The sequence below is a fragment of the Balaenoptera borealis genome (assembly GCF_965194805.1).
Source record: "Balaenoptera borealis genome assembly, chromosome: 19".
NCBI classification, from domain to species: domain Eukaryota; kingdom Metazoa; phylum Chordata; class Mammalia; order Artiodactyla; family Balaenopteridae; genus Balaenoptera; species Balaenoptera borealis.
In genome coordinates this window covers 20,855,809-20,927,897 of record NC_138878.1, presented here as the reverse complement: position 1 = coordinate 20,927,897, position 72,089 = coordinate 20,855,809, and the positions used below count along the sequence as shown (strand labels likewise).

The 72,089-nt window shown below is 38.5% G+C and overlaps 1 protein-coding gene and 1 pseudogene across 2 annotated transcripts; one reads left to right on the top strand and one right to left on the bottom strand.

Annotated features, from left to right (window-relative positions):
• Window positions 1-32,083: 32,083 nt before the first annotated feature.
• LOC309617705 (uncharacterized protein) lies at window positions 32,084-47,726 on the top strand (the record flags this gene model as incomplete). Its single annotated transcript, XM_082370224.1, is given in 2 exon segments — window positions 32,084-33,406; window positions 33,408-47,726. Coding segments are annotated over 2 exon segments (2,607 nt in total), but the record flags the coding sequence as incomplete, so codon positions are not given.
• On the bottom strand, window positions 37,079-70,139 carry LOC309617168 (small ribosomal subunit protein uS5 pseudogene; annotated as a pseudogene). Its single transcript has one exon. The product of its transcript is annotated as a small ribosomal subunit protein uS5 pseudogene (transcript).
• Between the last annotated feature and the right edge of the window lie 1,950 nt (window positions 70,140-72,089).

The window sequence follows — 72,089 nt, the reverse complement described above, 5'->3', positions numbered from 1 at the left end:
TGATTATATCTATTTTATACCAATAAATATTTCCAGGTTTCATTTAGAGTAATTTGCTGTGATAATAACAGTTAAGAATTATGAATCTTTTCACTCAAAAAAGAAGTCTTCTTGTACCTTTAAATTACACTCAACTGACAGCAGACCTGCTGAAAAGCAAATTGATGGATAAAATATGAACATAACATTTTAAAAACTGCACCTCATTATATCAAACTTAGTTGGAGGCTCAAAGTAGAAGTGTTTTTTGATAATAGCGTGTGACTATCTCCAACACTATAAGTTGAAATTGTGTGGGTCCAAATAAATTAACTAATATTTAAACTTCATATACTCTTTTCTACTTTAAAATGCCATACTAAACTATTATCCAAAGCCAAAAAAGAGGGAGTCTAATGAATTGAGAGGAGTTATTTACTTATTTAACTATATACATATGTAATTCCATATGTGAAAAAGCTATTTCTGAAAATGTATAGCCATCTTTATCATTGTTTTCATTCTGTGGCTACTCGTAACTAGTTGAGACATTCAAGAGGATTTCACTTTGGTAATTATATTTCTGAGGAAATATATTCACCAGGAAAAACGTTACGTTGTTAAAAAATAATTATTCATAGAGTAGGTAGGAAGCCAAATAAGTTGTCAGGTACTGAACAAATTTCCCCGCTCAAACTTGACACTCTCCAACTCTCTGAACTTGAGGAAAGAAGAAGGGGATTATAAACTTTTAGTAGATACTAAGATCAAGCACACAGGAGTATGTATTATATAATCGAATCCTATATGCTGGACAGTCCTGTCTCCTCTTGGAAACCTCTCATGCAGAACAGTATATTCTATTGTGTCTGTCTGCCTACATCGTTGCAGTCTCAAATTTTGCCTGATTTACCAGCATGAAACTGGGATTCAGTCACGTAATTTATCTTGTCATCTTTTTTGTTTAGTCTTGGTTCTGCATTAGCTCTGGCTACTGCTGGTTTACTTCACAGATGAACATGGTGTAATCATCAGCATGAGTGATTGCCTTACATAGCCAGGAGATGAAGAGATGTTATACTGATTATTGATTATTGGCAATGGTCATTTAGCCAGGGTAGCTCATTGGGCTATGGGTTTTCAATTGCCCTCTTTTAATGTGCATGTGCCAGTGTATGTATACATGGAAACACATGCTAGAACTGTCTGACATAATCTATGATAAATATATCTTTGCAGTTTTCAACAAATATTTTTGGGAAGGGAGCATTGATAAAAAAGGATGAGTTAATCATACTCATTATTTCTTGGTGCATGATTGTCCTTGGCCTGTGCAAGCCCCGCATCTGGTTTGATCAATTTCCTTTTCTTCTATTTCCCTACTCACATCTTCCTTCTCTTCTATTGACAGTGATTCTAAAATTTTGGTATATATCATTTTTAATGTGTATTTGTTAAAATTGTTTGTGTGAATATATTTTAAATTTACATGAACAATGTTGTACCATAGAGCTTACTTTTTAAAAGAAAATTTTTGCTGATTACTATGGTTTTAAGATCTATCCACACTGCTTTGTCAACCTCTAGTATACTTCTCCCACCAACATTTTTGTTTAAGAATAGCTGCTCAAGTGGTTATTAACTCTGTTGCACATAAAATCTCTTATGGGAATGTTTACTTGTTTTTTCATTTTGTTTTGTTTTAAGACGTATATGCCAGATACTCAACTTTGGAAAAATTCTCATTTGGAGTTCTGGAGTACCAGCAACTTTTAAACCTTTGTAATATTTTGGTTCAGTCAAGATTGAGAACCAGTGGTAGCCTACAATTATACAGAAGGCCTTATATCTCAAGATATACCTTTTTTTATTAATTAATTAATTAATTAATTAATTTTTTGGCTGCGTTTGGTCTTCGTTGCTGCACACGGGCTTTCTCTGGTTGCGGCGAGTGGGGGCTACTCTTCGTGCGCGGACTTCTCTTGTTGCGGAGCATGGGCTCTAGGCGTGCGGGCTTCAGTAGTTGTGGAAAACGAGCTCAGTAGTTGTGGCTCATGGCCTCTAGAGCACAGGCTCAGTAGTTGTGGCACATGGGCTTAGTTGCTCCGCGGCATGTGGGATCTTCCCGGACCAGGGGTCAAACCCGTGTTCCCTGCATTGGTGGATTCTTAACCACCGCGCTCCTAGGGAAGTCCCTATACCTTTTATGTTACAATCCCTCAACAATTCAATTTAACCTGCTTTCTTTAATATTATTAGCATCCAACCAGTGCTAATTATTTTCTAAACATTAGACTTACTCGTACTCTCTGCAGGATCTGATAATTAGTTACTGCTTCTTCTCAACTCAAAACGTTACACAGGGAGATTAACTTGGTGCTTTGTGACCACCTAGAGGGGTGGGGTAGGGAGGGTGGGAGGGAGACTCAAGAGGGAGGAGATATGGGGATATATGTATAGGTATAGCTGATTCACTTTGTTATAAAGCAGAAACTAACACACCATTGTAAAACAATTATACTCCAATAAAGATGTTAAAAAAAAACAAAAAAAAACTTTACCTTATTTGCTTCTTTCCTTCCCCTACCCACCAGTGACTAAGATACAGACTTGGACGCAAGAAGTTTTTTTTTAATGTTATCTCAGAAAGAAGAATGAGGGAATAGAGAGACTGATCAGTGGAAGTAAAAAAGCCATTAAAGGGTGCATCCTTGAACAATTTCTCATCATAAAAACTGGGACTCCATCCTGTTATTGACCCTCTATGAAACCATGTAGAATGTCCCACAAAAATGTTTTCAGATGATCAGAATGTGAGGCAATTATCCAATATCTCCTGTAGCTTATTGGGTTACCTCTGGAGGTATTAGGTAAGCTCCCCTCCCTACACACTGTCAGGCTGTGCCTGTGTCATTAGATAAGCAGTTACTTGACACTGGAGAAAACATAAAAGCCTCCAGGGAGTCCCTTGAGATGAGATACTGGGAGTTTGTAAAATGTTGTCCCCCACAGCTGTGCTAAAGCTAGATAAGCCAAGGAATGTGTTGTGAACCTCAAGAAGTATGTGCTTCCAACAATTTTCTCCTCTTTCTATCCTGCTCTTCTTTGCTTTTTCTTTTCTTCCTGCCTGAACATAAAAATATTATGCTGGTATATGTATAGATCAAATAATGGGCAAGATCCAATTATTTGCCACTAATGAGCTCATGATTTAATAGGAAAGGCAGAATAGACCATTTCAATCTGAACTGGTAATGGGGAGATATGCAAATGGGACAACTGAGAATGTTGCCCCTGTATCACCTTGGGAGAATCATAGCTCCTTGAAAGGACTTACCTCTGAGATGCATCTTCAGAAGTGCTTACAAGGAAATCTATGTCAAAAAACAAGTCTTTTCATCATCGTGCATGCACTCTTTTCTTTTCATATGCCTGAAAAAAAAATTCCATTCTTGACCTTATTGCTTTACATGCTTCTTCATTGTCATTCTGTACAATTTACCTTTTTTTATTTGAGTAATTATTTGGTTAATGTTTGGCTCCCATAATAGACCAGAGACCACTAGAAAAGAGATCATATCTGTTTTCACTAATCATCCTTGAATTTCAAGGCCTAACACGGTGCCTGACACACAGATGCATAAACGAAGAAACCGAAGATGAAAGAGCCAAGAGTTCTGGGCTTCAGTCTTCCCTTCACTGTAAACTTGCTGTATGGCCTTGGGGAGGTCACTTGATGTTATGGGTCCCAGTTTTCACATTTGGTCACTAGACTTAGTCATCTAAAGGGGATCTTCTAACTCAGTCTTCTATGACTGTAGATAATATGAAGGCATTTTTACATTTCAGTAAATTGATGATAACCCTTCTTTACTGAGGCATTTGCCTTAGAAAAGTAGTGACCATCTTATGTTTACATGACAGTAATGTTTACTTCCTGTGACCATAACTCACCTCTACATAGTTTCAAACCCTTTCTCTCCTACCTTCCACTTATACTATACTTCTATATATATAATCTTACTCTAGAAAGAGAAGCATTTCTAATTTGAAGATCAAGCAACGTAAATATGAGCACACTTCCATTTAGAAAAATCTTCTCAGTTTTAGGGCCCCAAACATCCACCAAGTGGGTACCTAATCAGAGTATATTTAGAGCCAGTATATCTTTTGTTCTTTATAAAAAACCACATTAAAAGGAAAAGAAAAAGCGTGTGAGATTGCTATGTTAATATAAATCAGATAATGCCAGAGTTGAGATGCACTGCCTTGTCAAGTCCCCATCATTTTGCAGAGCCATGGAGTCCCAGATCCATGTCAACAGCCTCTAGAAAAGTTAGAGAAAAAACAGACCTTCTGATAAATTCATTACAAAACATGGTAACCACAGACTATCAATGGGATGTTTTTAAAAGCTGAGTCCTCAGCAGTAGAAAGTGACAAGATAATGGTCTAGAGTCTTCATGAATCCAGGCCTCTAGCTTCTCCACTATATATCCATTCACATAGTCAGAAGAGAGGCTGCACATCCATACTGAAAGTGTGTTAGCATATATAGAAGGGAGCACACATCTGTACTGGTTGGGCATTCACAGCTACAGAAGAGAGAATACACTCTTGACAAAAAAACATCTATTGAGCTAAACACTTTCTTCAAACTTTCTGAGTTGTCAGCAGAACACACTGTCTGGTACTGAAAATTATGTCAGCCTTTCCCCCCAGAAATCACTCCATAAAAATTTAACTCTGTACCATTTCAAATTCATCTGAGGAAAAGAGAGATAAAGTACCCTTAAATCAAAGAGATTTATGTATTCCAGTAAAGCTGCAAGATTTTGTTTTGATAGCAATAATGCAAAAGCCAACAAATTAAATGCTCTTGAGGAATGATTATGGCTACAGGAGTTATTTTGTTTTTATCAGGCTTGAATAGTTGTGTAGCTTGTCTCAGAGTTGTACAGATTGCTGTGGTATTGATAAGTGGCATATGAGAAATGGTGTTGAATTGGGAGGAAAGTATAATTTACTTTTAATTTGATTTCATTTAGTAAACTTTACATCTTGAGTTGTAGTTATTTATTATTTACCAGCCATGATACAAAGTAACCTGCCACCAGGGACATCAGTTATGCCCCTTGTGAAGATCACTGTCATTGGAAGGAATAGCATACATTCCACCCGGGTGTCAGTGATGAGTTAATTTGAAAATTGCCTCTGACCTCTCAGGGAGTTTCTGCTTTTACACACTTCTGCTTCCACAGGGTCCTTCTCTGCACTTGGCATTCACTACAGCATCACAGAGGCAGAATGGACTGATCAAGTGATCCGGAGGCCAGTCAAGACAAATTAGATGCTTAATTTATACACCAGGCATTGCAGACAGACTAATTACGCAAAGACAGTTTGATAAAGTAATGTAGGACTCTGTACATGTTAGGCAGAGCCTGCTTCCATGAAATTATTGCTGATATATTTGCTTTGCGCTTTGAGATTTTGCATGCACAATTGTGCAGTGAGCACTATGAAACACATTCTATAAAGATACTAAAACTGTGTGCCAAACTTTTCTAATTTTATGCTGCCCACAAAGAGAGGATCTTCCTTTGCTTTGTACCTTTTATTAGCACCCACTGAGATGGATGTGAAATAAACAGGAAATCCAAAGATATAGTAGCTGAGAAAGATGCTGAAAATAAGGGGGAAAAAAAACAATGTTTATAGATCAATCACTAAAAAATGGGCGGAATGGGCCTTTTGAAAAATAATGCTGGACTTGAAGCTCTTGTCTTACCTCTTAAAAATTCAGGGACTATACTAGTGTTTAGAGAAACAGCACAAAATGAGAGCTAAAAACGCAGTGATAGAGAAAGAAGCTTTATATGACTACTGATGTTATATTGTGAAAACACAGGAATAAAGAAGGATGAATGTTGTATTCTAGAACTTTGTGTACAGCGGCTAGTAGGGGCAGCCAATAGTTCATATTCTTGGAAAACTTTAAGCACTGTAATTAAAATGTAAGCTTAATTCAGTTGCCTACGGGGAGATGAGGAATTGAGGTCAGTTAAATACTGACTTAAAGAAAAGGACATTTTAAAATCAAGGATGTGAGACATGGGATAATTGGGGGAGAGGAGAGCATCACATTAATAAAGGAGAAGTTTGAAGATCTAAATAGAGCCAGAACAGAAACAGTTTTCATAATTACAGGTGGTTACATAATGTTTTTGAAAGTTTCCTGATATGGGGCGTTACCATCAGAATCACACTGGATGTTAGTGTTAACACGATACATGAAAGAAATCCCTTGAATTACCTCTAGAGAAGAATATTTAAAATGAACCGACAAAAAGTGTCCAAAAGGTCATTGTAGTTGATGTACTAGGAACAGAATTTCTCAATGAGATAAGCACTGCCTATAGCCAATAGCAAAGTAAACCTAAATAAATTTCCTCAGATTGTTCTACATGTTTTATTTCCAGTATTGTGGCTACTTCCAGGTGAATGGTACCTGGCGTCTGCTATCTAAGTCATTGTATACATTTGCTCCTTTTCTTAGGTTTCAAGAGACACTTTCATGCCTACCTGAGCCTCTTATACTCTTATAGTTAGAACCTTGTTCTTTTTTGAGTAGAAGACTACCTTGGGGCTTCATAGAAGTCTTGACATTGAAAGCTCTCAAAGCAGTTTTCTTTAGAATTTCAGAAGAAAGTTCAAATTAGCAATTTCCAATTTCTCAGGGTGGAGGATGCATTAAGTTCCTGAACATTTAAATTAAGCTCTGAAAACTTCCTGTTCACCCCATATTTTAGCCTTTCTAAGATGCTGGAGTATTTGATGTCTCCTCCTTGCTATGTAGACTGATCAAGAAAATAATTACAGGGGGCTTCCCTGGTGGCGCAGTGGTTGAGAATCTGCCTGCCAATGCAGGAGACACGGGTTCGAGCCCTGGTCTGGGAAGATCCCACATGCCGCGGAGCAACTAGGCCCGTGAGCCACAACTACTGAGCCTGCACGTCTGGAGCCCATGCTCCGCAAAAGAGAGGCCGCGACAGTGAGAGGCCCGCGCACCGCGATGAAGAGTGGCCCCCGCTTGCCGCAACTAGAGAAAGCCCTCGCACAGAAATGAAGACCCAACACAGCCAAAAATAAATAAATAAATAAATAAAATTAAAAAAAAAAAAAAAGAAAATAATTACGGCCACAGGCAAGTGATTTTATGTCCCTGGACTCTGTGACACTTGGTGTACCTATGGAGTTTCCTTGGCAACGTGCCTTAGTTATATGTTCAACTCTCTCCTTCCTCTATTACTTGTCCTATATCAGCATGAACCTGCTTTAAAAACAACAGCAACAAAATCCTACATTTAAATTTCTTTCTGGGTCATAGACCACTGATTACAAGTACAAGCTGGGAGACATGTAGCCTCTTCAATAAAAATAAAAGGTCTGTAGTTTTCGGAGTCAGACTTTCTTGGTTCAAACCCCAGTACTGTATTTTGAACAATATAATCTTAGGCATATTATTTTTAAAATGTCAGATTTTCATTTTGTTAAATTATTTCCTTATTTAGTAAAATGGCAATAATCATTCTTACATCATTGGACTATAAGGGGAATTGAATGGCATAATGTGTGCAAAATATTTAAGAATATGCTTGATGCATAATTAGAATTCAACAAGTTCACAACTGCTCTGTACTTCTCACTAAACCCAGTATTTTTCTCAGGAACATATATAGTTTATATTTAAAGTAAAATAGAGAGTGGATTCTCTACAATCTCAAATGCACAATGTTCTTAGTTACACAAAACTTTTCCATTTCTGTTTACCAGTATGACATATGGGTATGGCATTTCTGAGATATTTTACCTTGCAGTTGACACAGTCTTTAACTCAGTAATATCATCTTTTGTCTTTATGTCCAAGACATTCTCTCCATCCATGTAAAACTCAGGTAGGACACCTAAACTTCCCTGTCCTTGCTTTTTTTATCTGTGAGGAAAAGGTGGTAGTAAGGTTTGTCCTCCAATACTACTATTCTATGACTTTTCAGTTACCAGACTTATAAATGCCTTCGTTTTTTATATAAAAATTAACTTTAATGTGACGTTTTATCTACGAAAGTATCTTCATCCTGAATGTATTTCCAAGTTGAATTTCTAGCCTAAAGACATAGAAATGACTAATTCCTCTAGCATAAGAAAGCAGTCAGTAGATAGATTAAATATTCTTCTGCCTGTATTCCAAACCCAGAATTGCTTGTTGGAAGTAAGAATTGAATGGATGGTTTGATTACAATCTTTAGTACATTTATTCATTCATTCAAAACTTATATGAGTGCCTATTATGTGCCAGATACTATGGTAACTGCTAATATATATGCATGTGTGTATATATATATATATAAAATTATATGTGTATATAGGTATATATACATTTGTTTATAGTTTATAAAGTGCTTTTGATTGAGATTATATCATTTAACATTTACAATAATCCAGTGAGGAAGGGGGATGATCCCCCGTTTTAAGATAAAGAAGCTGATTATAGGAGAGGCCAAGTAATTTTCATAGCATTCTGTAATTAAGTAATGGACAGAAATTGGATGTAATCTGTTAACATTTTATGTTGTTTCTAATTAAACTACACTCACTTTAGGGTTTTTATTTGTTTATTTGTTTGTCAAATAAATCACATAGTCAGAAAAAACCTAGTTTAGTACATGTCTTTTTCCAAAATTAAACCTTAAGATAATCTGCCATTTTCTGTGTCAACCTTAGATACACTGTACTTCTGAATGATGAGCTAATGCATAGAAAATCCATGCATTATGCAGAGTTGGAGGTCCTGGGAAAGTCATTTGGTTTCTTTTTATCTAATGTATAATGATTTTAGGTTGTCTGACTAATGAAGCATAGAATGCAGTGTTTCTCTCTAAATGATGCTATTTCGGCACTCAGCCTGGAACTTTATCAGAAATGCAGATTTAGACAAACAGAGCCATCTATACATCTGCTCAGTTGAATGGCCTCTGTGAATGTTTTTGCATTCTTTCTTTTGGCAAACCTGAGGAATTGTGTAGCAGAGAAAATGGTCAAGATTACATATTAATAAATGATGGGACTGGGGCTCAAATTCATTTCTTCCTGGTTTCTTAACCATCGCTCCTCTCCTATATAATGAGTCTCATTGATTATCATCTCAGTATAGAGAAGGGGGAACTTTATTCATTTCTGAAGCCTCAGTGCCAAGTGCATGGTCAGTGTCTAATAAATAGGTATTGACTTGTCTGTATAGATGGACGTTTCTTTCTAGCACTATATACTGGTAACTGCTGCATTTCATGGAGCTGGAGGTTTTGAACTGGTTGAGCCCTTGATGGTTGCCTTGTCATGCTACACTGGACTGACTTTAAAAGCCTGTTTATAGCAGCTTAATCCAGTGAGTGATCTTTCCATGCTAAAAACTGTCTGACTGAACTCACAGCATCTGATGTAGCCTATTCCATTTTCTGGTGTGCATGCACCCACACGCACACACACATTGCTAAAGCGTGTTGTTTTTAATATTATGAGCTGAAATCTGTCCCTTAAAATTTCTCTTCTTTTTCCTAAATCTTGTGTTGAAAGAAACACTTAGTTTAATCATTACAATATATATCTCTCCTATATTGCAATGTTTTCAAGTTATAATTATTTAAATACAAGGCCATAGAGGTACTTCTTTTTCTAAAAATATCTTCCTTTCACCCCCATGAGCACAACTAACACCAAGACCAAGGACATCTGCTGTACAATATCTCCCATGAAATTTAAATTTAAATGGAAAAAAAAGATAGGAAGAAAAGATGATTACCTAAAGGCATGATGAATATTGAAATAATGCATTCTTTGGTATGTTTGTATAATTGCTAATAAAAATTGGTGAATATGTAAAGGTCCAATTACCTAGGATTTTTCCCAGCTAAAAGAATATTACAATGGATTTTATGTAGTTAAAAAATTTATTGCAATTAAATATTATTCAGTATAAGAATTACCTATTAAGGGACTTCCCTGGTGGTCCAGTGGTTAAGACTCTATGCTCCCAATGCAGGAGGCCCGGGTTCGATCCCTGGTCAAGGAACTAGATTCTGCATGCTGCAACTAAGAGCCCACATGCCGCAACTGAAAGATCCCACGTGCCGCAAAGAAGATCCCACACAAGGCAACAAAGATCCCGCAGGCCACAACTAAGACCCGGCGCAACCAAATAAATAAATAAAATAATAAATATTTTTAAAAAAAGAAATTACCTATTAAAATCCAAAAATTTTTCTCCATAAATATATTCTATTATATATTATTATGTTCAAATATTTATTTAATCTATTATATAGCTATATAAAACAGTTTATATTTATATTTTATATAGATATATAATAGACATATAAATATCTATTATATTTATATAAATATAAATATATATATTATAAAATTCTCCCTTCCCCCAAAAAAATATTTATCACTAGAAAATAAATTCCATGAAGTCTGATTTTTCCCTTTTGTTCGCTGTTACATCTTCAGTGCCTCAAACAATACCTGGCATATAGGTGATCAGCATATATTTGTTGAAGTAATTATTGTGGAAACTAACCTTAAGGATTTCTAATGGCAATAATAGATTTATTCTAGACATTAATTTGGCACTGGCAAGTCAAAGACAAATTTGACCTCTTCTCTGTTCTTAAGGACCTAACAGTGTGTTGATCTTTGTAAGATTGCACAGGGTAGGCATAGCTTTCAATTAGTCCTTTGTCCTAAATGTGAGATCCAAGGCTAAGTGAGATTGAGAGATTTCCTCAAGTTCACACATCTAATCAGTAGCAGAGCAGAACTGGAACCCAGGATTTCTACCAGAAATTTCTTCCAAAAATTATTCTACATACCGAGGATTAAACTGCACATGTTTTGAGCCAGGAACTTAAGCGACTAAACCTGAAGCAGCTCCTTAGTGGTCACAGCCTCTGGCATGATTCTCAGTAAAAGACCAAGCAGATACTTGGGAGGGTCCCAAAGAAGTTGAGCCTACCATTTGATTTATGAATGTTAGAAGACTTCTAGGGAAAGGATTTATCCTAGAGTCCACAGAATTCCTGAAGTTATGGGTGGGGGACCTGAGGGAAACACTGAGCCAGGGTGGAAGTCTCTAGTCTGGAAGTGCAAAAGAGGGTCATGTGGTTTTAATTGATCTCTAAAGATAAACAAATTACTATTATGAGCATTGCACATTCAGTGGACTTGTGATACTTGATAGTTACAACGGTATGGACTTATGTCCCAAATAAAAAATATACTGATAAAATACCAAAGATTAGAACAACTGATACTTAACCATACTCTGTTAGTAAATATGTATATGTACATATATATATATATGCCTTATAAATGTACATGTCTTTAAATCATATGTTTCTACATCTAGAAGCATATTTTATTTATTTTTATTTTATTTTTTTTTACATTTCACCATCATTTATTTATTCATTTATTTATTTTTATAAACTTCTGTGTTGGGTCTTCATTGCTGCACACGGGCTTTCTCTAGTTGTGGCGAGCGGCACTATTCTTGTTGCAGTGCGTGGGCTTCTCATTGCAGTGGCTTCTCTTGTTACAGAGCCCGGGCTCTAGGCATGCGGGCTTCAGTAGTTGTGGCATGTGGGCTCAGTAGTTGTGGCTCGCGGCCTCTAGAGCGTAGGCTCAGTAGTTGTGGTGCACTGGCTTAGTTGCTCCGCGGCATGTGGGATCTTCCCAGACCAGGGATCGAACCTGTGTCCCCAGCATTGGCAGGTGGGTTCTTAACCACTGCGCCAGCAGGGAAGTCCTAGAAGCATATTTTAAAGAAACAATCTCAAATAAGGACAGAAGTTTTTGATAAAATGGTATAATTTTATGTATTATTTTAAAATAATGAAAACAAGAAAATATCCAATATAGAATGGCCTTAACATTCTATGATAAATGTGTGTGCATGTGTGTGTGTGTGAGTGAATATTCATTTCATGACTGTCTAATAACTACCTAAAAGAGTTAGTCACTATAAATCGTTTCTTGCTTACTGATAATTCTCAGTTGAAAATAATTTCATTGAATGAGATTTTGCTTTCTTAAGGCATTGTTTCTCAAATAGTAGGTTCCTAGAATCCAAAGGAAAAATTTTTAGTGATTTGGGAAATTTTTTTTCCCCTTTGGAAGAGACTGCACATTACTCAGATTTGAGAAACACTGTTTATTATAACGTGTAAAGTCAACTATATATGTGTGTGCTAACACAGAAAACAATCCTAAAAGGAAATAAACAAAAAATTTGACTGCTGTTGTCTTTTTTGTTCAGAATCTTCTTTATTTTAAAGACTGTATGTTTCCTTTACCATCCAAAACAAACACACACACAAACAGTAAAGGTTATATTAAAGCCATGGTTAGCAGACATTTGGTCCTGTCCAAAATATCCATGGAGACATTTGGTCCACTCCAAACAATCCTTGATGGTTCATCCTGTCCATAATCACTTGGCGTGGCCCAGATATGCTCATGGGGTTTTTGGATGGGACCAAATTTCAAGTACCTTTTGGTGTGGACCAGATTTTTTATTGATCAAATATCTTATTTGGTCAATAAAAATTTTTTTTGGCCTTATAGATATTTTGGACGGGACCAAATGCCTTATAGATATTTTGGACAGGACCAAATGTCCTGCAAAGCAAAGCCATATCAAATTTATTGGTCATGCCCTGAATGATGCAGGCGAAGTACATCTTACTTAGTTTTACTATTGTTTTACTTAGGGTCATTTTTAACTGAAAATTTCGTATATCAGCTCTTACAGCTATCAGATCATTTTCCAATTTACTAGTTGGTATGGATCTGCTAAGAACATTTTAACACTTTTGAGATCTTTGAGCATATGCTCTGTAAAATTGTAATAATATTACCTCTCTGATTAATTCTGTGTTATTTTCACACAGCATATTTCCTATAGTCTAAATGAAAGTATATTATGAAACATAAATTACTAACTTTATTACTCTTAGGATTAGTAATAATTTTCCTTATAGCTTGAGTAATGAGTGAGCCTGATTCTCTACTGGGAAAACAAGGATTAAAGAAAAAGAGTTTTTATAAATTACTTAATTTTTTAGGACATTCATTTGTGAGATTGGTACTATTTTTTCTGTTTTCAAATAAGAAAGTGAACACAGAGAGGTTAGCAAGTTTGATCAAGGCTACACAGGTTGTATATAAATGACACTATCAAAATTTGAATTTGGACTTTCTGTCTTCAAATCCATCCTTTCAATCATTACTGTGTAATTCTGCTTCTCAAGTTCCTTCGAAAATGAGGCCAAGAGTCTTATATTGCACCGTGCAGATTCATCATCTCTAGTATGGGCTCTGCACTTCATATTTCTTTCTTCTTCCATAGCCTGTTCCCAACCAAACCAGCTTCCCCATGCTCCATCTGGAGACTCAAACTCACTCGACATTTTTCTTTCCTCTCTTTCACTCAATTAAAAATATTATTCATGTATTTTCTGGGCCACGTTTACCACCATGGCCCACATATATTAGATGTTGATAAACATACAATTAGGATACAGGTATTCTTCAGAGACATTTGTATTATCTGTTATTCTTCAAATTATCTATTTAAATAAACTCTGAAGATGTTTTTAATTATGACCTGAAACCTGTGAGAGCAGTTCCTCAGTTCTGAATGACTAATAGAAAAAAAGCACCCTATTTCTCTCTCTCTGTTTCTTTATTTCTATCTCTGCATGCCTGTATATCTATATTTTGCCATCAAACTCATAGAGTTCAAAAGCAACACTGGCTTCCAGTGAATGTTCCCATAGCGATATTAGGAAAGTGTCATTGCTGCTGACACAGTGCTTATTTGAATGGGCCAGCAGGACCATTTCCTCCTGTGTTATGGGCTTCAGTGCACAGCAGAGAGCAACTAAGGCTGCACTGGTACACTTCTGAGTGCCTTTCCACAGAGGTTACCTAAGGAAACAAGAAATTGGGAACCAGATGTGTGTCCCTTTTATATCTTCAAAGGAAAACGTTTCAATATCTGCTTACTGGAAGAATTTTTTTTTTTTCTTTTATTGCCAAGGACAAGAATCTGGCAGAAATTAAAAAAAAAAAAATTAACTCTAAATGCCATTACCACATCAGAGCTTTCTAAGGTGGCAGCATTTATTGTCAATGCCAATTCTGTGCCAGGGGGAGAATTACCAGAACACATGCACTAAATTTGCCCTGGAGAACCATAGAGGTTGTGGGTATGGGCTTGGCAGACAGGCAGACCTGGATTTGTATCTGAGTTTTGCCTTTTAGTGCTGTTTTAGATTAAGGTCTACTGGAAACAGACACTGAGACAGGAGTTGGGAAAAGGAGATTCCGGGAAGTACCAGTAAGGGAGTGGGCAAGAGAGACTGAGAAGCACAAGAATTCAACAAAGGATGCCTTATTCAACAGGTTAGAGTTGTGTGCAACTAAGACTCAGTTCCATGGGGAAACCAAGAGACAGTGAGGAACATGCCTCAGTGTTCTTCCACCAGAAGAGCAAAGAAGCTAGATTTATGCTTCTGACTTTCATGTGTTATGGTCTGAGTCATATTCCTGAGACCATTAACTCCCTGGCACTTCTGGTCTAACCAATGAACAGATGAGAAAAAACCCTCAGGTGGGGAATTACAGTAGGACCCTGTCAGCATGTACTGGAACCATAAGTGTCACATAGATACGGGTGGGGCTCCTACAGTACCTGCTCTACTAGGTTGGTGACTTACCTTCTCTCACTTTCACCTGTAAAAAGGGCACAATAGTCAGTATTTCACAGTATTTTCAAAGGTTAGTTGGCATTGCATGAGTAAAACGCTTAACATAGTATCTGAGGTCAAAGGCCACAAACAGAAAAATATAGCTATGTTTCACTTTTAAAAGATAGTTGACAAAAGATATCTTTAAATCTATTTAAGGCACTCTAAAAAATATTTTAAGGCAGTCTGTTCCCTGAGCCACATGATGAAAGTTCTTGCAAAATAATATTTGAAGTGCTTTTATCTAGAGAGAGAAGTGCTTTATTTGCAGGTGGGGTTAGGTATAGGGGTGAATTATGAGTCCACTTAGTAAGTAGTAAATGTGTACTAACTCCTGGGAAAGAAAAGGTCAAGTAGAAGGAGGGAGGAAGTGAATTAATTACAAAGCATCTTGCTAAATAATTGTAAGAACTGAAGAAAAGGCTAAAGGAATTATTATGGTGCCAGATGCCGAATGTGGCTATGTCTGTGTTGAGCAAGTAGGTCAATTTACTTAACCAAGAGAAAAAATAAAGGGTACAAAAAAGAGGAGAGAGCCAGAAACAATGAAATCTTTAGTTGCCCTCTTGGTGTGTGTGTGTGTGTGTGTGTGTGTGTGTGTGTGTGTACACACACATTTATCTAGCAGAATTACTTGTGCATCGTACAGAAGCTCTCTGTGAATGCCTATGTGTGCGGTGCTTACATTTGAGTTTAAGTTATCGATATGTGAAAAAAGAACTCTTCCTTGGATTCCATGGCTGTGTACCTTTCCATGTACAGCAAAACAACAAAATACACAGTACAAAACAAACCCCAATGCAAAATAAAATAACTTTAAGACCCTTAGAGTAGTTTATTTGATATAACTAGCTAATTAAATGCTCTTCTAGGACTATTTCAGATTCAAAGTTTAACGTAAGTCTCATCTGAGGTTTGAAATTTGATAGCATAGAGTTCCATGTGAAACATACAAAAGGAGGCAGAGACCTGAGTTTAAATTATAGCTGTGTCCTTTAATACACATTAGACAGTAACATAACCTCTGTAAGCCTCAGTTTCCAGGGTTATGTGGAGTCATAATTTTTACTGTGGATGAAAGATGCCTTTGCCATTCCACTTGAGCATGATCCAGCTCTTCCTGGTGCTTATAGAATCATAACTCAGAGATAATTCATTTGATCAATACACCTATAGGATTTTTCATAGTCCAACACATGACACATGGGATAGTTTCCACACATGGGCTGTGCTGAACAAATCACTATGTGATATAAATTTATAGATTTATAAATTGTAGACTGCCAGCAGTATCATGTATATAGTCATTAATTCACAATATTTATCAATAAACTATCATATATAGGACTCTGTTCGGGGATCACAGAAAAAATATGGTTAGGATATAGCCATAGTCCAGAAGTTGATTGTTTTAATAAGAAATATGTGTATAAAACCAACTATATAACTAATTGTAACAGAAAGAATGTTAAGAATTAATGGCTGTAATACCCACAGGTGACACTCTTGGTGGCAGGAGGGCATATGGAGGTAAAAACCAGAATCTGGAGCCAAAGTCTTTGGATTTGAACCCTAGTTCTGCCACTTACTCTCAATATGACTTTGGGCAAGCCACTTAACTTCTGTATGCTTTAGTTTCTTCATCTTTAAAAAGAGATTCTTGTGGGGAGTACATTTTTCTTTAACACAGGGCAAGCAGTTAGTACAGTGTATGGAATGTGGCAAAGGCTAATTAAGTGTTAACCTTTATTATTATGTACTAAATTTTGGATGAGGGGATTTATGAACACCACTTAATCCTATCAGTACTTTGAATTAAGGCTATTGTCATCCTCACTTTATGGATGAGTATACTTGGTTTCAAGACATTACTTTAACTTGCCTAATTTTACACAGATAATATACAGCTGAGACAGGTTTTCTTCTGCATAATCCCAATTCAAGCTCCTATCCATATTGCACTTTGAAAAGTAAGCAAAGCAAGGAGTAAAGCCAGGATAATGTTTTTGCTGTAAATTCAAACTTGGACAAATAAAAGCTGTGGGGGTGAAAAAGAAAGGAGTGTTAATAATCTTATAACTGTGTCTGGGCGGGGCTTGTAATCCATTTAGAAGGTCCTTTTATGTTTGGTTGATTGGTGATGTAATCAGAGTTACAGTTAAGTTTTATCCAATATTGAAGAGAGTTATAAAAAATAACCCCTCTTTTTAACATGAGTTATTGCCTTCCCCTTTGTAAAACTGAAATACGTACTTAAAAGAATATAAACCAAATATCCTTTTTTTTTTTTTTTTTTTGTCAGCTCAAGAATCTGAATTAGCTTAGGCTTCTGAGATCAAGGGAGGACTCAGGAGATGGAATCTGACAATCTGATGTCTGAATTCTAAACAGTCTCCTGTGCAAGTTCAGAAAAGCAAATTGGCTAATTCCAGTTAGGTGAAGCTAGAAAGATGATGTTGGAAGATCAGCTTTACCTTGAGGCTGTGAAAAGATCTGTAAACTACCATTCTTCTATAATGAGTTCTTCATTGATAGTAGATTTAAAACCTCTTTACCCAGTACCTTTTATTTTACTTCCTTCAAAACTGATTAATCTCTAGGTGGCCATCCACTCAGTTACCTGTTCCAGAAACAAGTCATTAAACATATCCAGCAGTAAGCAGTAGATATATTCAAACTGGCCCATCTTACAGGAAGTACATAATCAGTGATTAAAGATGGGTAATGGGATCTCTTGAATCTTGAATGGGAATTTGCCTTAGTATAGCAATTAACATGTTTGAAAACTAAATTTAATAATCATAATAAGTTCAACTTCAATTACCATTACAAATGTTTGTATTTATTTTTGCAGAACAGTTGACATCTAATTAGCATGTTAAGAGCTGCTTGTGTTTAGATATTAATCAGATATCTTTTAAAAATCTTAGAGTTATTTATTTAGGTAAGCTAGGCATAAGCATAATTGTAATTAACTTATAATACTACATGACTCACCTCTCATATAACTGCTGGAACCATAACCATAAACCACTTGTTTATTCATTTATTCATTCCTTCAATAACATGGTGTATCAGAAACCAATTATTTCTTAAAATATAGGAAAATTATTCCAGCCCCTATGGAAGGATGTCTGCCCCTCTATATTACTTCAGAACCCCAAAAGAGAAAGGTCTGGGGGGATATGTCTTAGCAAACAAAACTGGCCTTGCCTATGAAGCTTCTTTCAACTTTTAACATCCCTATAATACTTGGATCATAGTTTATTAGTTTTTAATGCATTGTATTATAATTTTTTTTATAAGTTGACACTTTCCAGTGGACTGTGAACTTCCAAACAATTATATTGAACTCTTTATTCCAGTTTGTATCGCCATTTCATAACATGATAGGCATCCATAAAGTTGATTAAAAAGAGTGAATTACCTACTGGTATGATCTGTTAAGAATGTGTACTTTAAGTCTCTTTAAATAGAGTTAACTCTTGAAAAATTCAGACTTTGGCATTAGACCTGGGATGAGAAACATGTCTCGGCTCAGCTCAGCTCTAGCAAACGGGCAAATTATATAACATCTGACCTTCATCCCTAGAACAGGAATTAGAATGGTAGTGAGTATAGAATGGTAGTATTACATGAGACAAATATAAAGACTTTTAGCACAGTTTATGGCATGAAGTGAGCACTTGGGAGGTGGAATTTTCCCTTTTTTTAAAATGTAGAAACAAGATAAACTTTGGAAATAAGATTGCATTTGAGAAAATCCACAGAAGTCTCAAGAATTGCTTCGAAGGCATAGCACTTGGCCAAAATGTGCTAGAAGGAAATATTAAGGTGGAGCCATTTTTAGGTTCACTTAGAATCTTCCAGTTACATGGCTTTGGAGAGCAATTTCACTGACTTTGCAGAAGCTTCTTGGCCCTGTTTGCATGTGGCTTAGAGAAGTTACTTGAATTTCAGTAGCTCTGTCCTACTCTTGTGTCTCAGGGGTATAGTTGTGTTTTCCCTCTCAGAACCAGTGCTTGGAAGAAGGTAAAAATAGTCTGGAAGGCAGTTCTTCTATCAAATGGAAGAAAGCGGGGCTAAACTAAGTCAGAAAGCAAGCAAGTGCAATATTTCTCTTGTTGCCCTGGATGGGGGAAATGACCTGTTTTCTGGCTAAGAAGAGTAACAGAACAATCTAAGAGTTAATATTCATATGAGACTTTACTCCAATGCAGCACATTGAGAGAGAGGTCAGTCTCCCTGGTTACGTTACCAACAGTGACTGGGACCTCATTATCTCATTTTCCAATGCCTTCTATCTTCGATTTGGTTGGTTGTTTATTTATTTGTCTGTTTGTTTTTGTTTCTGTGTTCAGCAGCAGTTTCTAAGATGTCCCCAATAATGCCTACCTCCTGATATTCATGCCCTTGTATAATCCTCTCCCCTTAAGTCTAGGCTGGATCTCATGACTTGCTCCTGAAGAAGAGAACACAGCAAAAACAATGGGATATGACTTCTGAGATTAGGTTATAAAAAGAGTCTGGCTTCTGTCTTGCTCAGCCTCTGTTGCTTTCTTACTTGCTCATGCTAATGGGAGCCAGTTGCCATATTGTGAGCTGTTCTGTGGAGAAGCCCACATGGCAAGGAAATGGGAGATACATCCAGCCAACAGCCAGAGAGAAACTGAAGCCCTCAGTCCAACAACCCAAAAGGAACTAATATGTTCAACAAAAAAAAATTTAAACTAAACAAAAATGAAAATATAACAAGTCAGAATTTGTGAGATGCACGAGAACAGTGCTTAGAGGAAAATTTAGAGCATTTAATTTTATTATAGGAAAAAAAAAAGATCTCTAATCAATAATACAGGTTTCCAAAATTTAAAAACAAACAAACAAAAAAAAACACAGAAAAAAAAGTGAACCCAAAGCAAATAGAAGAGTTAATAAATATAAAATCAAAAATCAGTGAAATAAAAATAGAAAATAGAATGAATGAAAGCAAAAACTGGTTCTTTAAAAAGATAATTTGATAAATATCTAGCAAGACTGATATAAGAGAGAAGAAATAAATTATAAATATTAGGCATGAAAGTATAAATATCTTTTTGAGATCCTGATTCTTAAATTTTTTGGATATATACCCAGGAGTGAGATTGCTAGATTATATGGTTGTTCTAGTTTTGATTTTTTAGGAACCTCCATACTGTTTTCCATAGTGGCTGCACCATTTTGCATTCCCATTAACAGTGTACAGGGTTTTCAATTTTTCTACAACCTCCCCAACATTTGCCAGTTTATTTTTAAGTAATAGACATCCTAACTGAGGATGAGGTCATATACCTCATGGTTTTGATTTGCATTTCCCTCATGATTAGTGATTTTGAGCACCTTTTTATATACTTGTTGGCCATTTGTATGTCTTCTTTGGAGAAATATCTATTTAACACCTTTGCCAGTTTTAAAAAATTGAGTTATTTGCATACACATGCACACGTGTGTGTGTGTGTGTGTGTGTGTATGTTTGCTATTGAGTTGTGAAAGTCCATTAAATATTTTGGAAATTAACCCATTGTCAGATATATGGTTTGCAAATATCGTTTTTTCCCATTCTGTATGTTGCTTTCTCACTCTGTTGATCATTTCCTTTGCTGTTCAGAAGCTTTTTAGATTGATGTAGTCCCACTTGTTTGGTTTTGTTTTTGTTTCCTGTGATTTTGGTGTCATATTAATGAAATCACTATCAAGAACAATGCCATGAATCTTTATGTGTGTAGATTGTCTGCAGTATTCCTTTAAAATTCTATAATGTCTCTGGGGTCCATAGTGATATCCTTTCTTTCATTCTTAATATTTTTACAGTTTTCCTGATGTATAATTGATATACAGGAAATTGCACATATATAATGTATACATTTTGATGCATTTGGATGTATGCATACATTCATAATTCCGTCACTACAACCAAGGTAATAAATATATCCAATACTTCCAAAAGATTTCTTGTGTCCATTTGGGTTTTTGTTTAGTTTTGTTTTTTGTGGTAAGAACACTCAAAGTGAAATCCACCCTGTTAAATTTTTAAGTGCACAGAACTGTATTAACTATAGGTACAATGTGGTACAGCCCATCTCTAGAACTGATTCACCTTGCATAACTGAAGTTTTATGTACAATGAATGACAACTTCCCATTTCCTTCATCCTCCATTCCCTGGCAACCACCATCCTATTTTCTGCTTATGTAAGTTTGACTACTTTAGATAACTCATGTAATTGAAATCATGCAATACTTGTCCTTCTATGACCAACTTATTTCACTAAATATAATGTCTTTCAGATCCATCTATGTTGTCACAAATAGTAGGATTTCCTTTTTTTAAGGCTGAGTAATATTCTCTTGTATGTATATACCACATTTTCTTTTTTTTTTTAACATCTTTATTGGAGTATAATTGCTTTACAATCGTGTGTTAGTTTCTGCTTTATAACAAAGTGAATCAGTTATACGTATACGTATATCCCCATATCTCTGCCCTCTTGCATCTCCCTCCCTCCCATCCTCCCTATCCCACCTCTCTAGGTGGTCACAAAGCACTGAGCTGATCTCCCTGTGCTATGTGGCTGCTTCCCACTAGCTATCTATTTTACATTTGGTAGTGTATATATGTCCATGACACTCTCTCACTTTGTCCCAGCTTACCCTTCCCCCTCCCTGTATCCTCAAGTCCATTCTCTAGTAGGTCTGCGTCTTTATTCCCGTCTTGCCCCTAGGTTCTTCATGACCATTTTTTGTTTTGTTTTTTAGATTCCATATATATGTGTTAGCATACGATATTTGTTTTTTTCTTTCTGACTTCAATCTGTATGACAGACTCTAGGTCCATCCACCTCACTACAAATGACTCAATTTCATTTCTTTTTATGGCTGAGTAATATTCCATTGTGTATATGTGCCACATCTTCTTTATCCATTCATCTGTTGATGGACACTTAGGTTGCTTCCATGTCCTGGCTATTGTAAATAGAGCTGCAATGAACATTGTATACCACATTTTCTTTATCCATTCATCTGTCAATAGACATATAGGTTGTTCCCATATCTTGTCTATTGTGAATAATGCTGCAATAAACATGGTATTGCAGTTAACTCTTCAAGATCCTGATTTAAATTCCCATCAAAAAAAAATCCCAATAGCACTTTTTACAGAAATATTAATAGAAAAAAAAATTCTAAAATTGATCACCCATGAGCTGTTCTTGCATGATCCTGATCTTAAAAGCATTCATTAGACTTTCAGAACTGGCCTACAGGATAGATCACCAGCTAGTTTCCAGTCTGACCACTGGGTAATGCACACAGGGAACAGTTCCAAATGCATCTGCAAAAACTTTGAAAACAAAACTGACATTTTAAATACTAATTCAATTTTTAAAATAATTATAGAACTAGGCAAGTTATCATTCATTCTTAGTGATTTTAATACAAATCCAGAATATGTACTAGTGTGGCACAACTTAAAAGTAGTATAAATATTCTCATAATATGAAAGTGCATCATATCGCCCAATAAATACCACAGTAGGTTTTGCTTGCCTATTTCCTTGTAGGAAATGTAGAAGTAAAAATGGAAAAAAAAATGTGTCACTAAACCTTTGATGAATGTTTGTTATTTTGAGATTTATGATAGAGGATTCTTGACTCAGAAGAGGTCTGGCTCACCCACTGAACTGCAGTTACGGTCTGTATTGTGGCACCAAGCTCTAACTCAACAATAATATTCACCAGATGCTTGGGGTATAAAAAAGAAGAGTAATCAAAATCAATATGAGCCTATTTTTATAGAAAACTGTACTTCATAAATAGCACTCCATCTTACGAGTTCAGAACACAGAAGTTTCTTCATTCTAGAGTTTGTCAAAGCTTCTCTTTCTCTCCTACATTTTTTTTCTCCCCCTTCCACAAATTTAAAATTCAATTTGTTAAAGGTTTATGAAGATCAATACAATTATTTAAGGATAGTAGACCAAAAGTCATGCTGTAGAAGCCCAATGCATCAGGAGATAAAATATATTTCTATATCCTTTGATCACACGAGAACCATTGTGGTATAAAATTTATTCAAATAATACTTACTGAATGTGCTTAGCCTGTACCAGACCCTGACTTGTAGCCTTAATCTCTAAAATAAATAAATGTTTTTCATCCAAGATAAGGATTAAAATCAAGAGGTGTTTAACTTTATATGGCAAAGTCAGATAACCTGCTTTGCTTAATCTAGTTTGGTTTGGATATTCTGTCATTTGCAATCATTGAGTTCTGAGTTGTACAGAAGTGTTCATAGAGGAAGTAATGTCTGACATGGATGTTGTAGGAGGTATCTGGGTTGGGGACATTTCCTGCAGTGGAAACGCTATATGCAAAGAAAATGAAGTGTATACATGCACACACACGCACACACACACACACACACAGTGTGTCAAAATAGTAGTAATGATCAATAGTAGTGAAAATGTAGGTAGAAAGAGAACTAATCATGAAGGATCCTTTTTAGACTTCTCACTACAAGACACTAGGATTAATTTTATCATTTTAAGTGTGTGTTTGTGTGTGACATGAGATATGTTTACATTCCTGTTTTAGAAAGTGGAAAGCATTGATTTGATGGGGAGGTGCAAGAGATAGCTTGATCAGTTAGTAGATTATGACAATAGTTCAGAAAATGGAAATCATACAAAATGACTAAGGTCATCAGTAAAATTTAAAACTTCATGTTATTTAAATTAACTCTTCAAGTTTTCTGTAATATAATTTTATTTTTTGTTTTTATATTTTGTTTTATATTTTATTTATATATATTTTTTAAATGCAAGATAAAACTTTAGATTATGGGTTATAAATACTGAAGTTTTTCCTACTCGTATATTCACTTTGGGATGTTTTTAAAAGCAGCTTTTTGTATAAAAATAGCAGAAAAGCTATACTGGAGCAAGTGACTTTAACCCACTAAGTTTCTGTTACTGTGTTTCTCCAGTAAGGATAATAATATCCATCCATCTGGACCCTGGGAATGATGTCAGGGTTGTTTAGTTGGGATTAGAAGTTATATTTTTCTGGAATTTGCTTATCAGAGCAGAAAATGGTAAAAAGAAAATCATTTAAATCTGAGTCTTAAAGGCTTTCATGACTGATCCATGGAAATCAAGATGGGGACAATGTCCAAAGGGCAGAAGTGAGAACAATAAATGACACCAGTTGCTAGTGGTTCAGTTAAATGGAGTAGAAACCAGGGCAACAACAAAATAGTCATTGCCCTGGAAATTGTTCTTGTTGTTTTTCTTTGTTCCTAGAATGGCAAGATTCAAGGCTTGCTCATGATTTTTACCAGTAGGGACATGTATATATTAGATTAGTTTAAAGGTATAGATATTTGGGAATATCATTCATTCTTCATCATGTCATCATGAAGAAAAATGGTTATGAATTTGATTCAGCAAGGGCAAGTTAATGTTGGCTATTGATATAATCATTGTTATTTTGATTAAATTAAGGCAAAAGAAACTGTTTTGTTTTGTTTTGTTTTTTTCTTTTCTTATATCCCCTCCCTCTTGCACCTCCCTCACATCCTCCCCTATCCTGCCCGTGTAGGTCATCACAGAGCACCAAGATGAGCTCCCTGTGCTATACCACAGGTTCCCAGTAGCTATCTGTTTTACACATAGTAGTGTATTTATGCCAAAGCTAATCTCCCAGTTCATCCCACCCTCCCTTCCCCCCGTGTGTCTGCACGTCTGTTCTCTACATCTACATCTCTATTCCGGCCCTGGAAATTGGTTTGTTTGTACTATTTTTCTAGATTCCACATATACGCATTAATATACGATATTTTTTTTTCTCTTTTTGACTTACTTCACTCTGTATGACAGACTCTAGGTCCATTCACCTCACCACAAATAACTCAATTTAGTTTCTTTTTATGGCTGAGTAATATCCCATTGTATATATGTACCACACCTTCTTTATCCATTCATCTGTTCATGGACATTTAGGTTGTTTCCATGACCTAACTATCGTAAATAGTGCTGCAATAAACATTGGGGTACATGTGTCTTTTTGAATTATGGTTTTCTCAGGGTATAAGCCCAGTAGTGGGATTGCTGGGTCATATGGTAGTTCGATTTTTAGTTTTTTAAGGGACCTCCATACTGTTCTCCATAGTGGCTGTATCAATTTATATTCCCACCAACAGTGTAAGAGGGTTCCCTTTTCTCCACACCCTCTCCAGCATTTATTGTTTGTAGATTTTTTGATGATGGCCATTCTGACTGGTGTGAGGTGATACCTCACTGTAGTTTTGATTTGCATTTCTCTAATGATTAGTGATGTTGAGCATCTTTTCATGTGCCTCTTGGCCATCTGTATGTCTCCTTTGGAGAAATGTCTATTTAGATCTTCTGCCCATTTTTTGATTGGGTTGTTTGTTATTTTGATATTGAGCTGCATGAGCTGCTTGTATATTTTGGAGATTAATCCTTTTTCAGTTGCTTCGACTGCAAATATTTTCTCCCATTCTGAGGGTTGTCTTTTCGTCTTGTTTATGGTTTCCTTTGCTGTGCAAAAGCTTTTAAGTTTCATTAGGTCCCATTTGTTTATTTTTGTTTTTATTTTCATTGCTCTAGGAGGTGGATCAAAAAAGATCTTGCTGTGATTTATGTCAAAGAGTGTTCTTCCTATGTTTTCCTCTAAGAGTTTTATAGTGTCCGGTCTTACATTTAGGTCTTTAATCCATTTTGAGTTTATTTTTGTGTACAATATTAGGTACTGTTCTAGTTTCATTCTTTTACATGTAGCTGTCCAATTTTCCCAGCACCACTTATTGAAGAGGCTATCTTTACTCCATTGTATGTTCTTCCTCCTTTGTCATAGATTAGGTGACCATAGGTGCGTGGGTTTATCTCTGGGCTTTCTATCCTGGGTTGTTTGCTTTTTTTTTTTTTTTTTTTTTTAATTTGTAGGTTCTGTATATTATAGCTAATCTTTTTTTTCTGTCCTTTCTTTTTTTTTTTTTTAATTAGTTATCTGTTTTATACATGATAGTGTATATAAGTCAATCCCAATCTCCCAATTCATCCCACCACACCCACCCCATGCTTTCCCCGCTTGGTGTCCATACGTTTGTTCTCTACATCTGGGTCTCTATTTCTGCCTTACAAACAGGCTCATCTGTACCATTTTTCTAGATTCCACATATATGTGTTAATGTACGATATTTGTTTTTCTTTTTCTGACTTATTTCACTCTGTATGACAGTCTGTTTTTTTTTTTTTTTTGTAATTTATTTTTTTGGCTGTGTCAGGTCTTAGCTGCGGCACGTGGGATCTTTGTTGAGTCATGTGGGATCTTTTGTTGCAGCTCACTGGCTTCTCTGTAGTTGTGGTGTGTGGGTTTTCTCTTCTCTAGTTGTGGTGCACAGGCTCCAGGGCACGTGGGCTCTGTAGTTGTGGCGCACAGGCTCCAGAGCACATGGGCTCTGTGATTTGAGGCACATGGTCTCTCTAGTTGAGGCGCGCAAGCTCAGTAGTTGTGGCACACGGGCTTAGTTGCCCCACAGCATGTTGAATCTTCGTTCCCTGACCAGGGATTGAATCTGCATCCCCTGCATTGTAAGGCAGATTCTTTACCACTGGACCACCAGGAAGTCCTGAAGAAACTGTTTTTGTAACTACGAAAGCCGTTAAACAACCAAAGTGTTATTAGAATAAACAAGTCAAATATATGCATTTAACTTTATTCATACCAGCCTCTGGGATGTTTACCAGAGACTTTGTGGGCATTCGACTCACCATTTGTGTAAGAACTTTTTATATCTTTTAAATCATGTATGGGTTCTTTGGCAAGACCTACAAGATTTTATTAGATTCATTAGCTTTTCTGAAGAGTGTGGCTGGGGAAAATTGGCTGCAACAGCTATATTGTGGAATTTGGTTCTGATTTCAGTGTGCTCTGAAATCTTTTTTAAGACCTCAGGTGTCAAACTTGCAGAAAGGAGGCCCACAATTAATATAAAAGTATGATTTTGCTTTCTCTCTATCTGGTAGGGCCCAGAAATACAAGTGAAAAGAGACTTTAAAACTGTTGTGATAAATCTGCCCCATCCATTTAGCCTACTAACTAAAATTTGACAGATAACCTGTTCTACTTAAAAAGTGCTCTATAGTTTGACCTTTATAATTTCAATGAAGAGTTGTTATGATTTTTATTCCAAAGTTAATTAGTAGCAAAGAATATGTTTGAACACAGGTTTTCTGGCTTTACTTTTTTGCCTCCCCCACCCTCTTGCCAACTAACTTATTTCAATGGTGAAAATACTTAGTCACTGATCAGTAAAAACTAACCCTATGCAGTCATTTCCGGGGAAGCAGTTGCCATCTCTTTGTACTTCTGCTGCTCTGACCTCAGAAGCCAAAAAAACCTGACACTCTCTCCAATGTTTTGGTAGCTAGACCATGGCCACATGCCCTTACCTCTTTATAGCAAGTCAGTGTTTTTGTCTAGGACTTGGGACCTTGAGTTAGGAATACAAAGCATGGAGACAGTTCAGAAATCATTTTGAAGTGAGGGCAGCAGCCTCCATTTCTTGAGGTAAGAAGCAGGTGCAGAAGCAGTGGTAGACTCTACAGTGGCTATAGACCAGCCACTAATTTGGTCCTCTTGCTTCCCTATGAACAAGCTAATATCCTTCTATTAAACTTACTTTCCTCTGAGTTAGCTGATTATCTTTTCTTGTCCACAAACAAAAAGTTGATACAAATATTTAAGCTCCTATAGATGGGGCAAAATAGCAGTATATGCTGCCAAAACCTTCTACCCAGAAGGATACATATTTTTAGCGCTTTGGTGGCACAGATATGATTAAGATACCATCCTTATCATTGACTTCCAGAATATTGTTTTGATCCAAAAGTTTTGAGTTTTACACACACATACTCTAGCTGAGATTAATGTACCCATTATTAATTGATTTTAACACAGTATTGGCCAAACTTTTAATATACATGATGCAATAGGACATGACATAAAAGAAGGAGATGCCAAATGATCAGTGTTTATTTAAAAGCTTAAAGAAGAATATGTCTCTTTCATAAAAAAGTATTATGTGATAAAAATTTATTCTCAGTTACTCAAAATATCCAATAACATTATTATTTGATGGCAGACACTAGTGATTTGAATTATATCACTATTTTAAAGAAATGATTAACCTCATCAACAATTGTAAACGTAAAACTTTTCTGTAGTTTTCTTCTTCCATAACAAAAATATGCGGAACTTTCTAAGCCAATGTTGTTAAAATCATTAACTAATGGGTATTTTAATCTCAGTCAGTGTATGTATAAGTATACACAAAACTCAAAGCTTTTGGATCAAATAAAAACATTGTGTATTTGAACAAAAATCACTTAATGTAGATAATCCTTAAGGAACTAACTATAATCCAGTTGAGCATTTATTAGGACATTCTTTGTTATGCAAGCCCTGAATGGGCCATGGGAAAAAACTTACCATTGTATCTGGCAAGTGGGTGCTTCTGCCCGGGGTTGAAATCCTGACGGAGGGATATAAAGACTCAGAAAATTCAGAATCCAGGGTAAAGGTTAAAAGCACGTGTTGTGACATGACATAAAACAGATTCTTGTCTGAGGTCCAGGTCCACCCACTTCTGTATATTGCACACATGTGTATTATATTGCTATTAACATCTTGAGTAAGTTATCACCTAACCTCCCAGATCTTAGTTTCCTCAATATCAACGTGGAAATAAAATTGCTATTTCTAATTTATACACTTTTTTGAGGATTAAATTAGGTATTGAATATAGAATGTTTAACCAAATGCTTAACACATAGTAGATGCTGTGCAACTGTTGGCTGTTATCAGTATTGGTGTTATTCTTTTGTTTCATCTGTCACTAATATTTATTTTTCTTCCTATTAATTTATTATTACAAGAGAGTAACCACAATTTAAGAAGCTAAAATATAGTGAATATCTAAATAAAAAGATGGGCCGTAATTGTATTTAAATAAAAGCCATTATACCTATTTGGAGCAATGAAAAGTGTCAAACTCAATAGTAACTATTCAGTGTTCCAATGTACACAAGTGGGTTCACATGAGATAAGTTTCTAGAACTGTCAAGATTTAACACAATCAGGATTAATGAATATATTAATAATGAGTGTTTCTACCAGAGGACATTAATCCTGGCTGAAAACTATATGAATAGTAGTAACCGAGAATAAAAATTTTGGATCAGATATTATAGTGCTCTTGCAAATATTTTCTCTCAGGTAGCACAGCCACCAGGAATGAATTAAAATGCAGTATTTTTAAAGAGAAAGAACTGCTGACAAGCTAAATGGTATTAAGGAACACAGATTCAGGGAGAATTTCAATCTTCTCTTTTAGTAAAATGAAATGAAAAAGGGAAAACCCAGAAAGAGGCTGGCCTCTTTAATAAATGTTGGGCTTCAACATTTATTATTAAAAATACCTCAAGTAATCAGGTGAAATTGGCTACTTCCTGAAATATTTCTGGAAGGACTTTAAATAAACAGAAAATTATGGTCCCAGCTAGGGGGTAAAAGGCACTTTTGATAGGTAATTGACTCTGAAAGGCAAATATAATAAAGCTCTATTAGGCAAAGGGATGGCAAACTCATCACTATTTTTTTTTTTTTTTTTTAATTTTTGGCTGCGTTGGGTCTTTGGCTGCCGTGGGGAACTCGTGTCCCCTGCATTGGTAGGTGGACTCTTAACCACTGCACCACCAGGGAAGCTGTGTTGCTGGGCATGGGCTTTCTCTAGTTGTGGCGAGCGGGGCTGCTCTTTGTTGCAGTGTGCGGGCTTCTCATTGCAGTGGCTTCTATTGTTGTGGAGCATGGGCTCTAGGTTCACAGGCTTCAGTAGTTGCAGCACGCAGGCTCAGTAGTTGTGGCACGTGGGCTCAGTAGTTGTGGCTCGCGGGCTCTAGAGTGCAGGCTCAGTAGTTGTGTCACACGGGCTTAGTTGCTCCACAGCATGTGGAATCTTCTCAGACCAGGGATCAAACCTGCGTCCCCTGCATTGGCAGGTGGATTCTTAAACTCTGCGCAACCAGGGAAATCCCTTTTTTTAAAAAATATTTATTTATTTATTTATTTATTTTTTAACATCTTTATTGGAGTATAATTGCTTTACACTGGTGTGTTAGTTTCTGCTTTATAACAAAGTAAATCAGTCATACATATACATATGTTCCCATATCTCTTCCCTCTTGCGTCTCCCTCCCTCCCACCCTCCGTTTCCCACCCCTCTAGGTGGTCACAAACCACCGAGCTGCTGTGACAAAGTGAGAGAGTGGCATGGACATATATACGCAACATTTTAGAATAATTGTAAGGTGTGTTCCCCTCCCGCCACCATAACTGGTGCTCATTTTGCAGGTCAGCTACTTTTCTTGTCAGCTGTGTGGCCAAAGGGAGGAAGAATGTCTCTCAGACTTCAGCTTTGAGGAGGAAGAGTTCAGATTGCCAGAACTGGACTAGCACTTTTGAATTTCCCAGAATGCCAGGTCCTGTGGTTTCCTTGGGAAGCTCTGCATCCTCCCCAACCCCCCTCCACCCCTGGGCCGCTGGAGTTTGGGGCTACTCGGGTCTGCAGCCCAAATCCCGCCTCATTGTTTGGGGCCAGGGAGGGCAGGGAGTGCTTGGGAAGAGGGCCGGGCAGGAGGTAATTGTCGCCTTTGCAAGGGGAAGGATGGCTTGTGCCCTGGGGACTCTGGGAAAAAGGCCCACTCTGGTGGCGCGGATTGGATCTCCGCACGAACCTAATAAAGGTGGTGGAACTAAACACGTCATAAATAACGGGTGGGACGTTAGGTGGGGGAGGGGCGCGCGGTTGCTAACGTGAGCCCTAGCGTCGGCGCTGGCATAGCGGTTCAGCTCGGACGCAGGATGTGGCTCCGGCTCCTCAGTGGCCTGGGTCACTGCGCCTGGGAGCCGCCGCGTGTTATGTCCCGGCTGCGCCTTTGGTTGCCACAGCTCCTCCTCACATGGCAACAACTGTGGTTTCTAGTCCAGGCAGTTCAGCCTCCGGAGTGGGCCCTGGGCCCCGTCCAGGTGACCCCCAACCCCCCTTGGCTGACTGAGGCTTGGTCTTCATACGTCTCAGACCCCCCTCCCAAATTGCCCCATGCCCTTACACCCCTGGCAGAAGCCGGGGGCTTTAATTACTTGACGTCCTCGTCTCCAGTCCAGATGTTGGCCCCACCTCATCAGGAGTTGACTGAGACTGAGATTCCATACCCGGACTCGGATTCGTCTGGAGAGCTGCCTACAGGGCCAGTTCAGTTTGGTGTTCCACATCAGGATCTGAATAACAAGCAAACCCAACATCAAAAGCTCCCAGAGGAAGTTCCAGTGCTGGATTGGAATCAGAATTAGGCCTTCGTTCTGCCTTCTCGACACAAATATAAGACGAAAAACATAGGTCTAGATCAGGCTGAAGGTCACCAATCATTTGAAATACTTGTTCCACCTCTAGGTAGTAAGAGCTCAAAACCAATGAAGTTTATTGTTTCACCCCCAAACCTGAAGAAAGATCTAGTTCAGCATCGACGGCTTGCCAAAGTTGTTGAAACTACAGGCCAATTTGAAAAAAAAACTCAGGGTCTAGAACAACAGTTGCAGGGTGATTATTTAGATCCCAGTATGGATGCTTTTTATCCTGAGGACAGCCTACCTACGGATTTTCTGGGGAGCCCAGATGAACCTCCAGAGCCCCCTGTGGAAGCTGAAATTTCTCCATCCCAGCAGGAGGCCCAAACTGGTCACTCTAGAGCTCACTGAGGAGGCTGAATCTTTACCCCAGAAAGAGGCCCCTGCTCAGCATCCACAGACGCCTGAGGAGGTTGAATCTTTTTCACCCCAGGCAGAGGCCCGGGCTCAGCATCCAGAGCCCGCTGAAGAGGTAGAACCACCTCCACTTCAGCAGGAGGCTCCATCTCAGCCTTCAGAGGCCCCTGAGGAACTAGAAACTTCAAGTCCTCAGGAGGCCCTAGCCAAGCCTTTGGAGACACTTAAGGAGGTTGTAGTTCAACCAGTAGTACATCATGGGGTAAATGAAGCTCAGCAGTCAAACTTGTACAATGTCACTGTTAAACCTCTGGATCTGGCACTTTCCATAACTCCACAGGTCACTAAAGAGGTTTAACCTTCTCCAGTCCAGCAGGAGAACCCATCTCAGCCTCCAGAGAGCCCTGAGGAGGTTGAACCTTCTCTACTCCATCAAGAGGCCCCAACTCAGGCTCCAGGGTTCCCTACTGAGTATGTACTTCAAATTCCAGTGAGTGATGAGGTAGCATCTCTACCTGGCGTTCAGCATCACGCTCATTCAAACTTGCCCAGTGTTACACTTCAACCTCTGGATTTGGAACTTACCATCACTCCAGAGCCCACTACGGAAGCTGAATTTCCTACAGCTCAGCAGGAGGCCCTGGCTCCACCTCTTGAGCATCCTGAGGAGACAGAATCTTCTCCAACCCAACAAGAGACCTCAGCTAAGCCTCCAGAGCCTCCTGGAGAGGTTGAGCCTTCAAGTGAGCAGGAGCAACCAGCTCCACCTTCTGAGCCTCCTGGAGAAGTTGAACCTTCTCCAACCCAGCAGGAGACCACAGGTCAGCCTCCAGAGCCTCTTGTGGAAGCTGAGCCTTCTCCAAGTGAACAGGAACAACCGACTCAGCCTTCTGAGCCTACAGAGCCTCCTGAGGAGGTGAAACCAGCAACCCAGCAGGAGACCACAGCTCAGCTTTCAGAGTCTTTTGGAGAAGCTGAAACTTCTGCAACCCAGGAGGAAGCCTCAGCTCAGTCTCCAGAGCCCCCTAATGAGGCAGCATCTTCTCCAACCCAGCAGGAGATCCCAGCTCTGTCTCCAGTGGAGATAGAACCTTCTGCAACCCTGCAGGAGCAACGAGCTCAGCCTCCAGAGCCTTCTTCAGGGGAGGTGGAACCTTCTCCAACTCAACAGGAACAGCCAGCTCAACCTCCAGAGCTTCATGAAATGACAGTTTCACCTCCAAGTCACCATCATGCTCAGCATTCAAACTTTTCCAGTGTCGCTGTCAAACCTGCAGATGTGGAGCTTACCATAACAAAAGAACCCACTCCAGAGGTGGGACCTTCTCCAAATCAGCACAAGCCTTCAGCTCAGCCCTCAGTGCCCCTTACTAATGCAGAATTTTCTACAACCCAGCATGAGGCCCCCACACTGCCTTCACAGCCACCTGAGGAGGTTGAACCTTTGCCAGTTCAACAGGATGCGCCAGCCCAATCTCCAGAAGCCGGTACACATATTAAATCTTCAGTACAAGAGGAGACCCCAGCTCAGTATCCAGAGCATCCTGGAGAAGAAGTTATACCTGCCACAACCCAGCAGGAGACTCCAGATCAGCATCCACAGGCTCCTGAGGTTGTACCTTCTCCACCTCAGCAGGAAGCCACAGCTCAGCATCCACAGTCTCCTGGTGAGGTTGAATCCTCTCCAACTCAAGTCTCCAGAGCTCTCTAATGTGACTGTAGTTTTCTCTCCAGAGCATCACGTGACAACAGTTTCTCCTCTAGGTCAGGATCAAGCTCAGCTTCTGCAGCGGCCCGATGTCACTATTAAACATGTGGATCTTGCACTTATCGTAACTCCAGCGTTCACTAATGAGGTTGAAACTTCTCCACCCCAACAAGAAACCTCAGCTCAGTCTACAGTGTCCCCTGAGCAGTTGGAACCTTTGTCAGTCCAGCAAGAGTTTTCAAATCAGCATCCAACCCCCTCTGAAAATGTTGAACCTTCTCCAGTTCAGCAGGGAGCCCCAACTCAACCTGAAGAGCTTCCTGAGGAAACTGAACCTTCTCCAAGCCAGCAGGAGAGCTCAGCTCAGCATCCGAAGCCCACTGAGTGGGTTGGACCTTCTCCAGTCCAGCATCAGCACCCAACTCAGCCTCCAGGGGCCTCTACAGATGGTGCAGCTCAACCTTCAGTACATAATGAAGTGACATTCTCACCTCTAGGTCCAGGTGAAGTTGAACATCCAGTGTTGCCTAGTATCACAGTTAAACCTGTGGATCTGGCGGTTGCCTTAACTCTAGAGCCCACTAAAGAGGTTGAACATCCTCCAGTGCAGCAGGAGGACCCTACTCAGACTCCAGATCCCCCTGGAGGGATAGAGCTTTCTTTAGTCCAGGCGGGGGCCCCAGCTCAGTCTCCATTTCCCCAGGGGGGCTCAGCTATATCTCCTGAGCCCCCTAAGGAGGTGGTACCTTCTCCCACACAGCAGGAGCTTCAGGCTCAGTCATCAGAGCTCCCTGCAAAGGTGGAACTATTTCCAGTCCCTCAAGGGACCCTTCCTCAGCTTCTACAGCCCCCTGAGAATATGGAATATTCTCCAGTCCAACAGGAGTTCCCAGACCTACCTCTGGAACCCCATAAAGAGACAGAACCTTCTCAAGCCCAGCAGGAGCCCCCATCTCAGCCTCCAGCGCCACCTAAGGAGGTTGTAGCACAAACTCCAATGCATTACGAGATGACAGTTCCAACACTGCGACAGGATCAAGCTCAGCATTCAAACTTGCCCAGTGTCACAGTTAAACCTTTGGACCAGGGGCTTCCCACAGCTCCAGAACCTACAACAGAGGCTGAACATTCCGCAGCCCTGCAGCAGACTGCAGTTCCTCCAACATACCCCGAGGTGACATTTCCAAATCCAGAGCAAGTTCAGGCTCAGCATCCAACCTTGACTGAGGTCACAGTTCAACCTTGGACCTTGAACTGACCATAAGGCCAGAACCCACTAGGGAGGATGAACCTTCTCCAACCATGCAGGAGACCTTAACCCAGCCTCCAGAACCACCTAAGGAGGTTTTTGTAGCTCAGCCTCCAGTATATCAGAACCCAATAGTTCCAACACCAGATCAGGATCACTGAGCCTCTAACATCACCCAGTGTCACAGTTCAACCTTTAGACCAGGGGCTTACCACAACTCCAGAACCTACTATGGAGGCTGAACATTCCACACCCCTGCAGGAGACTATAGTTCCTCCAACATACCCCGAGGTGACACTTCCAAATCCAGAGCAAGTTCAGGCTCAGCATCCAACCTTGACTGAGGTCACAGTTCAACCTTTGAACCTCTTACTTATGTTAACTCTGGAATCCAGTATGGAGGTTGAACATTCTCCAACCATGCAGCAGACCCAAGCTCAGCCTCCAGAGCTCATTAAGGAAGTTGTAGCTCAGTCTCCATAGTATCCCGAGGTGACAGTTCCAGCACCAGATCAGGATCATGCTGAGCATCCAACATCACCCAGTATCACAGTTAAACCTTTGGACCTGGAGCTTACCACAACTCCAGAACCTACTACAGAGTCTGAACATTCTACAGCCCTGCAGCAGACTACAGCTCCCCCTCCAGAACACCCTGAGGTGACACTTGCACAGCCAAGCCTGACTCAAGTCACAATTCAACCTATGGATGTGGAACTTACCGTTACTGCAGGATCCAATATGGAGACTGTACATTCTCCAATCATGCAGGAGACCCCAACTCAGCCTCCAGAGGCACCTCAGGAGGTTGTAGTTCAATCTCCATTCCTGCAGGAGGTGACAGTTCCAACCCCAAGTAAGGATCAAGGTCAGCATTCAACATCATCCAGTGTCACAGTTCATCATGTGGACCTAGAGCAAACCACAACTCCAGAACCCACTATGGAGGTTGGACATTCTACATCCCTACGGCAGACTACAGCTCCCCCTCCAAAACACCCTGAGGTGACACTTGCACAACCACACCTGACTCAAGTCACAGTTCCACCTGTGGACCTAGGAGTTAACATATCTCAGCAACCAAGGCCATCTGAGACAGTTCTTTTTCCTTCGACTCAGTATTCAGTATCCACAGGTATTCCTGGTGTAAAATATACCCCAGAAAAGAAGCAGCCAGAACAGAATGCCACCACAAACATCAGCATATGTGAGCTCTGTAGCTGCAAAAATGAGACACTGTCATGTGTTGTTCTCAGCCCAAAGAAGAAGCTCCACAGAGTGCCTGAGCCAGAGCCTAACACCTACAACGGCGCCTTCACCATCATGTAAGAATCGCCTTTCCTCATTTGTTCTCTGCATCCTGCCTGACATGGCAGCCTTTCTTCAGGTCTTCCTGGGTCCTCCTTATCTCCCCAGTCCACATAGACTGACCTTCTGTTTCCACCTTTTGTTTGTCCATGATTCCTTATCTTCATTCTCCTTCTTACTATTTTTCCCTCTCCTCCAGTCTTTTACTTTTAATTGCCCTTATTTTTTCCTTCTCCATTTTTTACCCCATTATTTAATTCCTTAACATCTATTCTTCTCCCATCTTTATTCCATCTTCTTTACAGCAACATGTCCCTCTCCCCATCTCATTGGTGGTAATACAACAAAGTGGTTAAGAGTAGAGATTCTGGAGCCAGACTACCTGGGTTTGAACCCAGGTCTGTCATTTATTAGCTTTATGACTCAATTTCCTCATCTGTAAAATGGGGATTATGGTAGTCATCATCTCATAGGATGACTCCTATGACTCCTAAATCTCCCAATGACTCCAATCTCAAGGATTCTCTATGTAGAGTATCATGTCATCTGCAAACAATGACAGCTTTACTTCTTCTTTTCTGATTTGGATTCCTTTTATTTCTTTTTCTTCTCTGATTGCTGTGGCTAAAACTTCCAAAACTATGTTGAATAATAGTGGTGAGAGTGGACAACCTTGTCTTTTTCCTGATCTTAGTGGACATGGTTTCAGTTTTTCACAATTGAGGATGATGTTGGCTGTGGGTTTGTCATATATGGCCTTTACTGTGTTGAGGAAAGTTCCCTCTATGCCTACTTTCTGCAGGGCTTTTATCATAAATGGGTGTTGAATTTTGTCGAAAGCTTTCTCTGTATCTATTGAGATTATGATATGGTTTTTCTCCTTCAGTTTGTAGGCAGAACACTCTATGACATAAATCACAGCAAGATCCTTTTTGCCCCACCTCCAGTCACTCTCATGCTACTGTTGATTTCTTTCCTTGTTGGCTGAAGTGATGAGAGATATACGATCTCCATACCTATCAGTCACCCTGGGAGGGCTAAAAGGACATGCCTAAAAGATAAAAGTGTGATCTCGTCAATTCCTTAGGTTTACTTAGCAGCTTTCTTCTCTGGTGTATTACGAATTGTGTAGATAGGTTCCATTAAAACACTGCAAGTAAAGTAAGTCAGAGAAAGACAAATGTCACATGTTATCACTTATTTGTGTCATGTTTTGGATTCCACATATAAGTGATAACATATGACATTTGTCTTTCTCTGTCTGACTTACTTCACTTAGTATGATAAAGAGATTATATCATTTAATTGTGGTATAATCCTGCAAACTAGATCTCATCCTCACTTTACAGATGAGGAAACTGACGTTCAGCGAGGTTAAGTGACTTGGTAAGGGCCACACAGACAGGAAGCGGCACAGCCCTTCTGACATCAAAAGCTTATTTCCAGGCTTCCCTGGTGGCGCAGTGGTTGAGAATCTGCCTGCCAATGCAGGGGACACGGGTTCGAGCCCTGGTCTGGGAAGATCCCACATGCCGCGGAGCAACTAGGCCCGTGAGCCACAACTACTGAGCCTGCGCATCTGGAGCCTGTGCTCCGCAACAAGAGAGGCCGCGATAGTGAGAGGCCCGCGCACCGCGATGAAGAGTGGTCCCCGCTCGCCGCAACTAGAGAAAGCCCTCGCACAGAAACGAAGACCCAACACAGCCAAAAATAAATTAATTAATTAATTTTTAAAAAAAAAGCTTATTTCCATCAAAGTTTGTCTCCTTTCTGCTGAGCAATGCTGGCTCCTGGCATCAGGCTCCAGATGAGTGGATTGGAGCCAGATAGGACAAGACTGAGGGATCAGGTGAAAGCCCCCTACTCCCATTCCTGCCTGCCCAGGATCCTGGAGGGGCAGGGGAGAGGGAGGTGGGAAGAGGGATGAGTAGGGTTTGAGGTTGTGCACCTGGAAAATGGGAGGTGGGAATGGGGCTCCTGGCTGTGCTTGCGTGTGTGTGTGTTTGTGTAGAGAGAGAGAATGAGGATGAGAGAACCAGGGTAAATATATAATTAGGTGTCGTCTATTTCCAAAATGAAAATAGCATTATGGTTTATTTCTGATTTTAAAAGCAAGGCATGCTTGTGGTAACAAATTTAGTCTGTACAGAAAGGAATAAAAAAGAAAGTGAAAACAGCCTATTATCCCCAAATCTAGAGATAACTGTGACCCACGGCTGGACTTTGAGTTCTACATTCCCAGGTGTAGCTACCTTAAACTCACCTTGGTCTTGCCTATTGGTGAGTTGCCATGGAGGCCTCCAGAAAACAGTTAACATGAATAACTCTGATTTTCAAACTTTAAACTCACTTGTCACTTTGGGATAGCCAGGTTGTTGCCACCTGATAACTTCTTAGGGTTTATTTTATCTAAGAAGAATTGTAAAGCTAGCAAAAGAAAATTAGCCCATTAAAAGTCATGTTTTCAAAGATTAAGGAGATGGGAAAAGTTTTGATATGATATTAAGAAAAAAGAGAACATAGAATTATGTATCCAATGTGCTCTAAGTCTTGATTAAGATATGTATCTACAGTAGAGAACAAACTAGTGGTTACCAGTGGGGAGAGGTAAGGGGGGAGGGGCAAGATAAGGGTAGGAATTAAGAGGTACAAACTACTATGTATAAAATAAATAAGCTACAAGGATGTATTGTACAACACAGGGAATACAGCCAACATGTGATAATAACTATAATGAATGTAACCTTCAAAAATTGTGAAGTACTATGTTGTACACCTGAAACTTATATAATATTGTACATCCATTATACCTTAATAAAAGGAGATATCTCATTCACAGGAAAAAAAAAAAAACACTGCAAGTAAAATCAGGGAGCCTGATTCCTCCAACTCCATTTTTCGTTCTCAAGATTGCTTTGGCTATTCGGGGTCTTTTGTGTTTCCATACAAATTGTGAAATTTTTTGTTCTAGTTCTGTGAAAAATGCCAGTGGTAGTTTGATAGGGATTGCATTGAATCTGTAGATTGCTTTGGGTAGTAGTGTCATTTTCACAATGTTGATTCTTCCAATCCAAGAACATGGTATATCTCTCCATCTATTTGTATCATCTTTAATTTCTTTCATCAGTGTCTTATAGTTTTCTGCATACAGGTCTTTTGTCTCCTTAGGTAGGTTTATTCCTAGATATTTTATTCTTTTTGTTGCAATGGTAAATGGGAGTGTTTTCTTAATTTCACTTTCAGATTTTTCGTCATTGGTGTATAGGAATGTCAGAGATTTCTGTGCATTAATTTTGTATCCTGCTACTTTACCAAATTCATTGATTAGCTCTAGTAGTTTTCTGGTAGCATCTTTAGGATTCTCTATGTATAGTATCATGTCATCTGCAAACAATGACAGCTTTAATTCTTCTTTTCCAATTTGGATTCCTTTTCTTTTTCTTCTCTGATTGCTGTGGCTAAAACTTCCAAAACTATGTTGAATAATAGTGGTGAGAGTGGGCAACCTTGTCTTGTTCCTGATCTTAGTGGAAATGGTTTCAGTTTTTCACCATTGAGGACGGTGTTGGCTGTGGGTTTGTCATATATAGCCTTTATTATGTTGAGGAAATTTCCCTCTATGCCTACTTTCTGCAGGGTTTTTATCATAAATGGGAGTGAATTTTGTCGAACGCTTTCTCTGCATCTATTGAGATGATGGTATGGTTTTTCTCCTTCAATTTGTATGCAGAATACTCTATGACATAAATCACAGCAAGATCCTTTTTGACCCACCGCAGTTTTTCCAATTCAAGGGTCATCATGAGGATGCTTTCAATTGTTGTAAGTGACACTTGTGTTGTTCCCATGTCTAAATATTTTAATGCTGGCAATTTAAAAAGATAAGAATCTTCAACTCTTGTCAAAGGATTACGATTTAGAATTCTTCACTGGAGATGTCTGAAAAAGCTGCTTCTGGTCGCATGCCTTTTGGGCTCTGTGGGCATCCCTTGCTGAATAAAACTTGATGATGGCATAGAACCCAGGACCGGCCACTGCTGCGTTTGGGAAGACTCGGACCGAATACAGAAGGCGAAACTGGGAGAAGACTGTGAACAGAGAATGCTGTAGGGTGGTCCCATGCTAAGTAAGTGCAGGAAATTTCACGCCCAGGAAGCCAAACCGCCCGTTCCCTTATATTCCCCCAGTCCTTCGCCTCAGGCAACTGTGGTGAGCCTGCAACTCCAAACACGTCTCATTTCAGGAACAAGTTTCCCTCTGAAATCCTAAGCTTCGAGAAGAATTAAGAGGCAATGCCGTCTGTTGGGAACTACCTCTCAAAAATCTGTGGGGGCGAGCTGACTGCTCAGGTCGGCTCTAGAACTAAGATTCCTCTCAGCGGAGACCACAGGCAGATGAGGTGCTGAAGCAGTACCGCGGGGCTCCCAGTTACTGGGGCACGGGGTGGCTTCCTCCACCCCTCCCTCCGCCCCTGCTCGGCTCACTTGCAAGGCCTCGGCCGTGGGTCCAGAGCTCAGCTCCCACACCAGCAATGTTTTGTCACCCACGATGGGAACCACAAAAGGTACCAACGCCACCATCCTACCGTTACCGCGTGTCCCTTTTTTTTTTTTATGACTGCTTTTCTTTTAGTCCATCCAAAACATTCCTCCATCCTCTTCCTTGTTCTTTCTCACTGAATAGAACTTTGTTGAAGCCCAAGCCCACTTGTTAATCAGCAGAACTAAATACAAGGAGAGGAACTCTTACTATGTCCCACAGAGTGCATTAGACTCTTCCTGTTCCAGGTACTAGGGGCAAGGCTGAGTCCTCTCTGGTCCTGGCCAGGTACAGGGATACCTACTGAAGCACCAGGGTCTCCTCCATCAACCTCCACCAAATCCAGGAAGTCTCCTAAAAGACAAGATCCACATCTCTTGGCTCAGGTTTTCCATCCATAGCAATATCAGCAAGCAGGACTCATGAGTCCGAAGACATCCACAAATCCACTTGGACAGACATCCACTTGGAATATTTTTACTGGCTGCAACAAGTCCTGCAGAGAAACAAGAGACAAGGAGATTATCTAATGCGCATTTTCCACTTAAGATTTAATTTTCTTCCCACACTGACTCCTCGAAAACTTCAGTATGGTACTCCTCTTTTGTGTTAGCAATAATGCCAAAACTAGCTCTTTTCTGTTTCCCAATTTATCATGTTTCAGTCTGAAGAGATTTTGTTTGTTTGTATAGTACCTGTAAAACAGAATATATTCCATGCATAGCTATACAACAAAACTCTTAGAATCTACATTTCCCAGAAACCAAATAATTTATCCCTTGTATAATAAAGTAAATTTATCTATGGAACAGTACCACCAATTATGCCCTGTTTATAAGTTTTCTACCTTCTTATTAAAAAAAATCTTTCTCTGTATCCTTCTCTCTTGATCAGCATATCATTATCCTTCATCAAGTATAAGGGTTTTATAGACATCAGTTCTTTGAATTCTTACATCAAACCTATGTACATGATGTTACAGATCCTTACAGCATAGCTACACACACACAAACACACATGCACTCGCCCCTAGGGACATTAGCAGAGAAAAGAGTGGGCTAAGAAGTGATTGATAGCTGTAAAGGTGAAAAGTTCTCTGTAAGTCTAAAAGTCTTTTTCTGATTTTTATAAGTGAGGAAATTGAAAATAAGGGAAGTTAAGTAAATAAGTCTTCCAAGATCTGGCTGTAACTAAAAGACAATGCTGGGATTTGAACTTATATTATTCTGATTCTAAAATCAATACTCTTTCCACTGCATCCTCATCAATATTTACAGATGTGCATCTGCTTGAATGTTCTCCAAGAAAAGAATGTAACATTAAGTCAGTCAATAGAATCTCAGGAAATAATGTCTCCTTAATTATAATGGAGGAATTTATCTTTTTATATTTTAAGCTACTTGTAGGTAGTTTCTTAGCAGATGTTTTCCCCCTGCGCATTAAGAATCCAGGCTGATTTCAAATTCAGTGACCTGTAATCTAATGTATAACCGGGAAAAATGAATTGCTAGTGAATTTCAAATTAGTTCTTCAATACTGGTTAAATGAATCCCCTCATTTTTCAAGACAGACTAATAATCAGAATTACAGGTGGTCTGTATTCTGTTAGTAATGTGAGGGACCTAATCACACACTAAAAATATAGTACATCAGTGAATCTCCTTGGGAAATCAGAAAGAAATTGAGCATGTCCGTTGCTGTCAGCCTGACCTTCAAGATATGACAAGATGCCAAATTACTTAAGATTTCCAGAAACGGAGAGAAGTAAGGAAAGCATTTCAAAAAACAAAACCAAACCAAAAGACCCTCATTCTGTAATTCAGAATCTGGCTTGTATAATGCTTAAAGTCTAGAAGTTATTTTGCATACCTACAGTGGTGGTTGGGAACCATATATCTATTCAAATATCTCCAACCATAATTGGAGAGGAGGGATCCAGTCTACTTGAGACACACAGTGAGTTTTGAGGAACAGAGTTCGGGAAGGAGTGAAAAGACTCCAAGAACAGATAGGCTTCATAAAAGAGGATAGACTTTGAACAAATATGTCTTCATGCTGAATCATTTATGTTCTCTGAATATTCCTCACATAGGTTTTTACATATACACTATTTTTAAAAATTTTACCAGACAAATTTTTCTGATGGCAAAGATAACTATGTTGTCTTTCTTCATATGGTCAGGTTCTGTCTTCTTCCAAAAGCCATTAACTAAGCCGTAATGCAAATAAATTACTGCTGGAGCATCCGGAGTTTTCCTAAGATACCTTATTCTGAGGAAATTCTAAGAATCGATTTATTCTAATGAAGTATGAATCAAGTGTTAAAATGTACCTCAGTTATACCCCCTCTTTTTTTTATTTCTCCCATGGAGTTATACAAGCCTATAAAAGGGTTTATTATTATTATTGCTAATATTGTTCATGGAAATACTAGCCTATTAGACCAACAAATTATTTCAGATTTCTTATTTCCCTCCTCCTATTTTTTTCTTTATTTACTCATGCATGATCCTGAGGTTAACTTTCACTTGTGATGAACCCTTTCTCTTATTTGACCAAGATTCACCAATATGAAAATAAGATTTGGATTTTATTTTCTTAAATTATTATATAGATACAGAAATAGGGAGATATATATAGAGATAGATAGATAGATCGATCGATCGATCCTTTGGACTCAGATCTTATCTCTGTTCCATGGCTCTAGGCATCTCAGTACCTCCATCTGTAAAATAAGAATAGACATCCTTATCTGATAGGGTTATCAGGAAGATTATACAAAATAATATGCATAAATCACCTAGGCAAGGGGCAAGCACCTCACCTTCCCCTTGTTTGAGCAACCATTCATCCATTCTCCTTGATTAATTCTTGAAATCAATACTGTCATTGAGTCTGTATGGGAACACATTTTTAAAATAAGTTAAATAGGTATTTAGAAATATGTTCTATCCCAGTAATTCATGATATTTCTTAACCTCATCTGGTATCTTGAATCATGCCTTGCCTTTGGTTTAACTTCCGTTGAGCTTCCAGAATTTTCAGATCTCAAATTACAGGTCCTATAATCCTCAGGTTCTGAGATCCTCCCAAATTTAGATTCACTTAAAGCCCCTGGTAGAAAGAATCTAGTATGCTCATGACCTTGTTAGAGACCATGTTTGTATTCCAGGCCCTTAGGATTAATACATCCTATTGATTAATACTAATAATAGAATCACTGGAGAATCCTCATATTTTTAGGAAGTGAAAGATGCATTCATATATTCAGCAGTGTCATGTGATTTACACTCCAGAAGTCTGGAAGGCTGCTGGTATCAGCATCATTTTATAAATGAAGAAACCAAGACTATGACAGACTACAAAGCTATTTAGTGACAAAGTCAAAGTCAAATCCAGGCTTTCTGACTCCAAATCCTTTGGAAAATCTTTTGATTCCATACAAGATTGACTTCCATAAACTTTTAGAACTGTCAAGACCCTTTAGAGATTCACAAGCTACACCTCCTTTTTTTTGTTTGCTTGTTTTGTTTTTTGGCCAGTAAGAAAATTGAAGCCCAAAGAGCAAAAGTTCTTGTTTAGATTATATAACACTAATAAAACATTGAAGATGTTTCTTCCTGATCATTTTTACATTTTCCGTAAGAAGTTGATCTCAAATCTTTCATGAGAAACATTTAGATAATTAGTCTGCACAAACTTCTGTATTAATTAATGACATAGTCTTTGAATTTCCCTGTCCAAAAGAGCATAACATTGGTTTATCTTTTATTTTTTTATATTTTTGGTTTATCTTTTAAAAAATCTTAGTTTCATAGGGAAAAGTAGGTCATGATGCTAAAATATAGCATGTGAATAGCCTCATTTAATTTGTCCTTTTGTAACTGCCTTCTTTCACTTAGCATAATTTCTTCAAGGTTTGCCCATGTTAGAACATATGACAAGATTTCATTATTTTTTAAGGCTGAATAAAATTCCATTGTATGTATATGCCATGCTTTTTTGTTCATTAATCCATTGATGGACATTTGGATTGTTTCCATCTGTTGTGTGTAATAACATAATAGTGCTGCCGTGAACATGAGAATTGCAAATATCTCTCCGAGATTCTGATCTCAATTCTTTTGGATACTGCATGATTCTATTTATATAAGGTATCTAAAGTAGTCAAATTCTTAGAAGGAGAAAGTAGAATGGTGGTTGCTGGGTGCTGGGGGGAGGGAGAAATGGAGAGTTGCTCTTCAAAGGGTATAGAGTTTCAGCCATGCAAGATGAAAATGTTCTAGAGATCGGCCTTACAACAACGTGCATATGGTTAACAATACTGTACTGTACACTTAAAAATTTGTTAAAAAAGGTAAAGAAAAATCTCCTGACCATCAGTCTACTTAAGTTGCTGTGAAAGCTATCTATAAGGCTAAAATTCTATTTTATTTAAGTAATATGTTTTAGAGAAGATGTAAGAGATTGCTTATGTATCATGTAATTGATGCATTTTAAAAGGTTAAATCATATCTTTAATACTAGACATGAGTAAACATTTATATCTACCTCAACCTCTGTGTATGTTTATAGCCAACTTTGACCTTCCCATCAGTCATTGTAGAGGTCACAGGCAATGGGCCATAAGTGTCCATCATCCAATGGGAACTGTCAGTCCAGTCATTTTGAAGTAAGCTTAGGAATACACTTAATAAGTGGAATAATCATTTTTCTGTCCTCTTCTGCAGCTTGTCTTTCTAGACATATGTTAAATAAGTTTTCAGTCATTGCCAGAAATCCTAAGGAAGTGAAATTCATTTGTTATGTTATCTTAAGGGTGGTTGAAGGAGTTTTAATGTCATCTGCTGGAACAACAGCTGAATTCAGGGATGTTACATAACAGTCTCAGCATAATATGTATTGGGTAACAAAGTCAGATGTAGGCTGAGTATGATAAAAATAAGTGAACTCATGTTGTAACCTGATATTGAATTCAATCTTTGGTTTGGATCTAGCAGAATCTGTTTTATTTTCGTTTGAGTAGTCATCATCCTTTACCTGTGTTTATGGTTTTGTGTTATTAGATATATGCCAGATTTACACTAAAGCTATTTATTATAAACACTATCTATGTACTGTAAATATTTAAAAGTGTACACACAAAAGTTATAAATGTAAGTACAAACAGTTCTACGTATAGTAGCCAAGGAGTCAGGTCTCTAATACTAACTTTCTGTGTTAGTAAATTCTTGTTTCTAGGTTTTGATTTCTTGTTTGTAAATGGAAGAAACATGAATAGACTATTTTTAAGGCCTTTACTAGAGCTAAGCTGTTCCAATAAGACATTACATTTTATTGAGCCCCACGTGCTGAGCCCTGGACTGGATATTCCGCGCACATCTTAATACCACAATAGCCTTGTGAGAAAGGTAGCGTTATAGTGTCCTATATCAGAACAGTAATGGGGATTCTCCAAAAATCAACAACTGATACATAACAAAGTGAGAAAGTACAGTCAGGCCTGCCTACAAAATCCAATTCTTTCTAAGTCAAATTTCTACTCACTACATGCACCAAGAGTTGGAAAATTCCATGATTTCGTTCCCATCCTATCCTCTTATGGAATAGAAAATGTTTCACAGATATTAAGAGATTATAAAACATCTATTTTAATCTTGAACTCAAACTTAAAAATTGGAGAGCACAAGTGAAGAGGTTCTTGGGCAAGATCCTTCTGGAAATCTCCCCTAACATTCTTGTAGGCAGTGTACACTTCTACTTCTGGTGAATCCTGGCCATTAGCATGAAGGCTATTTCCAGTTTCTGTAATTTTTAAAATCCCTTTCCAGCCAGAAATCCAGCTAGAAATGCTCCCAACTATCCATCTGAGTTACAGCACTCAGCGGAGACCAAACATTATATTCTCTGGCACTGTGTTAACTTTCCCTCCCTCACTTTTTCTGCTGCAGTGAAAAATGATTCATCTAAAGGGAACTGGAATAGTAAAAACAGAAAGAAACCATGAGAAAGACTGCTTAAAAATTTTCCAGTCATGGCTGGGGATGAAGAAATTGAAAACAAGCCAAGAATGCTTACTTTTCAGCCATGCCCTAGAAATCATTTTGGTTTCAGAACAAGAAAATCACTTCCATGAAGGAGAGCTACAAGGAGACTGTGAGATCACATTTCTTTTTCTTGATCAGGAAGAGAACTATTGTGAAAGGATCAGGTAGTCCCTGAAGAAGCCCCTGGAAGAAACTGATTATAAGAAACATGAAATACATTTTCTCCTTCCTCACCCACTCCCTTGCTGCCTCCACCATCAGCTCCTCGGTCAGTGCAAAAGGCATTTGAGTTCTATGGGAGATGGATTCAGTAACAAAAGAACAAGACTGAGCCTTGATAATTCAGGAAAATGAAACTTTGAGAAGGTTAAGCTTGCCATTTCTGGAAGCAGGCTTTCCTTCCAGAATATACACGAAAGTCCTGGGCACGTCTCTCTTTGTACTTCTAACAGAGAAAGCACTTTACTTTCGCCGAGTTGGATTCTCATTACTTTTTTCCATTCTTTCCCCTAATCTCAGGGTGAGAGTGGGAAAAAAAAAAAAAAAGAAAAGAGAAGAAAACACAAAGTGTTCCTTATTTAGCATCATAGGGATTCCTTTTGTGTGTTTGAATCATTATTGTACTGAAAAATGCCCACTCCACCACTTAGAGTAAGAAAATGCTGTTGCTGCCTTTCCCACTTATGCCACAACCATCTCCCCCACCCCCAAGTCATCAGTGCAACTGTAAGTGTATACTGACTTGTTAAATTCAGTTCTTGCAATAGCTATTTCAGATATCACTGATTTTGCTTTAAAAACATTTCCCCACGAAGAGCACACTCTCAGACTCACTGAGTTATTCATGGTTTAGAAATAAATTCTTTATGATAACATCTAAAAGTGTGTTGCCAAAAAACCCTGGGGTACAAGATTAATGTGTGCAGGAGGAGTTAGAGTGAATTAGGAACATTTACCGAAATTACTTACTGTGAACCTGTACAGTTCCAAACTCTTGCCAAGAGTCTATAAATATTATGTCCTTACTACTGAGAAAGAGCTATTGCTGGTGCTGGGTTGGAGAATGATAGAGGGCCAAGTTGGATGTCTAGTTATTCTTCCCTAGCACAGTAAGGACTTCAGATTAGGTGAAATGGCTTATAGAAAAGAAGTTGACTGGAAGCACTTACACAAAGAATCCTGGGGGGGAGATATTTAATTATGTCATCTATGAGAAGTATAAGCATTAAGTGGTAATGATAGAAAACTTGGGAAAATCAAATAAAGTCTTAGGCATCTGGCTAAACACACTTTGGTATATCCATGCAAGGGAATACTAATCAGCAATAAAAAGGAACAGACTACAGATAAATTCAACAGGTTGGATGGACTTCAGGAGCATCATACTGAGTGAAAAATTACAGTCTTAAAAGGTTACATGTTGCATGATTCCATTTATGTAATATTCTCAAAATAACAAAATTACAGAAATGGGGAACAGGTCAATAATTATCAAGGATTAGGTAAGAAGGGGAGAGTGTGACTATAAAGGGGGAACACAGGGAAGTTTCTTAGTGCTGACAAAACAGTTCTGTATTTCTAGTCTGCAAATCATTCAGGTGATAAAATCTCATTGAACTATATACACAGACATACAAAAACAAAAAAAGAAAAATTAGGACATACAAAAACAAATGAAATCCAAGTAAGGTCAGTTAATTGTATTGCTCCAATATCAATTTCCTGTTTTGATAATATGCAATAATTATATAAGGCGTTACCATTAGGAGAAGCTGAGTGATGGGCACAGGGAACCTTTATTTATTGTCTTTGCAATTTCTTATGAGTCTATAGTTATTTCCAAATAAAAAGTTAAAAAATAATTCTTAGGAGGCATTTCTCAGAGCCTGTATGGATTGATTCATTCATTAATTTTAAAAACATTTTTTCTTTTCTTTTTTTTGCTGACCACCTATTTTTATGTGAAAGTTCTAAATGTACAGAGAGAGAGCATGATAAAATCATAATCTAATCACAAGATACTAGTGGGACCAATGGATACACAAATGAAAATTTAAATTATACAGTGTAATACAAGCTTGTACTGTGTAATGAAACCTAGTGAACAAGATTTTTTGAGCACAGAGGAAGTTGTGAACATTCTCTACCTGAGGGATTAAGGAAAGTTTCATAGAAGTGTGATATTTTTGTTTGACATTTAAGACAATAGTTTGTCAGGTGGATGGGGGTTGTAGCATTCCTTTAAACTGGATCTGTGCATTTTATCTCAATGAAGAGACGCTCCACAGTTTACTTAGAAAAGTGATCATATAGCCTTTCAGAGACTCAGCCATTTGCTGTCAAGCTGCCATCCCTGGAGAAATTGCCCCTAATTCCAGAGCAGTTGGAACTATGGAAATGAAAGTTGTTTCACTGTAACACATTTTCTTCTTCCATAACAACCTTTTGACATAATTTTTCTATTTTAACATCAGTATTAGTACAGTTCTCCAGAGAAACAGAATAAATAGGATATATAGAGAGAGAGTTAGAGAGCCAATGGTGTAAATCCAGTCTGAGTCTGAAGGCTTGAGAACCAGGAATGATGATGGTGTAAGTCCCAGTCGAAGTTTAGGAGAAAACCAATGTCCCATCTCAAACGCTCAGTCAGAAAGCAAACTCAACCTTCCTCCACCTTTTAGTTCTATTCAGGCCTTCAATGGATTGGATGATGCTCACCAACATTGGGGAGGGCCATCTGCTTTACTCAGTCCCCCAACTGAAATGCTAATCTCTTCTGGAAACATTCTTACAAACACACCCAGAAAGAAACGTTTAACTAGATGTCTGGGTATTCTGTGGCCCAGTCAAGTTGACATATAAAATTAACCATTATACCATCTGATCAGATAGGGTATATTTACCTCCTTCCCCTCAAAGAGAGAAGCAGTTAATGAATATTGAATAGTATCAGGTCTAGGTGGACCTCGTCAACTTACTACTTCACCACAGGTTCTTGTTAAGAAGATCACAGAGAACAAGGACGTATAAGGGAAAGGATGATAAAAATGTCTTCCTTGACCTCTATGTATACCTGAAAATTGGGGAGATTGTATATGGACAGAACAACGTCACACTCAGAGACTGGAGGAAAGGACAATCATAACTTTCTCCCCTTTCTTTTTCCGAACACATGATAAGGAACACCTGGAGAGAGAGTCCTATTCAAAATAGAACTAAAAAGAAATTAAAAGGGCATTAAAAGAACTAGAGTGTGATTTTTTTTTTTTTAAACCAGCTTCATTCACTTTATTTTTCTCATATAAAACTATGTGGTGGCTGCAGCTGGCACCTGCGTCCTCTGCATGGAAACTCTGGTGTGGGTCCTTACAAGATGGTCAGTGAATTCATGATATGGAGACTTGGTGAACACTGTCTCTTTCCAGAGATCAGGAGTGAGATAACTGTAGGTCTTGGAAATGGCATCAAAAGTGGCCTTGGCGAAATTGCCCAGGGTGGCGGTGCAGCCCCTGGCCGAGATGTAGCAGTCGTCAATTCCAGCCATTATCAGTAGCTTCTTGGGCACAGGGGCTAAGACGATGCCAGTGCCCCTGGGGACAGGGATGAGGCACACCAGCACAGAGCCACAGCGGCCAGTCACCTTGCAAGGGATGGTATGGGGCTTGCCAATCTTGTTCCCCCAGTAGCCTTGCTGCACTGGAACGATGGAGAACTTGGCCTGAATGATGGCCCCACGGATGGCAGTGGCTTACCTCCTTAGAGCACTTGACACCCTAACCACATTGTCCGTTGTAATCCCCAATGGCAACAAATGCCTTGAACCTGGTCCGATGGCTAGCACGGGTCTGCTTTTGCACAGGCATAATCTTCAAAACCTCGTCCTTGAGGGATGCCCCCAAGAAAAAGTCAATGATCTCAGATTCCTTAATGGGTAGAGAGAAGAGATAGATCTCCTCCAGGGACTTGATCTTCATGTCCTTGACCAGGCGGCCCAGCTTGGTGACGGGGAGCCACTCCTCGTCCTCGGCCTTGCCTCTGTGAGCTCCATGGCCTTGGCCCCAGCCCAGGACGCCTTGGCTGAAGCCTCTGAGGAAGCCACCTCGGCCTCCCATTCCAGGGCCCCCAGGGCCTCCGGGCCCTCCCGCAGCACCAGCGTCATCCGCCATTTGGTGTTTTTACGGATAAGAAGTGGAATGTGATTCTTGAAAGACTCAGTGCTGCCTGGAGATTTGACTGTAGGTAGGCCAATTCTTACCCCACTCTCCCACACACATACATAAAACAGACATAACATAAGCAATGTATAATAATAGCACTTAAGAAAATTATAGGACAAGAGAAAAGGAGGAAATTAGAAGTGAGTGGGGAGAAACTGAGATATTTTGCATGCATATTTTGTGCCAGGCTCTGTGTTTGGCTCTGTCTTAAATCCTACCTGCACTATTGTATCAAATGGTACAGGACCCATTTCAAACACACCCTGCTGGTTTCCAACTGTGTTAGCATCTTAGATGAAGAAACATATCTTCTCCTTTCAGTGTTGCCCATCTCACCATGTTTTCACACAGCAGAGTAATCTTTCTCAAAAGCAATCTGAAGATAACACTGCACCCCCTACTTGAAACCATTCAATAACCTTCAAAGCCCTTGATAAAGTATAAGATATTAGGCTAAGTTTACAAGGCTCTTTGTGATTTGGTACTGCTTATTCTCAGATTTTATCGCTTTTTTCTCCTATCTCTCAGAGTTTATTTTCTCTTTGCTCTCAGATTTTATCTCCTTTTTCCTATCATTCCGGGTAAACATAGACACTCCACATTCATGAAAGTATATCTTCTCTCAGATCTTCTCATGTACCATGTGCCATTCACACATGAAGATCCATCAGTCTGTAAAAGCTTCCCCAAATAGTCCACTGCCTACTCCTATGCCCACCGTCTCTGCATGCAGTTTATATTCATCCTTCAGGTCTCACATCCAAATACAAGTCCAAAGCCCTTCTTAGTGCTCTCTGGTTCCTTGTACGTATTTGTCCTAAACTTATCTCTGAGTTTCTGCACATGTAGAGAAATTGTTTTTGCCTCTTTTATTCCTAACACCTGGCATAGTAACTGACCTATGATAGCCTCCCCCAAATTGTATTTCAAATCAAAGATGATCAGTGGCTCAAGAAGATACATTTATTCTGAAGTCATACCAAAACATAAAGTGCCCTAAGTATTGAATGATTCTGACTGACAACACTGGGGAAGCGACTTTCAGCGTGCACATACACACACATACACACACACATATATGATAATAAGTGATTTCAGTGATTAAGGGCTTGGGAGTCACCAACAAATTCCTGAGGTCATGTGTCCACAAGTAGAAGTGTTTTTGCACTTGTAAGTTGGAAATGCACCCATTCATTCATTCATTCAATCATTCATTCATTTATCCACATCTACTTTGTGATCATATTAAGCTTGCCCCAAGGACCAAAAATAAAGATATATTTCATGATTTCAAAGTGCTCAAAGCTCAGTGAAAATAATATGTATTATGAAGTCAAAAAGATACAAAATAATAGGAGATGAATCATCTGTCTTCCACCCTCAAGAAGCTATGTCCTCAGCGGTGATGTACAGCATGTAACTTTTATCTGTGTCCAGAAATAAAAAGCTGATATCAGCATTGCAGAAGATGTGTTCTGCTCAGTTATAGTAGGTATATTTGAAAATGCTTTCGTTTTACTTTTGTGTCCCTGGAACTATGGATTCTCCGTTTTCTGCAGTCATTCAAGATCTCACCCCAGGTTATTCCATGAGGAAAGGGATGGGATAATGAATGTGTCAGAACATACAAGTCCAGTTATGGAAGTGCTGATAGCTGACTCTGTGACCTTAGGCAAGTTGCTTCTCTTCTCTTGGTCTTGGCTATTTTCTTTATATAAATCTAGACATAGATCAGGATGATTAAATGTGAGGTTGTAAATAAATGTAAGCTTTATTGCCTAAAGAAAGTGTTCAGCAAAATTGGAAGACTTTTTTTCCACTTGGAATAAAATTTAAAACATCTGTGGACCTTTGTTGATATTTGTATTTGTCATTTTTAAAAAAATCTTGGGACAAAATCCTCTTTTTTTGCTCTTTTCTGATATGAATTTTTTGGCATCAGTGCCTTCAGAATCCTTTGTCCCTTGTCCACAGTATTGCATGCATTTCCCAGTAATTCTCCATTTCTGCTCCATGGCCACTTGTTGTCCAGATGTTTCTCTCTGATGTTCCTATAATGGGAAATATAACACAATAATCAACACATTTGTCCTCAGTACAGAGAACTTTTGCATGCTACTTTATTTCAGGCATAAACTTTAAAAAGTTTGGGAGACTCTGGAACACAGTGGAAAAAATCTCAAGTGGACTAAGAGAAGACAAGCAAGCAATATATTATGTGAACACATCTAATTCAAAATTCACAGGCTCTTTTTTCCAAAAAGAACATTGGCATGATTTTTTAAAAAAGAAAGAAAAAGAGCTGTGTCTGGCTTTATTATTCACAGGCTCTGTCAAGTTGGATGTTTCTTTGGGCCTTAGTTTCCACAACAACAAAAAATGAATATTGGAATAAAAGAAAGCCTGTTTTTGTAAGCTTGAATTTTTATGCCAAAATTACTTGCATATATATGAAATATAAATCTAAAAATATATATACTTATGCATGCTTATATGTATATTATTATGTATAAAACAAAGCAGACAAGTTTATGACTAAATCAGGGTTCTGGTGCCAAAGCCAAAATCACTGGGCATCTTTTTCCAATGTTGAGCCCATCCAAAAACACCTATATGAATATGTGTGCACACATGCACTCTTTTGCACACACATACACACACACACATATACACACAATCAGGTTGTAGAGTCAAATTTTATATAAATATTTGAATTGATTATGATAAAAAGACTTGCAAAGGTGTAAAAGCAATCACTTAAAGTTATAGTTTCCATAAATGTCATTAATCTTACTAGATGTTGACAAACTGCTTTAAAATGCATTGATTCGTATGTCTACTACCAAGTGTAACTGTGAATCTTAGCCAGTGATTAGAATTAAAGCTTTTTTATTAATTTATTCCAGTCTTACAGACATATATCCATATGTCACTATTTTCATTGACTTAACTACTAGAAAGGTAGATAAATTCTTCATATACCTGTTGAACTCTTCTATTTTTTTCTTCTGTGAATTGTCTTTAATACTCTTGTTGCATTTTTCTATTTAGTGTATAGTATAGATATAGTGAATCTTAGGTACTGCAAATACTTTTTTCCAAATCTATTGTTTTGTCTATTTCCTTTTTTATGGTATGTAAATCAATAAGATTTCTAATTTCTATCTTGTCAAATAGGGCTTGATTTCTAGTTTTTCAGATGTAATGGTTATACATGAAGTTCTTAAAAGGGCCTGAAGTGCTCTATGTGACCTGATTCAATTCTATCTCTCAATCCCCCTCCCCCACCCCACTCACTTTCTTGTAGCCACATACCTACCTTGCTTTTCCTTAAAGACCCAAGGCACACTCCCACATTAGAACCGTTATATCAACTCTTGACTTTGCTCAGAGTTCTCTTGCCCAAGGAATCTGCCTGAATAACTAGTTCACCTTCCTCAAGTCTTCGCTCAAGTGCCACATTTTCAGTCTTATCTTTTGGCATTAATTAGTATTGTAATCTGACCTACTCTCTACCCACCCACTCTGGCTTCAGCATTCACAACCTCTCTTTCACTCCTTCATGCTCTTTATTCCTTTTTTCTATAGCATTTGTTATTTCCTGACAAAATCAATCATATAATTGTTTATTTTGCTTGTTATTTATTGTCTGCTACTTATTAAACATGGAACTCTGTGTTTTGTTCATTTATGTGCCTCAAACACCGAGCATAAACAAGGTGCAATAAATATGTAGGAATGAAGGATGTATTATCTTTCTAGTTTTTCATGAGAGATCTTTTACATCATTTTGTTATTATCAATTTTTACATTTAAGTTTGGTCTCTATCCTAAATGGGACTTATTTTTTCTGCATAGTATAGCAGAGTGGTCCACTTTTATTAACTTCTAGATGGATAGTGGTTGTTCCAGCTTTATTTTATAAATAGCACACTTCTCTTTCCTCTAAATTAAAATAACATCTCTATTATACCTTAAATTATGGTACATATTTAAAGCCAAGTCTGGATCTTCTTTTCTTTTTCCATGACCCTTTTTTCCCCATCCAGTGTTATACTGATTTAAGGTAGCTTGAGAGTATGATCTCTCCATTTAGAACTGTACCCCCTTTGCATTGGCAATTTCCCCCTACCTTGCTTAATTTTCCACTTCTAACATACTTTTCAAGTTATAGCCTACCATACAATTTTACTTATTGTGTTTATAGATTATATTTTATTTATCCTCTCTAGAATATGTGTTTAATGAGGTCAAGGGTTTTGTTTCTTTTGTTAACTTATTTATCCCTATGTGTCAAGAAGGACAAATACATGGGCATTCATGCCCAATAATACCTTTAAAAATGAAAAAGTCTATTTTGATTTCTGGAAGTGCATTGTTACAACAGAAAAAGACTATTGTTAAATGTATCTTTTCTTCATCACCTTACCAAATATTGCATTAATTCTAGTATAATATTTTAAGATTCTCTAGGTAAGCAGTCACCTCACCATCAAAACAAGAGATTATTTTAATCTCTTCCTTCCAAGTGTTTTATCTTTTAAAAAAAAATTTCCTTCTTATTTTATTTGTTGGAACCTCAATATATTGTTGAATAATAATGGGTATAGTGAATATTCCTGCAGTGTCTGCGTCAGTGTGTGTCACCTGGTTAACACTCCATAAATCTCTGTTGAATGAAATTTGCTGAAGGAAACCATTTATTATGTAATGCTAAATTAAAAGTAAAGCATAAAATGCCGTGTGGAAGAAACCAGTCAAGAAAGAGTACAACCTGTCTAATTCAAATTTTATGAAGTTCAAGAACAGGCAAAATTAATATATGGTGATAGACATCAGAAGAGTGGTTTCTCTGGAGAGGGTGTTGACTGGGATGAGCAGGAGTTCTGGGGTGTTGTGCTGCAAATGTGCCTAGAATAGTTCCTGACATACAGTAGGATGTTCATTATATATTTGTTGAATGAGTGAATATACTTGAAGTCCGCTAAAATTCTCACAATGGGCTTAAGTATCACTTGGAAGCAGATTTCGAGTGTCTTCTACCTCTGGAGTAGAAGAGGTAGAGTTGTGTTTGCATCTGCCAAGATTGGAGTTGTGAATGAGTAATGGGGCATTCTCTGAAAGAAAAGTCCTCTTTCTTAGCTCAAATGGCAAGTCGTGTAGCACAGTAGAAAAAAATGGATGATATTTAATGTCTGGAAGATTCACTTGGAATCCTGATTTCACCACATTCTCTTTTGTGAAGTTTGCCTGGCTGCCCAAATATTCAGAGACCAATTTTCTTCATCTGCAAAACAGAAATGTTTCTGAAATTGAGTGAGATGATAGTACTCAGCCTCTACTAAGCATTCACTACATGCCACCCTCTATGCTAAGAACATTGCGTATGTTACCACATTTCTTGTGTGTGAAATATGTGAATTACTTAGCATAGAACTCAATAAATATGCATTTCTCCTCTATGGTGATTGAATTTTTAAGACCCTTCCAATTAGCTTTCTATATGTTTTATATTACCTAATTTCTTTTCTTTACATTTTGTAAATTATTCTACATGGTACTTTGCTGCCCTTTCCCTAAAGACTTTAAATTCCATTGCCTTCTTGAGTTGCATAAATTCATTGGATTACCAAATTTTAGTGTGGTCTTTGATGGCATGTAATCTTTTCCAAAATAAATATGGTATTATCGCCGGTCAAGGGTCATCCGAAAGCTTTAGGATACTTTGGATGAAGTAGAATTGTTTTCTTCTGATACACCAAATTCCATTTTTTGACAACCCTCTGCCTTTCAGACATAGATTTTTGTTTTGTTCTCTGAAACAGCATAGTTCTCTGACAAGCTTGAGATAGGTGAATATCAAAATCCCCATGAATATATCACACATAAAACAAGTAAGGTGACAATAGCACTATTCTATAAATGTAAACTTTGGAGGGAGTGGCATATTTGATTTAAGATTTCTTGAATCAGCAAAGGGAGTGGAATTTGGAATAGATTCGCATGGAGAATAAGAACGGTTGAGTAAAGAAGGGTAGATGGATTTCTGGGCTTCCAGGGACTTATGCCAACCTAGGAGCTGCCTTGGTTAAGAGTGGGGAGAAGCAATGTTTGCAGAAGAGATTCCATAAAAGAGGGAGAGAAATATTGTTGGAGGCTTCTCCCTGAAATGTGGGTTTGAGAAAGGTCACTGGTTGAATGGGCGGGTGCAAGGACTTAACTTGAATCACATTAACAGTGTCAGAACAAGTAGGAGTTGATTCCCCTTCAGTTTCACCTAAATTTATCCATAGCGATATTTGTGGAGTGTCCACTATATGCCAAGCTCTATGCTAGGTCTTTCCAGGAGTTATTCCGTTTACTATTCAGAGCAGCCTCTGAGTTAGGGATTACAAACCCAGATGAAGAAATTGAGGCTAAGGGAGGTGAAGTAGAAGAAATGAGAAAAAACATGTATAAAAACTTTCCTCATCTGGAACACAAATGAGAATGAGGCATGGGTTTTTAAAAAGTACTAAGATTTCTCTCTCCACCACCCGCCCCCCAGCTTTTTTTAATGTCCCCGAAAGGCTGGGATTAGGAATCCTCCCACAGCTCATCTCTCTTGAGAGCTTTCCTAGCACTGCTTCTGATTAAACTAACAGATTAGACCCAATGGCATAAGGCACAGCTTCTCTCCTTTGAGAAAGAACAAATAAGAATGAAGTGTTAGATTGCAGAGTAATTATGTATTCTGTTCAAGTGTCAACCATCTGTTGCAGTTGTTTAAAAAGCAGACATAAGTCAACTGTTGAGGTGAGATGTTTACCATTACAAACACACAGTAAGTTTATGACACTAATAGAGATTCGTTGTTCTACCATGTGCCTGGAAGCTGCAGTGGGATTCTACTGATGTCTTGGGAAGCCCACCTTCTGGTGAGGGTGCAGGTCGTAGCTCCAGGTAGCTGATGATTAAGTACTAGTCGTAATTATTTCAGAACTGGAAAGCCTTCTTAAAGGATCAACACTCTGTTTACAGATGGAAAAACTGAAATAAGTGAGGGCAGGGAACTGCTTATTTTATACTTAAAATTTCAGTGCTTATAGTTTTCTGTGGAAATTTTATGTTTGCACGTAGGGTTCTCCCTCAGGTTTATTAAGTCCCTAAAGGAAGGGACACAATTGTCCCTATGTTAGCTGCATAGACTAGGACCCAAACATCCCAGTGTCTACGACGTGTTGTAAAAGATAGTTGTAAGATGGGTGGAGGTTTTTCTAACAAGGCCAAAACGCACAGAGCATTTGTACATCCCCTTGGCTCCAGAGTCATGCCTGTCTTTGCCTTATCAATTTCTTCATTGAATAAGCTGAACGTTCTGCCAAACTGTGGCTTCTGAAAATTCTCTTCAATGAGAACAACTGGAATTAGACTGCAAGTTAGTCTCAGTTTACATTACGGGAGTCAATTTAAACCCAACATAAAGAATACTGCCCAAACAAGGAAAACCATTTTTCTTTTGACTTAGCTCACTCTGTTTCTGAGTGAATGATTAAATCCTTTTGATAGAAGTGATTTTTGACCTTTTGTATTATTGAGTAAATCTAGTCTCCAGGACAATCAAGTGGAGAATGTTATAGACATCATGGGCAGGGCTGCCCCCAGCCCAGTTTCATTGGCATCTGCAATTAGGCTGTGGAAGTAGGAGTCATTCTATGACATTGCGGACTTGGGATCATCCACCAGGGATGGGGACTTTACAATCAGCCTATCACATTGCACAGAATTAGTTCTCTTTCCTTGATTTTAAGTGTGCCTTTTTGTAATTCTGTAATTTGTTTCCAGCTTTGCCATCACTAGTAACACATCCGTGGACAACTTCCTTCTCTCTCTGTTGATCTTCCAATGTTGATAAGAGATTTAATCTTCTCTTTGTGATTCAAAATTGCAAAATCCCTTCACTTATTCCTCACCAGACTTATTATCCAGACCATTGGACCTATTCCTGTGGAAACATTCCAGTTATCAGCGACTCTATTAAAACAAAATGTTCAGATTCAGCCAATGGAATTTGTGAGGAATATTTAATTGTGCTAATAGCACTCCTTATCTAAGTTCCTAACTAATTGAATGCATATTCAGGGAGCCAGGTAATGACAAGTAATGATTTCAGATTAATTACTGTCCCAGGCAACTGTAAACAATTTTAACTCAGGAATTCAGTTGGATACTGACTTTTGCAGCCTTCTCCATGACTTTTGAAAGATAAGTATGAAATAGGGAGTGAAATGGGCCCGCATTTCAATCTAAGGTCTGGCTGATGAAGCCCAGTAAAAGTTTTATTCTCATCGGCCTCTGAAATTAGATTGATGATATATTTTTTTCCTACCAAGAACAGAGGCCACCCGAGTTCATGGAGGGGCAACTCTAAGGTATTTTGGTAATACTGCCCCTTTTGGGGTACTGGGGTGCAAGATTCCTCAGAGGGACTTAAAAAAATAAAATAGGTACCTTCTTACAACCAAGAGGAGAAAAAAAAATGAAAACAAATTATTGCAAGAAAAGTCATTGATTTTCTTCGTATTATGCTTAATTTTAACATCCGAGCTGCTGTGTAAAAATTATAGTCACAAATACCTTAACCTCCTGACTATTTTTATTCTGTGTCCTTACTGTTCCTATGACGTGAGCACCGCACCCACCCCAGGATATTTCCTCATACAAATACTCCTCAAATGACCACCTCACCCTCTGACCCAGGAGGATGCTGCCATAAATCAGTATTCCTTCAATATTTAGAAGAATAAAGCTGTCAATATGTCTTACTTGTTATGCATTTATTTGTTCATTGCCTTACTTCCCCTCAAAGATTTAAGTGTATTACAACAAAAAGGCATACAATAATAAATTAAAAAAAAAAAAAACTGGAGTGAGAAAATAGGGGGGAAATATTATTAAGAGTAGAAATTCAAAATCATGGTGAAAAATGAAACCAAGTGCTCTGGTCATAAGGGTTTATACGATAGCCACTTTCTCACCTCCTTTACCTCCTCTTAGGCACTGTTTTGTTTTGTTTTGGGAGCCAATTGTTTTTGTCATAGAAAAGAATAATACCATTATTTTCTTGGACATTTTCATCCAGATGTTTATTATAGTTTATTTTCAGTGTTTTAGTTTTATTTTGGGCTCTCTTTACTGAAGTTAAGGTGTAATGCTACAGCTGATGTTAAGAAGAATAGTTTGTACTCTAGGAAAAATACATGAAATGACAAATACAAGATACAGAAAGTTAATGGGGATGGTAGAATGCATGTAGCTCAAATCCATGTAGCTCAAATTTTTCCAGTTCTGTCAGCAGGAGTTTTTGTTGTCAGAAATATATTGCAATGCAAAAGAGAGGACTCAAAATATCATTATCACATAGTCCAGACCCCTCCAAATGGATCCCACTCAGTCCAGATGAGTATGACACTCTAACTGCCCTATCTAGGGTAATGTGTCCCTCACACACAGGATTAGTCCTGTTGCAAACAAGAAATTCAAGGAGCTCCAAGTGAGGAGGTGAGGAGTATCTGCACTGAGGAGTAGATTCAGAGGGGATCCAGGAGGGTATTGAGATGATTGACATGAAAGGAAGCAGAAACATCAAGTTTTAAACCAGTACTTTCAAGAGGTTGGCAGTAAACAAAGCGAAGTGATGAAGCAGAAGCTAATAGGATTCAGGGTTAAAAGAAAATATTTGTTTTTGTGGGTTTTGTTGTTTTAAAATAGAAGAAGCAAATAAGTTATAAATTCAGACAAAGAAAAAATGAAGAAAAAGTGGATGAATATATAATTGGAAAATAGGACAACTGACACACAAGATGATGAAGAAAATGGGAAGTTAACTGCTGGTTGGATGGATTCACTTTGGATCTGGGTCACATCTCTTTTTCTGGGAAAGATGGAATGTTGTTGAGGATAGAAAATTCTCCCTCTCCCCCATTCCCAGGCTTACATGATTACTGAACCAACTGTGTCATGAAATAATCTGCAAAGTCAGTTAAATGTTGAAATTCCATGGTTCTAGGTATCAACCTGTTTGGAGGAGGGCCTGAATCATGGCAGGAAACATCCATTTCTGTAATGGGAATTTTTTATAGATAGGTAAAATGCTTGAAGCCACAAACATTTAGTTAGAGGGAATTCAGGATAGATCTCTACTATAAAGAAGAATTGGCACCTTAGTCATAGAGACTTAAATAGAATCCCAGTCCTGTGGTATGGGCCAGACATGTCAGAGATGAGGCTCCACACCATAAACATGTTCCCATTTAGCTGTTTACTGTTGGAGGGAGACTGCCAAAAACATTTTCCTGATGGGTGCCTAACCCAGGGCAGGGCACAGAGCTGACCAGGAGAAATTGGAATTAGGAGTAAAATGTAACACCAAGACTTCAAGTCAAACTTGTAACAAAAGACATCTTGGATCATACTCTATGAACTCCAAACATCCCATAACTGAACAAGGAATTCATTATTTTAAACATAAGGAGTGTTTACCCTTTAATATATAATATACATGAGTCATATGATTTTGGATTTTATCTTTGAAATATAAAGCTACTTATTGGTTTGAAATATTTTAGCTTGTATTTTTTTAAACAGAAGCATTATATTAAAATAGTTCATACTTCGGGTATTCAACAGAGAAAACTTAGAATTCTATCTCTGCCATTGGCTGATTCTTTGACCATGGGCAAATTTCAGAAGATTTCTGAGTGTCACTTTTATCATTTGTAAAACAGGTATACTAGTGATAGCAATTTCACAGGGATGTTTTTGAGATTAAATGATATAAAGTGAATGAAAAGGGCTTAGGCATATATCTGCAGAAAATAGAGTAGATTTTTGATCAAGGTGCAGTGGGGTGAATCCCATGATTCCAAAATTCTCTTGGGAAGATGACTAAGGTATTGATTGGAAGAGAAAAAAAGAGAAAGAACTGCCAAAAAATCCTAGCTTCCTTAAGGAGAGCTCAAGGGGAAAACACTTATATATAGTCAGAATCATCTTTTAAAATAACAAAATTCTAATGACTGATTTTTAAAAAAATCATCCAGAGCTGAAATTTCTCACTGTTAGAACTTGACTGGGTTGACATCTTAATACTTCAGACAATTAAATATTAGAGACCTTGAAACCAAACCATCGCTCAGTTATCCCAGGGAGAGGTGACAGGTGCAAGGCCAAGAAGGTCAGGGGTCAGTATCACAGCTATTAAGCAGCTGAATTGACCTGACTGGCATTGTATCAGGGAGCCTCATGGCAAAGGTCATGGCAAATGATGAGCTGCAGGAACTGGGGTTCAAGGTAAAGAACGTGGTGCTTAAAAAGTATGGCAAAAGCAAAGTGGTTACTGGGCATTGTTCTAAGGCAGATACCCATTTATTGCCCAGAGAACAAGAAAAAGCCAGATCCCAGTTACCCAAACTGAACAGGGTCTGGTAACATAGAGGAAGATGCTGTCACCCTTCGGCTTGAAAGAAAAGAAGGCAGTTAACAGAACCCAGCAAAAGCAATCCTGAGAGATCTGTATTACAGGGGCTGTGGCTTTCAGTAGACAGGCACTATCAACCTTTGGCAACCCACCAGGAAGGGAACCCTCTCTTGCTAGTTTACAGAGTTCCTGATGGTGGCCATCAGTGGCCAAATCCAAGTGATACCAGAGGACAGGGAAGGTAACTGGTGAGGTCCAGACATATCAGCCTCCCTGGCACAGAGCAAGTAAAGGATGGGGTGTAGATCAGGAGAGATAAACAGAAGATGCCTGTCACACATGCCAAAGATGACAAGCAAGAAGAGGTGAAGGCCTGTTTTAAATGCAGGCAATATGACTCTGGAGTGCTACTCTCAACCATTATGCCATGCGACCGCTACATAAGAGTAGGTCGGGGTCAGAGAATTACCGTCTAAGTCAGGCTAAGCAGCTGAGAATGTATCGTACAAGTAATATGGCCCCTAAAAGAGTTTTAAGTAGTGCAGTTATACAATCTTATTTATTTATGTGTTTATTGGTTGTTTGATTTCTGTTTTGGATTGAGAAAAACACTCTAATTGGGGTGAAGAATGGAGAACAGTAGGACTGGGCAATATTTTTGAGGAGGAAGGTGTTTAAAGCTTTTGTGCTAACCTGGCTGAGATAAGAACTCAGGATTCAGGAATGGAGATGGCAAAAGAGTCTAATTTATTAAAATCTGTGGAATTTATTTGTTAAAATCTATAGATGACTAAGTTGTAGGCAGAAGAAGGAGTATAAGAAGCTTCCCAGATTTCTGTCACAGATGGCAGGTAAATGAATGGGGATTCTTATTATTATTTGTTTGTTGTTGGTTACTTGATTGATTTTATATATATATATATATATATATATATATATATATATACATATATATATATATTTGATGCTGTGTATGTTATAAGCAATGTGAGCTGTTTAGTAGGTTGTTATATATAAAAGTTTAGAATTTAAAAGATAAATGAAGCTGAAGATACAGATTGAGGGTTACACAGAATAGATACTAGTAAAAATAACCTGGGATATATGTATAAAATGAAAAGCGAAATCTAATTTCAAGTGAAATACCACGAGAGGAAGTAGAGCCTTAGAAAAAAAACAGAGAAAGAATAATAATAATGATAATAGCAACAGTGGCAATAAAATATCATTAACAATAGGTAACATATAACACATATTTAGTACAGGCTATCCTAAACTTTTTCTAAATATTAAATCATTTAAATTTTACAAAAAAAAACTTATGGGGTAGGCACTAATATTAAAATCATTTAATAGGTGAAAAACAACAACAATTTAGGATCAGGGGGTATAAGGAAATTGTTTAAGATTACACAGTTAGTAATTGCTAAATTGAAATTCAAACCCAGATCTCTTTACTGAATCCCTGAAGGCTTCTGTTTATTGTCAGAAATGAAGAAGAAGAAAAAGAAAAAAACCGTATCATGGAAACCACAATTGGTAAAATTTTCAACCAAAAGGACATTTCAGGAAGGCTTAAGAAGTATCAGTGCTTCTGACAACTGCCTTTTCTTTTAGACATCAGGGTGATGCATCTTCCCCTGTGTTACCAGCCACATAGCACTGCACCATCCATGGTTGCTTCCCTAGATCTGTGCTTCTCAAACTGCAGCATGAGTCGGCATCATCTGTAGGGCTTGTTAGACTAGAGATTGTGTGGCCTCACCCCCAGAGTTTTGGATTCAGTAGCTCTGGAATAGAACCTGAGAATTTGTGTTTCTGACAGACTCTCAACTGATGCAGATAATGCCAGTCTAGGGACAATACTTTGAGATCCATTGGTTTAAACCATGTCTACAGCTTTATAAATAATCCCAATATTAAACGCTCCAGAATTACCCAGTTTGACTGTTCTATGAGAGCACTGAGTCAACATACCACTTAAACTCTGAAACTCAGCTTTCTAATCTGTAAAATAAGAAAAGTAAGAAAATTGTTTCAGTCTAACAATTTGTTGGAAGGATTAAATAAGAGAATAGGTGTACAGTAGTTGCCATGTACTAAGGGCTCAGTAGGTACCAGCAGTTGTTATCAAGTTGCGAAGTCTCATTCTCTCCTGCTTTCCCACGCATACCCTGTATTTCAGCCAAACCAAAGTAATTAAAATTTCTCAACAACAATCTCTCTCACATTTCTATGGACACCTACCAATGTAGGTGCTTTGGTCTGCAGTACTCTTTGGCAGCTTTTTTTCTCTTATATTGATAATTAAATGCTCAAGATTCCAGTGCATTCTTGAAACAAATGCTTTCACTTTCTCTTCCTGATGCCATCTTACTTTTATCTTAACTCTATAGTAGACCTTCTCACACTACAATGTTTGCCTCCCTGTCTCCCTGACTAAACTATTGTAGAAATAGTGTCTCATGCATCTCAGTAACCACAGGTTCTTGTCTACTACCTGGCACTGAATAAATACTCAATAAATTTGAGTTAAATGAATGAGTGAATTATTTCTAACCTTTGTTTCCTAAGAAGTGAGCATGTTACTCAGTTTTGTCTAGGACACTCAGAAAAAGAGAAACCCAAACCCAAAATGTCAGAAACCATTAGAATTGTAGTGGAACTGTACACCTCTACTGTCACTGTTTCTCACTATCTGAGTAAGACATAGCACAAGGAAGCAGATGGTTTGGAAAGGCATAAAGTAAACATGAGTAACACAAAACCTGCCATTCAATAATGCTAATCACACCACAGATTTTGGACAGTGGCATCTTCTCCACTTGCTAATAAAACTATTCTGAAACATATGCTCTGGGAAAAGTGAAAATAGATAAAGGAAAGGGAGCAGAATTTCAACCCTGCCACTTGCTTCAAAGTACTTGCTTTTCTATGAAATCATTGAGTGTACATGAAAACTTTCCATTTCAGAAGGCTCTCCGCATATCTGCAACCCTTCTATCACTTACTTTAAAAAACAACCCATGCTTTCTCTGAAACTCTATCATTTAATTTGCAAATTATTTCATATTCTAAAGCTGAGATTATTTGCATGGGTCCAGGGTTATTTTGTATAGCAGTGACAGTTTTTCAAGAGAAATATTTTTAAGTCAATATATATGTATATATAAACATTGCTTTATGGCTTTTCTAAAGGATCATTTTGACTTGTAAAAGTTTTATAGTTTTGCGTGTTTAGAACTTAAGTCTTCAAACAGATACATCAAATGAATCAGTGAAATTTTTGATCCTATGCAGAAAGTCCTATAATATAATGTATTTGAAATAAAAGCACCATGACCTATTTTTGTACCAGAGAACAAGGCACCAGGTCAGATTCACTAATCCATTGAAAAGTATCACTATGTAATTTTACCCTTAATAAATTTTCCACCTTTGTCAAGTCTCCACTTTTGACCCCAGTCAAAACACTGGATTTTGAATATCATTTCATTTTAATGGTTTATAAAAGTAAAAGATAGCAGTATGTCTAAAATTAATTGATATATTGGAATTTTAACTCATAAATATTTAAATCTCAGAAAAATGTATTTGATAATAATCCAAACACAATAATTTCTTAGTATCCTTGTTAAACTCTTCTGAATTCATCCCATAAATAATTAGTACTACAAAAGTCTTTAGGTAAGGGCTTCCCTGGTGGCGCAGTGGTTGAGAATCTGCCTGCCAATGCAGGGGACACGGGTTCGAGCCCTGGTCTGGGAAGATCCCACATGCCACGGAGCAACTGGGCCCATGAGCCACAACTACTGGGCCTGTGTGTCTGGAGCCTGTGCTCCGCAACAAGAGAGGCCACGATAGTGAGAGGCCCGTGCACCGCGATGAAGAGTGGCCCCCGCTTGCCACAACTGGAGAAAGCCCTCACACAGAAACAAAGACCCAACACAGCAAAAGTAAATAAATAAATAAATTTGTAAAAAAAAAAAAAAGTCGCTAGGTAAGATGCCAGAACTGACTCATTCATCAAACATTTATTTGGTTTGTAATCCAGGCATTCTGCCTGACCCTGCTAATACAATGAAGAATGTCAGACTAGCCTCTTTGGCTTACCAAAAGTCATTGTTGAGTGAAGGAGACAGGCCCTTAGAGAAATGACTATGGCCCAAAAGATAGGGGCTGTGTAAAGATATGAAGTGAACATCATAGAGAACGACAGAGAGGATGAAGGGATGAATTGGAAGAGCATCATAGTGACCACTCAATTAATGTGGGATGCACAAATGGAAGAGTACTCAGTGAATCTGATAACAGGAACCTACATGCAGAGGAAATCATGCTAAACAGCATGCAAAACAGAGAGATATGAATATCTGTCTACTTGAGACAATACCAGATTTTAAACTCCAAGAGAGAGTTTAAACTAGTTGTGTCTCGTTTATGTGTCATTGTTAGCCTGGTGCCTAGCACAGTGTCTAGAATATTATTTATTGTGCATGACACTAAATGAAAGAGTAAATGAATGAGTGAACTACAGCTCTTGTCCTATGACAGTAAAGATGGTAGTGAGTGTTGGCACTGAAGATTTCATTGGGTCAAGAGTCTGGGGGAATATGTGTCCTAAGGAATTAGGATTAATCTTGCAGTCTATAAGGAATCATTAAGGCTAAATATTTAAATCAAACTAAACTAACTTTCTTTCTTTCTTTCAAGAGATATTTATTGAGCATCTACTATGTTCAATGTTAATACAATAAAGAACAAGTGCACTATGACTCCTGTCCTCATGAAGCTTTTATTATAATGGGCATGCTGATAATAAACAAGCATGAAACAAAATAAATGTTCCAACTAAAGCTTGTAATCAGCACTATGAAGCAAGGGTCAGGAGATTACACCTAGCAGCTGAATCCTGCCAGTGTCCTGTTTTATTTACTATCTGGCTTTACACAGAAAAAAAATCACCAACCCCTTCTATAAATGAAACAAGCAGAGATTCAACAGAATGGAGAGTAGACCATCTCAGAGAGAATTACACGGATGACATTTTAAAGTAGGTGAAATTTAGCAGAGATATAAAGGATGGGAAGAAGTAACCCACGAAGAGATGAGGGGAAAGGGGTATCCCGAAACAGGCAATAGTTGGAGTGAAAGCCAGAGGCTAGAAAAATCTAGGATGTTTGAAGACCACAGAGATGACAGTGTAATTGGAGGGAATGACAAGGGGCGAGAAGGAGTTGTTATGAGATGATGTTGGAGATAAAAACAGATTTATCAATCTATCCACCCATCTATCTATCTAGATAAACCTCTGGTGGATGAAAAAAACCTCTGTTTAAAGACAACCCACCTGGGCTTCCCTGGTGGCGCAGTGGTTGAGAATCTGCCTGCCAATGCAGGGGACACGGGTTTGAGCCCTGGTCTGGGAGGATCCCACATGCTGTGGAGCAACTGGGCCTGTGAGCCACAATTACTGAGCCTGCGCCTCTGGAGCCTGTGCACATCTGGAGCCTGTGCGCGTCTGGAGCCTGTGCTCCGCAACAAGAGAGGCCACGATAGTGAGAGGCCTGTGTGCCGCGATGAAGAGTGGCCCCCACTTGCCGCAACTGGAGGAAGCCCTCGCATGGAAACGAAGACCCAACACAGCCATAAGTAAATAAATAAATAAATAAATAAACCCAAAGTTTAAAAAAAAAAAACCCACCTAGGCCTTAGCCTATAAGTAAATACCTTTCAGATTTTGACTATGAATGTTGTTAACAGAAAACCAGTATAGTGATGAAAAAGATAGGCTCTTCTCCAACCATTGCAATAAAGCTGGCATGAAGAAGGTTATTTGTGAGGCAAAGCCAATTAAATCTGCATTTACGCTGATTTTGCAGCAATTCCAGAGTGCTTTTTTTTTTCTTTTGAATGGCAGAGCTGGCAAAATGCTAACAAATTCAATGTACCATGCACCACATGAAGCCTAGAGAGTATTTCTAGAAAATGATGATGGTTTTCTAAACTAGTCGAAAAGGGGAGGGTTATTTTAGCCTTAATGCACTCCACTATATCAAGTTGTTTGCTTGAATTATTTATGTGTATTGCAATTTTTAAACTGGGAGCATCAGAGACATTTATGCCAGTGAGAAGTTAAGGACCTTGTAGGTTGTTCAAGGAGAATGTTAACTAGGGCAAGCAGCAGTGGCTGGAGAAATATGCCCAATCCCCTTCACAAGTCACAGGGGCTTCGCTGTCAGACACACCTGGATATAAAGATGTATTTGGCTACTTTTTAACTGTATACTGAGGCAATTACAACCCCCACCTCAAGCTTCAGCTTCCAGATCTCTAACCTGGAGATCTACATTCTGATTTAGTACATAAGATTTAGTAATATGCCTAAAGAATGGAATATATAGTAAGTATGTAATGAATCATAGCTATTGTTATGGTTATTATTCTTTTACTCCAGAAAATCCCAATGAGCATAAGAATTCACTAACTGAGCACTGGAGTTACTACTGTGCACAAAGTATGCTGGCTCTTCTAGTGGTAAAGACACAAATTGCATGCAGTTAAAATCCATAGAGAATAGACCAGTATTTCATGAATATCCTTGAATGCTTGTTAAAATATTGTTTCCCAAGCACCCTCCCCAAACCCAGTGAATCAGAATCTCCAAGAGAATGGCTAAAAGCTATGTGTCTAACAGACAACCAAACGATGATACCAATCATGTGGAAAGTTTAAGTTATCAGCCATACAGACAAACACAACACAAAATAGGATGGATCCTTGTCTTGAGAGAGGTATAGATAAAATGCACTAGGAAAGTCAAGATAGGAGAAAGTTTCCTAAATGAAATTCTCACCTTGTGACTTTGAGAACATATTTGTGAAAAAGGACAGTTGTTACATACAATTAAAAATAAAATGAATGAGGTTAAATGATTAAATCTGAACCAAGATATGAATATTGAATCTGGGTAAGAAAGTATTTATGTTCAGGCAAGCTTCTAGGATTTGCAGTTGGAAAACCAAGTTTCTCCATCAGCTGAAATATCATGAAATGTGAATCGTGTATATTCTGTAAGAAAATGGAGTTTGCTTTGTTCAAATCCAAATAGTGAAATCTTGTGGGCAACTAAGGAACTGCCTCTAGTAAGTATGCACAGCAGGCTGCCCCGCTGTCCATGAAGGAGCACGCCATAAGAAGGTGGGTGTCAGCAAGTCACTGTCCCCAGAATGGAGTGTACTGAGGTCAACATAGCCACTGAGGAGAAGAACACCCAGCCCAGATCTTTTAAAAAACCATTTGAAATACCCCAATTTCAGATTTAAAGACAAATACACAGGGAATTCCCCGGCGGTCAGTGTTAGAACTCTGCGATTTCACTGCTGAAGGCCCGGGTTCAATCCCTGGTGAGGGAACTAGAATCCCATGAGCCACTTGACGGACCCCAAAAAAGGAAAGAAACACACAAATACACAGAAGAGAGGTAGATCTGGAAACTTATTCTATGGAGAAAAATCAGGAAAAATAGGAGTGGGGCTAGTGGTTGTAGCAAACCCAGTAGTAGAAAGTACAACATTGATGCAATGATAGTGTTGCACTTACTGTATTCCAATACTAAAACGTCGTGTGCAACCTCTCCACCAGTCATCTGCCCTCTTACAGATGGGTCCTAATGCTGCCCCTGTTTTACAAAGGAACAAAATCAGCTTTGAAGCAATTAAGCACCTTTCATTAGGTCACAGGCTTATGAGTGGTTAAGCTAAGATTTGAACCCATGCTATCTGACCTCTGAGACTGGATTCTTTTCATACCAATTTTAAATTGTGTCCCTTGAAGTAGGAATGTTATGAAGAATCTGACTTCATTTTTTGATGTCTGACTGCTGACAGTTTTTTGTTTTTGTTTTTGTTTTTTTTTAATTAATTAATTAATTTATTTATTTATTTATGGCTGCATTGGGTCTTCGTTTCTGTGTGAGGGCTTTCTCTTGTTGCAGCAAGTGGGGGCCACTCTTCATCGCGGTGCGCGGGCCTCTCACTATCGCGGCCTCTCTTGTTGTGGAGCACAGGCTCCAGACGCGCAGGCTCAGTAATTGTGGCTCACGGGCCCAGTTGCTCCGCGGCATGTGGGATCCTCCCAGACCAGGGCTCAAACCCGTGTCCCCTGCATTGGCAGGCAGATTCTCAACCACTGCGCCACCAGGGAAGCCCCATGCTGACAGTTTTTAGACTCTTCCCTCCCTTTTGCCTTTATGCTGTGCTCCTAGACAAACTGATAAGAAAGGCTGGGTGCTTCCCCTTTGGGGTCCAGTGCAAAATTCAAACCATGCAAGCACCTGCCCTCTGAGAACTCTCATTAGCATTGCCCCCTAACAACAGTAAAAGCCAAAACCAGTCTCCTTTTCTTGCCATCTTAGGTCATTTTTGACCTGTTTGAGAGTCCTGCCCTACTTTCCCCAGAGATCTCAATTATGTAAGTAATAAAACTTTCCATACCCTGTTGGGGTGTGTGTTTGTGTGTGTGTGTGCGATATGCCCTCAATCTTCATCTACAAACTAAATTTTGAGTTGGGGGTGGGGGGTGGAGGCGTCCATCTGCCTCTGCAGGAGACCAGAACAAATATGTCATTTAACACATTTTCAGCTCTTGTTTTTCCTCCTGTGCATTATTTTTACATCCCAACCAGTCACTCATCCCCTCTCCCTATTGTACTCAGGAGAATCCTTTCAATAACAGCAAATATTGAACACAACAGGTCTTCTTCTTGGAAATCATCCGTGACTAAACACAGTCCCATTTCCCCCTGAGATCTGTGGCCACTTTGATATTCTTCTCATCGTTATTATTTTTTCCCCAGACAGCCACAGTTGGTTAATTTTGAGAAGAAAGGTGAAATCTTTTTACCACTCTAGACTTACAGACTTACCACTCCAGACTTTTTACCACTATAGACTTACAGACTTTGTTTTAGGCTAGGCAGGGAGCTGGAGACATTCCTCAACCACATATGGGTATATAAGATGTCCAAAATACAGTGGTTGTTGGAAATACTAAGGAAAAAGGAGGGAAGGCTGTGTCACAGAAGCCAGTAAAAGAGGCAGGAAAAATAAATAACATCAGGAATATACCTGAGATAAAATGATGACCTCAGGGGGCTTTAGTTTATAAAGTTGAGTCCTGTGCCTCTCCCGTAAATATTTTCTCATGGTCTGATTTAAAAAACAAAAAAACGAAAAAAAAACGATGAAGTGGCAACAAAACTTATTTTCCCCAACAATAACTGAGTAGTGCCCATTAGAGGGACCCCTGTAGGTACCCTCAAATTCTGGAGAAAATATCATGACATTAATCTCAGGGTATGACACAGCTGGCAGAATATCCCTTGAAAATGTTTTGCTTTCAGCTGAAAAAGTTCTTCTAACAAAGTGGATGTTAGAAGAAGCTCCCAGGCACCCCTGGCTATGTCTATAGCTCATTATCTCCTCATTACAGGAAGGCTGAAGGGGATGAGGAAAATGCATTCGGAAAGACGCATTCATGTTTTATTGATTGCCAACAGAGCTCAAGCCTCTGAATTCTCACACTTTGGGATATTTTGTTAGGGAAAATAAGCACAATAGGCCCTTGTTTACATGCCCTCTTCCTTCTGGTGCATTGATTCCAGCACAGCACAAAATTGAGCATCTTTCCCAATTAGATTCCCATGAGCCACCTCCACACATGAGCTAAAGTGAGGCTTTCAGTAAGCATATGACTTATTGTCTCAGAGGATTTGAAACATATCCCACTAATTGAATCCCCTCTTTTGATGAATGAGGACACTGAGGCCCAGAGAAGT